This window comes from Epinephelus lanceolatus, chromosome 18, assembly GCF_041903045.1.
Source record: "Epinephelus lanceolatus isolate andai-2023 chromosome 18, ASM4190304v1, whole genome shotgun sequence".
Taxonomy (NCBI): Eukaryota; Metazoa; Chordata; class Actinopteri; order Perciformes; family Serranidae; genus Epinephelus; species Epinephelus lanceolatus.
Window position 1 is genome coordinate 4,972,939 of NC_135751.1, and position 72,089 is coordinate 5,045,027.

Genomic DNA, 72,089 nt, shown 5'->3' on the forward strand with positions numbered 1-72,089 from the left:
ACTTTCTGAATCAGTATCCTGCAGATACTTTGAAGTAATATCTCAAGACAGATTCTGCTATTTACATTGTAGAGGAAAAGAAAAAAGGAAGATGGATTTTTATCGATGGATTTCCAGATTGACTTTGAAGTGATATGAAAGTTCTTTACTTTGAAAGTCGTGACCGGAAGTCTTTGTGTGTTGTGTGCAATACGCCGCATTTGACTCTGGCTCAGTAGGTCGGAGCTGTGTGACTTTGTGATACTGCCTCCCGCACCACCAAACCTTATCAAACAACAAAAAAAAACATCGTCGATCATCAGCAAGGACCGATCTGAGGACAAGGACGCTGTCCACGTCTTACAATAGCAGCTCAGCGGACAGGTAAGCTGTCAGCACACTGAAATTACACAACTACTGAGAAACATCTGGAGAGAGGCGCGGAAATGAAAGTACGACATGCTGTAGAAAGCAAAGATTTTGGTAGAAAGCTGTTGCGATATGTTCTGTTAACAACAAATGTTACAAATCCCAGTTCAGTGAAGGCTACATGATGTGTGGGGAAGTAGTACCTGTACCAGGCAGGCGCAATTGACAACATACCTGTCCTGTGGGCGCTTTTCCTTCCTATCATGACGAAGGCATGACCCGCCCGCCCCGCTTTGCCTTACCTGCCTCTGATTGGCTTACTCTGATATTGTTACTCGAGACAATCTGAGGCTTTTTGGCCCTTCCTCCAATGGCTCTGTGTGCTTTGACCAAAAAATATCTGGAAGTCAATTACAATTATTTTTAGAATTTTTATTTTTGTTTATTATTGTTAAAGGTTGAATGGGATTCTTACATTTTCCCGTTGTAAAAATGTGCAGCCTACACACTCAGTAAAAACATGTTTTTACATTTCGTTAGCTGAAATGTGTTTCATATGTCAACATTTTTTTCCCAATTTTTCCTAATTTTTTGTGAATCTAGCCTAAATGGCAGGGCTAATTTTGAGTCTCCCTAGCAAGGCTAGTTGCGGATTCCAAATACAAAACTATAAAGTCTTGGAGGAAAATTAAGAATGTAATAGTGCTTTAACAGATTTGTTAACTTTCACCACCAAAGCTGCAATGTTAAAAGTACCAAGTAATCACAAATAGCTCACTGGAGTGTAACAAATTTGTGGTAAAACATATTAATGATTGCTCATTTAAAACTATTAGTAATGATGATAGGCTAAAGAATTATGGCTAATTCAGACTTAATAGACTGTGTTTCCTTTATTATAAGAAACAAATATGTATTGGGATTCCAGACAGATTTAAAAAATAAAGGTTCTTTTGATATTAAACATTGCTGACCCCTGCTCTAATGTGTATATAGACTCTTTACCCTAAACCAGGGTTCAGCAGCCTTAAAAGGTAGCTAGGTAGCGTGACTAATGGTAACAACAATTTTTGAAACTGGACTGGTTCTGTATTGACCGTGGCTGTTGCAGCTGCAAAACAGGCTACAGTGTCACCACTTGGGGCAATTGAGCACTGTCAATTTAAGTTAAACTATTTCTTTTTGCCACTGAAAGTCTCAGATTGTAATTTAAGTGTCTGACAACATTATGGAACAGATCCCTACAGAGACAGACCTTTTAGCAAGAGAGTAAGATCCTATTTGATTGACCAGAAACAGCCCAAAAATCGCTAACGCCTAACCCACCAGACAGCAATTTTAGCGTAGAGCCTGTGTATTTTCACATCCAACTGGGTAAATCAAGGGTTTATTTCAACCAGACCAGAGTTGGTGATTGTTGGAACAGTGAAAAAGACACACCAAGATGGCTTTTATGAGTTTTATTTTGATTCTGTCGACTTTGAATGTAGCGTATTTTACAATGATAAGATTACAGTTTTTTGAAATGGAGTTTGTTTGGTTTGACGATAGCAATTTTGGGGATGTTTCTGGTTAAACAAAAAGGATGTTACTCTTTAACAAAAAGGTCAATTTCTGTAGTGATTCTTTCCATGATGCTGTCATACACTTAGTTTAATATTTTGAGCCTGTTAGTGACCAAAATTAGCACTTTTAGTGGATGTAAATTGAGCATGCACAATTGCCTCAAGTGACTACATTGCAGCCTGTTTCGCTGCTTTCAAAACTTACTGTTCCTATTTGGCACTTACACACAAAAACATGGGAAAATAGGGTCCAGGTTAAAAAAATACAAAAGTTACTCTTTAACCATTTTTGACCAAAAAGCAATCAAAAGAAATTCTTTCTGGAGCCTCTAAATATAGTTGAGCCTTATAATGACCATTACACAGCCTGTTAAGTCTAAATTTACATTTTAAAATTCTTAATAGGTCTAAATGAGCATTCATTAATATGTTTTAACACACGGTGGCTACTCTGCAGTGGACTATTTGTGATTACTTGGTACTTAAACTTTGCAGAATTGGTGGTGAAAGCAAACAAATCTGTCCACACATCACAAAATTATTAATGTCCTCTGAGACATTTCCTGATTTGGATTTTTAATCTATAGCTAACCTAGTGAGGGAGACTCAAGACTAGACACACCTATGAGGTTCTTCAAAATTTAGAGGAAAAGACACCAGACCATAGACTTATGGCACACATTTTAGTTGATGAAATGTTAAAACATTGTTTGAGGATTTTATGGGCCATTTTGCCTTTATTGGATAAGATAATCTAAGTGTGAAAAGGGGGAGAGAGAGAGAGGCGATGACATGGAAGCAAGGGGCCACAGGCTTTAATTGAACCCACGGCCACTGCGGCAAGGACATTGCCTTTGCATATGGGATGCTTGCTCTACCCACAAAGCCACTGGGCACCCATAAGACATTTCTCTTGTTCTATGTATAGGCTACACATTTTTACAATTGGAGAATACAAGAATCACTTGAGGCCTACAACAATGATTAAGAAAATTAAAATGTTAAAAAAAATAACCATATTCTTACCATTTTCATATCTTTTTTTTTCTTTTTGTCCATGCCACAGGATGCCACTGGAGAGTGGTAAAGAGGCGCATGTTGTTCCGGAGCTACAGGTTGCCTACCCCTGCCCTAAACCCTAACCCAGTGGTTCCCAACCATTTTCCTTAAGTGACCCCTTTGTAAACTGATGCCCCCAGACTGAGTGACATATTTTATGAATATTTCTTATTATATTTAACACATAGAGTGCCGAAGTCACGCCCCTTCCGGTAGAGCTCATGGGACCTTAGATCGGAAAAAATATGAATGGCAGTGAATGGGGAGAGCAATATTATCTTTTGTTCCCGTTTGAGTTGCGACATGAAATCTAAATATGTTGTTAATGAATTTAAAAGATAAATTTTAGGCTCAAGAAAGTCATACTTTGTGGTAAAACTGTTGAGATATGAGCTTTTTAATTAGAAGACTCAAGAGTACACAGGAGGAGGTCACGTATGTGACGTCATAGCTTTCGCTCACTTCCTGCAGCTTGGCCTCCCCGCTAAAACAGTGGAATTTCAGCGGGGAGGCCAAGCTGCTTCCTGCAGCTTGGCCTCCCCGCTGAAATTCCACTGTTTTATGATTAATCGATTTATGATTGAAGATGTCTATGTGATATGTGCCAGGTTGCAGTCACTCCAAGCTGCAGGAAGCGAGCGAAAGCTATGACGTCACATACGCGACCGCCTCCTGTGTAGTTTTTCTAATTACGTTTTTTTTTTTCTTCAAAAGCTTATATCTCAACAATTTTACCACAAAGTATGACTTTCTTGACCTTAAAATTTATGTTTTAAATTCAATAACGACATATTTGGATTTCATGTCACAACTCAAACAGGACCAAAAGATAATATTTCTCTCCTCATTCACTGCCATTCATATTTTTTCCGATCTAAATCCCATGAGCTTCACCGGAAGGGGCGTGACTTAGGCACTCTATAACAGTAACAGAACAGAACAACTGATTGACTGTACATTACCCAAAATAGTGAACAAAATACTGCAGGGAGTTTGTGTTAAATGAGCTTTTTGGATGAATTTTGAGTAAAATCTTACATGTGAAGGTTGCATCAGAGATGAGTTTTCCTGACATTTCTTAGAAACTTCTTACATGATTGTCAGTCTGTATGATTTTTCACATCAGCGGCGTATCAAGGGACTATATTCAACTTATCTTGCATTGTAGCATGCATTATGACAACTTAATAAGGTTTATGTACGTTTTTAAATGAAGTGGAGGAGCCTACAAGTGTTTTGTTTAGTTTGTCTCAGAGGTTCCGCGGACTGCGGGCTCCGCTCAACTGTCTTCTGCTGCTGCAAGAGAAGTGTCCTTCTGCTTCTTCTTCTTGTGTAACCTTGTGTGTATTGGCGGTTAATACAGCATTATCGCCACCTAGTGGACTGGAAGCACATTACACCTATAATAGGCTTTTATTGGGAAAAATAGCTCAAATGCGACCCCCAGTGGTAAAATTAGGTATATAATTCGATATACCGGTTCGGTTAGATATTTGGCTTTAAATCAAACCGGTTGGAAAATTTTCAAACTGGCACAAGCCTATAACCATGCGCCGCTTTTGCTTCTTGGCATTCAAGCGAAGACGTGCAAACCACCTCTGCAGGTGCTGCATGTGCAGTAGTCCCAACTGCACCACTTTAACTTTACTATTCATTTTATCTGTGATGTTGCAAACATGGAAACAGAATGGAAACAGCTCATCCCTACAACTCAATCTGGGTGAAAATGTGTGTAAATTAAGTTTTTGGGATAGCGGCCACATTGGAAGCATGCAAATTAGAGAGCATAAATAAGATATAATATTATTTAAAAATAAATCATATATCTGAGTATTCCATTGTGTTTCTAATGCTTAAAAATATGAAACAGACACTGAGTTTGCCAAAAGAGTTTAAAAAAAACTTATTGTAGATGGCTGCCATCTTGGAAATATGCAAATTAGGGGTCCAGATGCATCCAGTCATAAAAATAAGTATTCCAATATGTTTCTCGTGGTCAAAAAACATGTAACACACACCAAGCTTGCATTTGTAGCTCATCTGGTTCAAAAGTTACAGCCAAAACTGTTTTGAAGTCACAGACATATGTGATTTTGCCACCATGGTCATCACCAGAATGCCAATCTGTGATGTCTCGATATCCAGGTGTCTTCTACATAAGTTCCAAATTTAGTGCTTTTATTACAAACTGAATCATTGTCTTGATTTTGCAAGCTATGCCGCCCTACTATCAGTGTTCATTGTTCAGGAGGTTTTTAACATGAGGTGAATTATACACAGTAAATAAAGCAGTTTGGCATCACAAATCTGTGTTTTTCTGACACTTTTGTCACAGAGGGACTGCTTAAGTCATGTGATTATGCACAAAAGAAAGCATATTTATGATATTATATACCATTTCTGCCAAAATATCTCCCCAAATCCTACACATTGGACCTTTAAGCAGAACTAATTAATTTAATTTTTGTCACAAAAATGAATGACTGTGTCCATTTAAGTTTTGTAGTTGAGTAGTAACTGATGTCTTCTTTGTGTCTCTTCAGGTATGGGGGCTGTTCCCAGCAGGTGTGATGGTGTCACTGGGGGGATGGGGTCTCAGTACAGTGTGAGCGACCAGGACAGGGACAACCAGCCTATACTTAAGAAGGATGACAGCAGGAGACACAGCTCTGGAGAGACGGTGCACTGTCCCACATGCCAGGGTACTGGACGTATACCTAGAGGTAACACACACACACACACACACACACACACACACACACACACACTCACACTGTGGCCTGACGAGGCACCATCTTGGGGTCCGACATCTAGTTAAAAGTTAACTATATGGGTAGCACTTAGTTTATGTTACTGTATGAAAATGTATTTTGACATTGTAAATTGTGGTGTGCATTGCATATCTTGGTCACATTTTTTTAATAACCAAATTCAAGGAATGCTTAAACGTTTGCTCATGTTATGGATTTATGTTAAAAATGACTGACTAAATCTTATTATCTGGTTTGTTTGTTTGTTTGTTTTTTCAAATGGCAGCATTGCTTCCAGTCTCAGTATACAGTATTGGTCAGGATCAAGTGTTAACACAAATGTAACAGTGATGCTTTTGAGAACATTGGCTTCCTTTGTTAATAGAACAAAGTAAGATATTGTTATTGTCATGGTTTTTTGTTGACACTAGCACTGAAAAATACCCGACCAGAAGCCTGATTTGGGGTTAGCAAAGTAACTTCAGGGCCAGCCAAAACAGAGGTCAGTCTGGTGGAACAGGTTGCTGAGTTAGCAAACATTGCGACTGCCAGTGGTGGGGATAACATTACAGGGCAAAGTACTGGCTGGTAGTGGCAGAGACCATGGGGGAAAAACAGCATATTTTCACATCTAACATGGTGAATCAGGGGTTAGTTAGCGCCTCACACATATACCCTTAATACCATTTACCCTGGTGAAATTTCAGGAAAGTCTAAATAAAATAGATACCACCCAAACCTACTTCTCACAATATCACATCTGCTCCTACATTACCATCCTTGATATGAATCCATGTTTCATGTGTTTTTCAGGTCAGGAGAGCAAGCTGGTGGCTGTCATCCCCTGTAATGACCAGAGGCTGAGACCCAGACACACGTAAGAACTAAATATTCAGCACTGTGGTAATGCCAGGAAAGCCTGGAATGGACTCACTGTTATGATAGGTAGGGAGGGTGAAAAACAAGATGTCCCACCACAATAAGGTGTAGCTTTAGAGCTATTGCTGTAGTTTCAGTGATAGTAATAACTTTGACATATTCACTAACACCAGTATTGTAACTATAATTGTACAGACAGTGGCAGAAGTAGCAGCCAACCTAGCTGGAATCCAACCTAGTAAAGCACCTGGACCTGATGGATTAAAGGATAGGGTGATTAAATTTTGTAGGTTTCAGCTTACAGTCACTTTTAGGAAATTGCTCCAGTAGGGATGCATGATAATATCGGCACATCATCCGTATCGGCCAATATCGGCTTTAAAATGAACTATTAGAACCGGCCAACATGCTTTCTCTTAATTTGCACAATGAATGAATATTACATGATGAAAGGATGTTTTGCTGCCTTTTGCAGCAGCTGTAGACTGAGAAAAAAATAAGTCAATTCACTGGGCTGACTGCCGGCGACTTGTAATGCTACTCAATGCATGAACTGACAACATGAATCTGTCAACACTCCTTAAATTTCACCATTAGAAGTCTGACCATTCCGTCAGATTTATTGTCTCTCTTGGATGACACTTTTAGTAATGAGTGGATCTTCAAACGTTTAGAAATATATACTAATTTTGACAGGATTCTGTGAACTGCATATATTCTTATCCTCACTTGGAGGAGCATTATTTCTCTGGGCTCTGGCAACACTAAACCCCTGTGCTTGCCTAAGAAAGACTAAATGCACAAACCTGCTATTTTTGGATATCCCATGGAGAGAGACTCTCACTGCAGCCTGTTGTATTTTGTTCGGAAAATGTCAGCATACAGCCCCGTTCTGTGCAGACTTCCATCTTTGTCACCGGTGATAAAGAAATACTGCGAGAGCTGGACAGAGTAGTGAGTGACAACAACCCTGCCCACATTTAAGAGCACTGTTTGCGGTAGAAAAACTAAATGGACCCAGGGTCTTGGTACCATGCCTGAAGGGTTACTTTTGGTTCCAAAAGTACTAAACCAAAAGTGTTTGGTGGAAACACGTTTATGTTTTGGGGATGTCCATCCATCCCATTCTCATGAATGTGAGATCTCAAGAATACCTTGAGGGAATTTCTTTAAATTTGGCACAAATGTCCACTTTGAGTCGAGGATAAACTCATTAGAATTTGGTGGTCAAAGGTCAAGGTCACTGTGACATTGTGTCCGCCTCATTCTCGTGAATGAGATATCTCAAAAAGATTTTGAAGGAATTTCCTTAAACTTTGGCACAAATGTCCACTTTGAGTCAAGAATGAACTGATTATAATTTGGTGGTCAAAGGTCACTGTGACCTTACAAAACATGTTTTTGGCTATAACTCAAGAATTCATATGCTAGTTATGACAACATTTCACACAATTATGCATTTTATATCCAAAAGGTCAAAGGTCAACCTCGCTGTGACATCATAATATTCTGCAAAAACACTTTTCTGGCCATAACTTAATGTCTCAGGAAAAGAAGGGGAGACATTTAGTCAATTACTGAGTTGGTGACACTAATCTTGGGTGTCAATCTTGAAACTGTGCTGATTTTATGGATCTTCTTTGCTACCAACGGTAATATGTTCCTGAAGACTCCATGTTTTTACAGACATGAATGTAAACTGTAACTGCGGTGAGATGGGTTCACAGAGGTGTTTCCTTTTCTATCAGGAAGCTGTACGTTGCTGTGTCTGTTGGTGTGTGCCTCCTGGTCAGCGCCTTGGTTTTGTTCTTCCTGTTTCCTCGCTCTGTCCTCCTGTCTCCAGTAGCTGTCAAGTCATCCTTTGTTTACTTCACTGAAGATGACGTCCAAATTAACATCACGGTGGGTAGAGAGAGAGTGAAAGAGAAGAGTGAAGGGTGTAATGGATGAAGAAAGAAAAGTGAATGGTGTGGATGGAAGGACTGATGGATGGGATTTATTTTGTTATTTCTCATAATAATGCAATTTACTCTCATTGTAGGGCGGTGTATTATGTGTTATTAAATGATAACTGTGTTTTCTTGTAGAATGTCCTAAACATCACCAACAACAACTTTGCCGTGGTGCAGGCCTACAATCTGACAGTGCAGGCCCTGAACTTCGACATGGTGGTGGGAACAGTTTCTATTAAGAACGTCACCTCTGTCCAACCTCTGTCTGTCATAATGGTGAGACATCCCATCCTCACAGGAACAGAAGGGGATACAGTGTACTGTATCTTAGCGAAAAGGATGATTAAGAATAGTTTCAGTTGTTAATATCAGTTATACAAAAACTGTAAAATGAGCATGGAAATGGTGGGAGAAAGTGAAAACTCTCTTTCCTCATTACCACCACTTAGGTGCCCTTGAGCAAGGCACTTAATCTCCAACTACTCCAATGAAGCTGCTCAGTTGCCATCAGACCAGACTGGTTTTAGTGGGCAGATTCCAGGTGTGAACATACAACTGATCTGTATAAATGTGGAAAGGGAACTCCTAAAAAACAGAGCCTGGCTTTCAGCGAAGTCTCCAAGATTAACTTAAGGATAAGACACCAAATCGGATTAATCCATGGCTGGAAATAGTATTTTTCGAAAAATGAAACTCTATTGACATGCACTGTTTTTAAAAACAGGATCGTCAGCAGGAACCAAATGGCTTAAAGGCTGAGAGCCACACACAGGGTCCAGAACTCAGGAAGTATTTAAAGACTGAGGTGAAAAACCTCTGGTCAATGTTCACATACCAAAAATAAACTTAATGAGCATCTGTTGTCCTTCCTTGAATACATCAGTGTTTCCCATAGATTGATTTATTTGTGGCGGCTTACCACAATATCAATACTGACGGCTGCTCAGCCCCTCGTTGCCCCGCTCTGTTCATCAGACCACAAATGAGACAAGAATTAGCTAGCTGGTGTACCCAGCAAACCCTCCGCTAGGAGATTAGTTTGCTGGGAGGAAAGGAGTACACAGATCTAATGAAAGACCTTCAGTTGGCAGCTGTAGCAGCTTGAATTCAGCCAGCAGGCTGTTTGTCTGTGGCAACGCTGGCTCTAACCTGTGTAACAGCAGCAACAGAAAGTTTGCTGATTTGGTGGGGAGTTGGGGCCGGGATCATATTCTTGCTGCTGGGGTTTGAGCAGGCTGAATTGGAGTTGCTATTGTCGCTAACTAAAGGTTCGATGATTTTGTTTTGTTTTGTTTTGGTTTTTTAATGCCTCCGTGCCAGCAAAAGCTGTTATGTTATTGGGTTGCCCCATTCTTGTGAACACCATATTTTTATTTCATTTAACCTTTATTTACCTTGAGGGAATTTCCCAAATTTGGCACAAATGTTCGCTTGAAGCTATGAACTGATCAGATTTTGGTGTTTAAAGGTAAAGGTCACTGTGAGCTCACAACCTTCTCATTTTCGTGAATGTGACATCTCAGAAACACCTAGAAGGAATTTATATTTGGCACAAACATCTGCTTGAACTTAAGGGTGAACTGATTACAGTTTGGAGGTTGAAGGTTACTGTGACCTCAAAACATGTTTTTGGTTATAATTCAAGAACAAGTACACAGGTCAAAGCAGTTTAAATTGGGCACCTTGAATGAGATTTGCCAATGGGTTGCATAGAAAGGAATCATGATCTATCAGCTGACTCCCCTTCATCAATCAGCTTGAGATCAGCTGATGTAGCTGGGATGTGAGCTGAGCTTGACATTGGGTGTTTCTCAAAGTCAAGGATACCTCCCAGTTAAGGATGTTGGCACTCTCTGATGTTTTTGTACAATTTGTACAAACAAATGTAGCAGTATTTTCAGAGTCTCGTGACTTTTAGGGAGAATATATTTCTGGATCATATTTAAGAGTAAGTGGAGTAATGAGGTAAAGAAAGCAGCTGAAAAATAGTTCTCAATTCAATTCAATCAATTCAATCAATTTTATTTATAAAGCCCAATATCACAAATCACAACTTGCCTCACAGGGCTTTACAGTATACCAATCAATCAATCAATCAATTTTATTTATAAAGCCCAATATCACAAATCACAATTTGCCTCACAGGGCTTTACAGCATACGACATCCCTCTGTCCTTATGACCCTCGCAGCGGATAAGGAAAAACTCCCCAAAAAACCCCTTTAACGGGGAAAAAAACGGTAGAAACCTCAGGAAGAGCAACTGAGGAGGGATCCCTCTTCCAGGACAGACAGACGTGCAATCGATGTCGTACAGAACAGATCAGCATAATAAATTAACAGTAATCCGCATGACACAATGAGACAGAGACAGAGAGAGAGACAGAGAGAGAGATGCAGGTAATGACAGTAGCTTACAACAACATTATTGAAAGTAATAATATTATAGTTATAGTTCTGGCTACTGTGGTACAATATGTTGAAAGTATGTATTAATATCTGGAAGTATACATGTGTGACAATAGTCATATGTGTATAATAACAGTAGAAGTATGACTAATGACTAATGATGGCAGCAGCAGCAGGAGGCATCTGGCAGGACCACGGCAGCAGCACAACCACACACGTCACGCTATTCAGGCACCGCTGCGATATGAGTTAATCTGAGAGACAGTGGAGCACAAAGGCTCCGGAGAAGAAGCCGAGTTAGTGACATCCAGAATGCGACATCCCTCTATCCTTATGACCCTCGCAGTGGATAAGGAAAAACTCCCCAAAAAAAACCCTTTAACGGGGAAAAAAAACGGTAGAAACCTCAGGAAGAGCAACTGAGGAGGGATCCCTCTTCCAGGACAGACAGACGTGCAATAAATGTCGTACAGAACAGATCAGTATAATAAATTAACAGTAATCCGCATACATTCTAAATTATCATTAACAGTATATACACAGACTCACACACAGAATCACTTCAAAGTGATCCACATTTTATGTGTGTGTCACCACACACTCCACTGTAGTAATATGAACAGATCTGATCTGATGACACAGCTGACTGCGCCATTTCACATTATACTGCCGGGTAATCCTAATGTTTTTACTGTGGCTGTTCTCGCAGTGATTTCCCCAAAAGACACACCAATTGACACCAAAAGAATTAGAGCAATTATCATGTCATTATCACATGAACAGTCGAAGGAGGAGGGAAGGTGGACACAGCACTCAATCTCTGCTGTAAATTATTCATTTATAAACATTTATGTTTTATCTAAATCAACGTTATTTTGAAAATCTTATTCTTCAGCAATGGACACATTGGAAAGAGGTTTCTGTATGATAAAAACTCCTAGAGCCATTAATCCAGATAAAAGACATATTTGTCTAAATCCTGCCAAGCTCTGCTGGTGCAGGTTTCATTGCAGAGGCCCCGCCTCACTTCCAGTAAATCCTGTGCAAAGCATTCTGGGGATTTTATACCTGCGGAGGATCCACACCAACGGCGCCAGAAGCGGGGGGGCAGGCGCGCAGGATTCATTTCAGAAGTGAGGGGGGCCAAAAAGTGCTGTGCATCTGCGGCTTGTCACCGTGTGGGCGTGGCTACCTGTGTAATGTCCAGTTAATAATAGGGACTAGTTACAGGTGCGTAGTGATCAGGGATTAAAGTACAGCCTGAGTTGAGTGTGAGCTTGCGCAACAGCGGCAACTTATTAACTGGACATTACACAGGTAGCCACACCCACACGGTGACAAGCCCCAGATGCACAGCACTTTTTGGCCCCCCCACTTCTGAAACGAATCCGGCGCGCCTGATCCACACATGCATCCTTGGAACTTCTCTGAAAGAAGGACTCAGTCCTTCGTGAAACTCGGAAGGATCCTTGACATTGGAACAGTCCTTCGGCGGGGGTCAATGATGTAGCATCCTTCAAATTCGGCCATTTGAGGATCCTGCCTTGACATTGAGAAACACCCATTGTGTCCTGCCTAAACTATTCTTATGCTCAATTAAAATGCAACTTTTGTGCAGTTTGAATAGTTTTGTCAATGATCTTCTTCTGCCTCTTGACTTCCTTCCAGTATTCCTTTGTGATCCCCATCAAACTGACAGACCCTGATCTGAGGTGAGCTGCCAGTCTTACTGTAACTTTCTAATAGCACAATTCTGTCAGTTATTAACAGCTCTTGAAATGGTAGCAAATTGCAGTTTTGTTGTTCCAACTCTAAAATGTAGCATTCACAAAAATGCTGTGTTTTTACCTCTGATAAACTCCATGGGAGGTGATAAATTGGTCACGGTGTTGGCAGTTAACTTTGTTTTTATCAAAGCATAGATAATCACTCAGCCTGTCCACCGAAGGTATATTTGCTCTGAAAGTACAAGTGAGTTTAGAAGAGATTATTTTTCTTCATTTCAAAGTAAAAAAAAACAAACTAAATTCATTGTTGATTTATTCATTAAGACTCAGTGTGCTCTAACAGTTAAAGACAGGACTCCTAGCTGTGCTCAAGCTAAAGAAGTGTGCAAATTATCATTCAGATTAAAAAAGTTGTAAAACATCAAAGAAAAGGTTTGCATTTAAATAGTGGTGGTCATCCAACTGTATTCCAGAGCTTCTCAGCTCTGTGCACACTATGGGATAGAGCTGTTGGTTTTGAATTACACGTGTATGCTGCACACTGGTAGAACCTGTTACATTAGCTAACCTGATAGCAGTTAGCTTTGTCCTCCAGAGATATGATATGTTCCTGTTTCAGCTTACTGTCTGTTTGTGATTATCATCTGCTTCATCAGTTCAAAACATGGATTATCAATATTGCCATTATTATAAATCCTGTACATTGTACATTTTTGGCACTACCACTCACGAGCTGTTTTTACCACTCTTTTCCCTGCAGTAACTACTGCAGGAAAGCTTCTCTGCCTGTCCACATTCTGTATCTGCATCTACAGTAAGTATCATATTATGTTCAGTCATGTGTCAGGGCACCAACATACAACAAAGACAAGTTAAAAGTCAGGAGAATACTGAATGGTTGGAGCGCTTGCTAATATGGTTTGAGATGCTAAAATGTTTCTCTGTAATATTTTTAGCTGCAACTCACAAGTTGCTTGATCAGTGGGTTGATCGATCGACAAAAATTTCCTCAGCCTTTTGCTGCCACAGTTTTTGCCCTTGGAGGATTAAATTTGGGATGGAAGTTACAGCTTTCGAGAATTTGCGCTTGTTTTACTCTGAATGTGATTTTTAGGGACCTAAAAACTATTATGACAATCAAAACTATCTGAAACCATGTTTCCACTTCTGTTTACGTCTCTTATTCAGTATCATTCTTAGGATGGTTTCACTAATGTCAATGCTGAGACTCATGCCAGAGAGCAGAGGAAAATCCATTTACAGTATGTGTGTTGACTTCTGCCCCAGTTTGTGCTGTGAAGCCAATGCTCATGTGACTCTTGGCGAACAGATTAAACAATCCTCCACAGTGCTACAGTTACACATCTCAGACTGGGAAAGAAAAACAACACTGTGTTTGCCTTTATTTGACAACAGCTCAAAGATCAACTGTGTTAACTCCATGCAGCATCCAACAGTGAGAGAAGTGTTGTAGATTTTACTCTTTGACATCAAAAGATGAATATGAGACAAGAGATCAACATTTCAGCTTTTATTTCCAGGTATTTACATCTGGATCTGATACACAACTTAGAAGATAGCATTATTTGTAATGGAACACAAAATTTTTAGGTGAGCAAAAGTATTGGAACATATAAACTTAAAATAGATTAAAGTGAATGAGACTAAATATTTAGTTGCAAATCCTTTGCTTTCAATAACTGCATCAAGCCTGTGACCCACTGACATCACCAAACTTTTGCATTCTTCTTTTGTGATGCTTTTCCAGGCTTTCACCGCAGCCTCTTTCAGTTGTTGTTTGCTTTGGGGAGTTACTCCCTTCAGTCTCCTCTTCAGCAGGTAAAATGCATGCTCTATTGGGTTTAAGTCTGGAGACTGACTTGGCCAGTCTAAAACCTTCCACTTCTTGCCCCTGATGAACTCCTTTGTTGTTTTGGCAGTGTGTTTTGGGTTGTTGTCTTGCTGCATGATGAAGGATCTCCCAATCAGTTTGGTTGCATCTTTCTTTAAATTAGCAGACAAAATGTTTCTGTAGACTTCTGAGTTCATTTTGCTGCTGCCATCATGTGTTACATCATCAATGAAGATGAAAGAGCCCGTCCCAGAAGAAGCCATGCAAGCCCAAGCCATGACATTACCTCCACCGTGTTTCACAGATGAGCTTGTATGTTTGGGATCATGAGCAGATCCTTTCTTTCTCCAAACTTTCGCCTTTCTATCACTTTGGAAAAAGTTAATCTTTGTCTCATCAGTCCATAAAACTTTTTCCCAGAATTTTTGAGGCTCATCTCTGTACCTTTTGGCAAATTCCAGCCTGGCCTTTCTATTCTTCTTGCTAATGAGTGGTTTGCATCTTCTGGTGTAGCCTCTGTACTTTTGTTCATGAAGTTTTGTGCGAACAGTAGATTGTGATACCTTCACTCCTGCCCTCTGGAGGTTGTTGCTGATGTCACTAACAGTTGTTTTAGGGTCTTTCTTTACAGCTCTTACAATGTTTCTGTCATCAACTGCTGATGTTTTCCTTGGTCTACCTGTTCGACATCTGTTGCTTAGTACACCAGTGGTTTCTTTCTTCTTCAGGACATTCCAAATGGTTGTACTGGCTATGGCCAATGTTTGTGCAATGGCTCTGATTAATTGTCCATCTTCTCTCAGATTCACAATTGCTTCTTTTCCCCCATAGACAGCTCTCTGGTTTTCATGTTGGTTCCACCTCTAAATGCAGTCTGCACAGGCAAAACCTATTGTACCCAATCTGAAACTGAGCTCAGACATTCAGTGCTATTTATTGTTTGAATAATCAATGTAAGTGGGAGACACCTGGGCAACAAAACACACCTGTCAGTCACATGTTCCAATACTTTTGCTCTCATGAAAAATGGGTGGGTTCAAACAAAAGGTGCTATCTTCTAAGTTGTGTATCAGATCCAGATGTAAATACCTGGAAATAAAAGCTGAAATGTTGATCTCGTGTCCCATATTCATCTTTTGATGTCAAACCCAAATATTTTCAGTCTACAACAAAAATAAAGGAATTGGCCTCACTGTTCCAATACTTTTGGAGGGCACTGTATGAGCTGAGGTGGAGGGGAATGTGGATGGCGATATCACTAGGTGAGATGCAAACCAAGCTGCAGACCACTGTTGGAGACCAACAAACAGCAATACCGGTTGTGTTTTAGCGAGTCATTACTGTTTTACAGCTGCTTTTTAGGCATCAAATGTGGGCTGTTTTAATGCCACAAAAAGATTTTGTTTTTTACTGAGACATTGCTCTATTTCCTGCTGGGATAATGCCGCCACAAAAAGTGAGTATTTAAGGCCAAAACATGATCTGTTCGTAACAGGGTTTATGCCAGACTTCTTTTTTACAGCCAATACCGCTGTTAAAACTCCAGAATTCCGGCCATATCACCTACTGCACATGTGTTTAGAATAGCATATAAAAAGCCATATCAAATTAAATACCTTGAAAAGATGCTAGGCTAAATGAGTGTTCTACATTGTAAATAACAGGGGCGATTTCTGATGTGCGTTATTCGCTGCTGGTGTGTTTTGGTCTTACATGGATTGTTGGTTTTGGTCTGTAAGGAAAAATATAGCAAATGGCCAGTCTTACCATCTACAGGTTATTTTTTGAATTTAAAATCAAGTCCAACATGTTAAAACGTCAGGATTTTAAAAACTGCTAATTTGTGCTCCCGCTGTTTTCAGGTGGTTGTCAGTATGAATATAATTGTGCTGATTTGTCCTTTTACTTCAGGATGTCTATGACAGTGTACTACCTGGCCCACTATGAGCAGCTCTCCCTGGAGACATATGAGTACATCGACTGTGGAGCAAACAGCACCATACCACACAGTATGCAGCCCCCACCCACCTGATGGATGGACTGTGGATGGAAGGACACACAGACGAACTGATGAACAGAAACTGTGGACATGTGGACTTTTTGTGAGGTGCAATTTTTTTTCTCCCATGAACTGTGTCATTGAAATGTTGGATATTTATAATGTGATGTCGGGATGCCTTAACACTCATTCTAGATGGATGGATGATGAGAAGCCCAGCTGAGAAGACAAGATGAATCATGGAGGAAACCCAGAAAAAAAGACACTGAGTGGATGTTGATAAGAGGCCAACGGCAGCACTAAAGCAGTGAGCATACTGTTACAGTATGAAAACTGGTGCAGAAATGCCACCTGAGGACTTGAATATATTTTGATCTCAGTTCAGAGCTGTTGTTATTGAAAGTAATCACACATGTGAAAATGGTGTGATAGTTTGTGTTGCTTCAAATATGATCTCTGTCTGAAAATCACTATTCAGTAACTTTCAGTGCATCTAATATTACTCAACTACTGTTTGTTTTTGTAATTTGTTATACCTCTGCACTGGTGACAGCCGTGGCCGAGGGCATTATGTTCTCGAGATGTCCGGCCATACGTCCATACTTATGTCCGTCCTCTTCTCGTGAATGCGATATTTCAAAACATCACTGAGGGAGTTTCTTCAAATTTGGCACAAATGTCCACTTGGACTCAACAATGAACTGATTAGATTTGGAGGGTCAAAGGACACTCTGACCTTGCGTCGGTCCCATTCTCATGAATGAGATATCTCAAGTACGCCTTGAGGGAATTTCCTGAAAGTTGTCACAAACATCCACTTAGATTTAAGGATCAACTGATTAGATTTTGGGGGTCAAAAGGTCAAGGTTACTGTGACCTCACAAAAGAGGTTTTTGTCCGTAACTCCAGAATTCATATACTAATAATGACAAAATTTCACACAAATGTCTGAGGAGAAAGGAGAAAGTGATGACATTTTATATCTAAAAGGTTAAAGGTCAATATCACTGTGACATCATGATGTTCTGTAAAAACACTGTTCTGGCCATTATTCATTTCCATATATCAGGAACAGAAGGGGAGACGTGGTCAGATACGGGGGGGGGGGGGGGGGGGGGGGGATTCTAGTTTCATGAGCTGAAAAAGTAGGTTACAGTATATTTGTTGTAATACAAGTACGTAAGTTAAGTTAGTGAAAACTGCACCACAGTTTTGTCAGACTGGTGCAGCCATGTTGAAAATACAAACAAATGAAATCATGGGATAAGTTGTTTTATTCTGCCTTCACCTAGAAGCAGTACGTAGCATTATTTTTATTATTTATTTGACATCTTAAAAGGTCAAACATACATTACACCAAACACGTATTAAATTAAAATGCCTTGGATAACACAATAAAGTTAAATGAATACCTAATTTCTGTTGTGGTCCTTTAATACTCAAGACCAAGACATAGTTGACATACAGTAGGTACACTATAGAAAATCAAATGTGAGGACCTTTTAGGGCTGCAGCTTTCATTAGTAGAGCTGGCAGTACATAAGATAGTAATTTGAACAAGATGCCTTATGTTACTGTTACTGGAGAAATTTGGTAGTCTGCATGCTTGACGGCATGGTGATACAATTATGATTTCCCTAGATATTTGTTTTGTAAGACTTTATCAGATGCTGCATGGAACAGTTTACCACTGCAAGTAGTTTGAATGATCTGGTTTCTGAGGTTCACATATTTAATGAAAGAGAACTCATGCGTAATACAGTAGGGGAGGGAGCCAGTTTCAGTGCTGTAAACTGGTCAGTCTGATAGTCTGTACTTACTTTGCCATATATTTTATCTAAACATGTGGACTCCATATCTACTAATTATAAGATTCAGAGCCTCCAAACATGGTCCGGTAATCCAGTGTGGTTATCAGAGAACAGTGATCTTTCTCCTCGTCTTCACCACTGCTGGGCATACTGTAAAGACTGTGAGATAAACAGGCATTACTCCTCTGAAAATACTCAAAAACATGCTCTGCTTTTACAAGCAAGTTGTTCTCTCCTAAGATAGGTGATCGTGCAACTAGAAGCTGATTCATCATACTCACTGAGTATCTGTTGGGGACCTTGGCACTGTGATGGACTTGTGTCTTCAGGTTGCCCTTACAGTGGGGACACTGGCCTCCAACTGGAAACAACACATAAAATACTGGATGCAGGCTTAGTAAGTCTTCCTTAGCTTAAAGCTGCACTAACCAGTACTTTCATGTGAACAATAGATGAAATCACTGGGTGTGGCTCATAGTGATAAACCTACAGTGAATTATAACCAGTGTTAATTTCTAAAACTATGATGAAGATTTTTCTTCAACTGCCTTTTTTCCATGACAAAAATAAGATGATGATGAGCTTAAAGAAGATTTTGATAATAAAAACTAAGATTAAATCTATGTTTGATTTTCAGTGATAAGATGTGACAAAAATATTAGTGGTGGGCTATCGGACATTGAAAGCTGAGAGCAGCGGTGCTTGTTGCTATCCTCAAATGCTGCATGAGTGACAGGCTGGTAAATCCCAATAAACAGTAGTTTCACTAGCCAGCAAAAACACTCACAGCGGAGCAGCATCAGCCGCAGGTGCAAGTTGTGAGCCATAATTCAGCAGTAAACAATGGTGGAGCTGCTGAATGGATTTGTGGAGTTTGTTAGCTGCAGCGGTGGCTGAGAGCAGCTACACCTGTTAGCTGCTGAACAGCAGTGGAGCAAGGAGCCACCGGCCACCACTCTTCACATCTGTTGATCTCCGCAGACTCCACTCAGTCTGGACTTGAGCAGGTTTATGGTTTGATGCTGTTTGACAGGCAGATGCTCAGTTATTTGTGAGTGTAGCTGTGCTGTAAGTAAACTGTCTGAAGTCAGATCAGTTTTCTCTGACAGAGATGAAAGTTTAGTTTTAATCACCGACTCTGTGAGAGGACACAAGTTTAAACCTCCAGACTAATATGTTGCAGATTAAGAAGGAACTCAGGCTGAAATTTCGTTGTTTTTCTGCTTCTCAACAGAGACAGCGATAAAGCAGAGTTTACAATGAACCTGGGCACAAATCCTCTCAGATTAGTTATTTGTGGTGTCAGAGCATTTGAGAGCATAAATTGAGAGATGTTGAGCTTTTCAACAGACGATCAGTAAGTGTGTGCTCGTACACCACCCCTCAAACCTGTCAAAAACTGCTGGAGAAATGACAGATTGTAAGTGTGTAAAAAGTTTTTGTAGTTGTAGAAAAAATTATACAACCTGTCACCTTGATTCTAATTTCTGATACATGAATTAGCCTCACTGGATTTGTTTAAAGATAAAAAACAAAACATATTTATAAACATAATAACTAAAAGTTGACTAAAATGTCATTAATGTCTGTCAACTACAACTAGACTAAAACTATTACTAACTCTGCTGTGATCTTAAGCTCTGCAGAGCCGTTTAGCCTCTTTTTGCTAACTGTTTTGTTGTTCAGCAAACTACACAAACTCTGCACTCATCAGTCCTGTTTCTAGCCGCAACAGCATCAAGTATCGCCTCCTGAGCAGTGCTTAAATTAAGTTCCAGACACTTGTCCCCAAAGCGACCCAAGGACAGTGGAACAAAAACGCTCATGGTAATAGATACAGGAGTTTCTGCAGTGGAAAAAAGGTATTTGATGATCAGCTTCAGCTCATCCTTAAAGGAAGCTGTTCTCAAAATAGGAAGTACAACTTGCGTTTTTTGATGAATGGTGATAGATGTTTCATTGTCCAACTGCATTCTGAATATATCCATGTCAAGAATAGTGATACCTGTTTGCTCCTGTGTTGTGTTTGACTCTGTTGCATTGCAGCTGGTCTCAGAATCCCTCTGCAGCAGCTGTAAAGTGACAGGTAACCTGAAGTAAACACTCCAAATACAGCAAACCAGTGCAAAAGAGCACAGTTAAAAGAAAATGGCAAGCTTGTAAGTTTGTAAGTTGTAAGTTTTCTGGATTTTATTCAGCATCATAGAAACAGAAGGGGAGACATTGGGTCATATACTGAACTGGTGACACTAATCTTGAAACTGTTTTGACTGTAAAGATCTTCTATGCTGCCAGGTTGAAGATGTGTGTGAAGCACATGTTTAGTCACAAAATACACAGAATACCTTTTATTAAATTCTGTCAAAGTCTGTAATTCTCATTTGTTTCTTTCAAGTGCCTATTAGTGTCCTATCTTGAAATAAATGTATATGTAATTGAAGTCAATGCGTCTTAACTCAGGTCTCAAAAAATGAAACAGAGTAACTACTAAATCCAACTGAGAAAACAAATATGGTTTTTGGTCTGAATACATCCTGGAAATCAGCAACAGGATACAAGCTGTCAGATTCCCACAGGAAACAAGTTTGACCCCATGCTGGGGTGTCACATGTCCCTTCTCAGTTTCAAATTAGCCCTGCTGTTGTTCAATAATAAAGTAGACCAGACAGACTGCTGGATCAACCTTTCACCTACCAGTCTATAGGCCTCTGGTTTGAAAAAAATATCTTAAGAATTGAATGCCCACTGTAGAAGTTCCATTTTTAATTTTTGTCTACATCGTCCACAAACAGTAAATGATGCACATGCTGTTCTAGATTGTTAAATGATTACTTACTCTAAATTAATAACTACAACACTCCTGTAAATACTTTCACTGTTTGAAATATCACCATAGATGCAAATGCATGAGTCCTACAGGAGAATATGATGGAAGCACTAAGGTACACAGGATCTGGTTGTGTTGTTATTTACCTGTTGTTTGTCTCTGGTCATCCTGCGGTCCACAGCACTCTGACGCCGTCTGGCCTCCCAGTGCATTGCCGACATCCCAATGTACAGCTACAGCTAGAGGAGTATTCACTGGATGAGTGACTTTGTTAATTGTGTTAAGAACAAAAACAACCATGGTTTGCTCACACATTAGGTCACACAAAGAATAATACACGGAGTATATAAAAACAGGACTGCAAGCTAAATGCTAATTGTTAATCAGAATCAGAATCAGAATAGGCTTTATTGGCCAAGTATGTGCGTACATTCAAGGAATTTGACTTCGGTAGACTTGCTCTTATTGTACCACTATTGACAAATACTCAAAAATTAGACAAGAAAGTGGAATATACAAAATATACAATGTACAAAAAAATATACAATATACATCAAATTGAGTATTTATATCTGCAATAACATGTATTGAGGCCATTTGGGGGAACAAGGTTCAAACACAACACCAACATATTATATAAGGCTAATGTGTTAGCAAACAGTTGCCTATTTACATACCCAGCTGACACAGAGCAGCTTTGGCATGCTAAATATTTGGCTCTGAGGCTGCAATATGCTGCCTGCTGCTGGAAAGATGGTGGATGGCGTGGCCCCTAGGCAAAACACCTACTAACCTGCAAACCACCGCTGTTTCAGACCAACAAAAACAGCAGTCGTTGCAGCATTTTCCAGCAGCTTTTTAGCCCCCAAAGGTAAACAGTCTTTAACGGTCTTTAGGGATAGTGTCCCCAGAACTACGTATTTCAAAACATGATCTTTACCTAATTATAACCAAGTGGTTTTTGTGCCTAAACCTAATCACTTATTCATCACAGTGTTGTCAAAACATAAAGTTTAATGTACCCACTACATAATAATATACAAATGTAACGTTTCCCTGGGTTGCAGAAAACATACAATCCATCATTTTGTCTTGTGAATAGATTGATCATCAACATGTATCTTGACTTGGGCTAGACTATTCCAATTCATGACGGATTTTTATTATTATTATTATCATTATTATTGCAAGCATTATAATGTGGAGTTAGTGGCATTTCCCATGCAGGGAAGATGCTACTGAGTTGTATTATGGGAATGTAGTGTGTTTGGGGCTTGACATAAGGTCTTATAGCCACTGATGCATTGATTGTAACCATTCTGTTTTGAATGTGTCTCTCCCAAGTCACCCAACTTTATGACAGTGCAACACTAAATCACGGGACTCTTTAAGGTGTTGGGTGTGATTCCTCTAATTGTGTAACACTGTAAAGCTCCTTCTGAATTTCCTCTAAGTGCAGTTCAACATGGCCTAATCCGCTTTCTGTGTCCCATCGTTGCCAATTGCCAAAAAAAAATGCTGACATTGTACTTGTATGCAAACCACAGATATGTTCGCACATTATTACATCATTGTACATGAGTTGGTGTGGGTCTGAACCCTGGAGTGGGGGAGCCCCTCCATGCAGAGTTTGCATGTTCTCCCCGTGTCAGCGTGAGTTTTCTCTGGGTACATGGGCTTCCTCCCACAGTCCAAAGACATGCAGGTTACATGAACTGGTGAATCTAAATTGGCTGTAGGTGTGAATGTGAGTGTGAATGGTTGGCTGTTTCTATATGTCAGCCCTTTGATAGTCTGGAAACCTGCCCAGGGTTAATACCACAGCTTCCCTTTGTTGTGTTACATTCAGGAAATGACCTGTAATAATTTCCAGGAAATGACCAGCATGCCTAAGGTTAAATAATTGTCCATTTCTTCATTTTCATCCTAAAAACCAAAAACACAGCTTTCAGCATGTCGAACAGTCTTCCGTGCCACAACGGTCAAAAACCATTTGCCATTCCGGTTCAAACACCTGGCAGCAACAATGTCCCTCTGACCTTTATTCACTAAGCCCAAAATACCAGCACATAGCCACCCCATGTACTCACATGGTAAATAAAAATTAATGTTTGCTAAATGAAAGGACATATTTGGCTCTTACACATGGTTCTGACAAATAGAGCTACCACTCAGAATGACCTACTAACACAAACTGTTCATTCATGGTACGTTTAAGTGATGAAATAAACCCACCAAAACCATACCAGGTGACACAACCATACTTTTAACCACATTTATAGAGGTAGTAGCATATCCTGCTGGATAATTCCTATCCTATATAATGGCCTACTCTACTTTTAACCACATTGTGATAGATATTTCTACCTGACAGAATGTGCTGCTCTACTTTTACCTACATTTATAGAACTTGTAGTCCATTCTGATAGATTCTTTGCTACTGGTAGGTCATTCTGAGCGGGTAGCTCCATTTGTCAGAACACCAACATTTTCTTATGGCGACTGGGCTGCAAATAAACCAGTATCCTAAGGTGTATTACTTTAAATGGATTGCGGACAGCATATGAAGTAGCTGGTACAACACTGAATCTATTTCTGCTGATAAAACAGCAGCTGTTAGTGTAGATGCTGTGGTAACAGCTTTTAAATGTTAAAAGGTAGCAGGTAGCTTAATCCACATACAATACAAGATATTTTGTTGTAGTACCAAAATAATATTTACATGTACAGCTGCTTCCTCTCTGTCTAACTGCATTGTGTCTACAGGTTTTGATCTGACATTACAGTCACCTGATACAGTAACTCCCAACCACTGTCAGCTCCTCTGATTACTGATCTCTTCCTGTATTACTCTCAGTGCCACTCCTGTCACCTGGCTGGCACACATTGGATATCCTATCACAGCTAATCACTACTTTGACTTATTTTATTAATAAGATGATTATTCAATTTAATCACTGTATCATGCATCTAAATATGCCTGGCCTGCTTGGGTTTGCATTTCATATAAACCAGATACAGAATGCAGCACATACACATTTTCTAATGAAAAAGTCCAATAATTAAGATTATCACTTCACATGATGTATTTCAGAAGTTTTTGTTGGTTTCTTATATAACCCATAAATCATGGGATTGTAACCCTCTGTGGAAATTAAAGTAAACCCTAACTGGACAGTCTTTGCTTCATGGCAAACATAATGACAGTAATTTTAAACAGTCTTTATGATTTCTGATCACCTATACACTTTAAATGTAATTGTTTGTGATCCATTTCATGAAAAGTTGACACTTTTAAATCATCATAGTATGTAGAGTACAGAAGAAACTCACTCTCCAATCCTTCCAAATCACACAGCTTACACTGCAAGATTTTCTAGCTTTAACCAAAGATCTTTGGTGTCTGAATTAACACAATTTAATGTATAAATCAAGGGAATAGCTTTGCTTAATCTGCAAATACACTATACTTTCAATATCATGTATTTGGGTAAGACACATGGCCATGAGATAAAACATGCAATTTTTTGCTGAAAGAAAATTAAATATGTGTCAGCAGTCAATACAATTTAGTGCAGTGACACCTGAGAAATAATGAGCGAGCACATAAGAGCATTTACTCACCTGACCTTTGTTTAAACCTGGAGAAAAAGCAGCTGTGGAATTCACAGTGGAGGACTGGTGGAGGCTGAGGTGTCAGTCTCTCTTTACCTCTCTCCTGTCTCTGACCTTGTTAAGGTCCAGGCAAGTTTCCAGGCAACATAATGCTCTCCTGGGCAGCTTTTGTAAGAGAGAAACAGAAAGGTAGGAAGGATCAATCATTGTTCACAACCCCCATGGCTCACTTACAATGGTCCCACCTCCCGATGTGTGTGTGTGATTCTCTGTGTGATCCTGGGTTTATGTTCTTATTAACTCTCTCATGCATTTTCCATAGCCATACAGCAGATATTAACTTCAGGAGAATTACTCCTGCATACTGTCAGCAGTAAGTTTATGAACAACAACATCAAACACAACTCAATCACCAGAAAAAATGTTGGCATTGTAAGTTTTCAAACCACTGGTATGTTACATTTGTGCATAATTATGTAGCAGATACACTGATACCTCACATTTCTTTACATTTCAGTAAATTATAGTTTTGGCTTAAAATACTGCTTGTCATGTCACTATGCCCAATAGAAAAATAGCAACGACTTGCTAAAAACATCCACGTTTGGTGCCGAAAAAGCTACCTGGAAAACAGTGAAAGGTCACTAAAGAACACCCACATTTGATACCCAAAAAGCTGCTGGAAAAACAGCAATGACTTGCTTAAAATACCCATATTGGGTACCTAAAAGCCACCAGGAAGACAGGAATGGGTCACCAAAAAACACCCACCTTTGGTACCTAAAATGCCGGTAGAAAAGCAGCGATGGGTTGCTATATAAACACCCACAATGAGTGCTTCAAAAGCTGCAATAAAAACAGCAATGGGTCGCTAAAAAATACAGACTATTAGTGACCAAAAAGCTGTTAGAAAAACTGTGATAGGTCAAAAACACCCACAATTGGTGCCTTAAAAACCACCAGGACAACAGCAATGGATTCACTAAAAATCAACTACTTTTGGTGCCAAAAATCTGCGGGATAAACAGTGATGGGTGGCTATAAAAACACGCCCACAATTGTTGCCTAAAAAGTTGCTGGGACAACAGCAACAGGTCGCTAAAAAACCCCACCTACAATTGGTGCCTAAAAAGCTGCCGGGAAAACAGCAACGAGTTGCTAAAAAACACCCATGTTTGGTGCACAAAAAGCTGCGGAAAAAACAGGAATGACTCGCTAAAAAATACCCACACTGTGTGCCTCAAAAGCTGCCAGGAAAACAGCCATGGGTTGCTAAAAAATATTGGTCTACTATTGTATGTACTATCTGGTCTACTATTAGTGGCCAAAACGCTGTTCAGAAAAAAATAATGGGTCACTAAAAACACCCGCAATTGATGCCTTAAAATCTGCCGGGACAACAGAAACGGGTCACTATAAAACAACACCCACTTTTGGTGCCCAATAAGCCACTGGAAAAAAAAGAAACAGGTCACTAACACACAACTGGTTTTGTTGTTTGCTGGTCTCAAATGGTGGTCTGCAGCTTGGCAAGGGTGTCTTGCCTAGGTGTCACTTCATCAACCATCCGCTCCACCTCCCAATGACAAAGTCAGCTCATATACTACATTACTTTAGAAACTTTGAAAGATATATATGAAACATGCAAATGTAACATATTCTTGTTTTGTAGAAACATACAATGCCCACAATTTCCTCTGGGGACTGGGCTGTTAAAAACAATAATATCTTTATACCTGAGTCATAGGCTGCATCAACCCATCAAATAAGGAGTCTGTTCACAAACACTGTGGACAGTTACACTGTTGGTAATTGATATGGGACATAAGGGGAAGAGCAATGCAAGGAAAAAAAATAAATAAAAAAAATAAAAATAAAACTGGCATCTGAAAAAAGTCAAAAAGAAAACCTCATGAAAAACAAAAACCTTGTATTAAAATTTTATGGAATGCTGAGTTAAAAGTTTAATATTAAATAAGATAAAATAAGATAAGATAAGATACACCTTTATTGATCCCGCAATTGAGAAATGCCAGTGTTACAGCAGAAAAGGGGGAAAGAGTCAGATTCAAGATTTCAAAATTTAAAAAACTTGAAAAACTAGGCATGCAATAAAAGTACAAAAAATACAAGAAACAGCAATAAATAATAGTAATAATAATAATAATAATGATAATAATGAGCAGTGGATTAAAGTGAGCATATTTAGTGCAAATTGATTTTATGTGCAAATAGACAACAACAAGGGGGACAGTAATGCTTATTATGGTGTCCCTAAAGTGTTCATGGTGCAGTCTACTGTGAGCAGTGCTGGTTATGTAGCCTGACAGCAGCAGGTAGGAAGGACCTGCGATAGCATTCCTTCACACACTTTGGGTGAATCAGTCTATCGCTGAAGGAGCTCTCCAGAGCTTTTATCTCCTCCTGCAGAGGATGGGAGTCGTTAGTCCTCAGAGATGACAGCTTGGCTGTCATTCTCCTTTCTCCCACCACCTGCACAGAGTCCAGAGAGCATCTCAGGACAGAGCTGGCCTTCTTGATCAGCTTGTCCAGTCTCTTCCTATCTGCAGCTGAGATGCTGCTGCCCCAGCAGACCACTCCATAAAAGATGGCTGATGCCACCACAGTGTCAAAGAAGGTCTTCAGGAGTGCCCCCTGCACTCCAAAAGACCTGACCCACCTCAGCAGGTAGAGTCTGCTTTGGCCTATCCTGTATAGTGCTGTTATGTGATTAGTCCAGTCCAGTTTATTGTTAAGATGAACACCCAGGTACTTATAAGATGTCACCATCTCAATGTCCTTTCCCCGGATGTTCACCGGTGTTGGGGGGAGGAGTCTGCGCCTGCAGAAATCCACCACCAGCTCTTTGGTTTTCCCCACATTGATCTAAAGGTGGTTCCTCAGGCACCAGTCCACAAAGTCCTGGTTCAGTTCTCTGTACTCCCTGTCGTCCCCATCTGTGATGAGGCTGACTATGGCAGAGTCGTCGGAGAACTGCAGATGACAGGTGGGGGTGTCGTATGAAAAGTCTGCAGTGTAGAGGGTGAAGGGGAACGGTGCCAGCACCGTCCCCTGTGGGGCCCCCGTACTGCAGACATCCAAGTCCGATACACAATCCTGGGTCCTGACATACTGCGGCCGGTCCGTGAGGTAGTCCAGGATCCAGGATGTGAGGTGATTAGCCACCCCTATGTGCTCCAGTTTGTCCCTCAGAAGCGCAGGCTGTATGGTGTTGAAAGCACTGGAGAAATCAAAGAACATGATTCTCACAGAGCTTCCGGGCTTCTCCAGGTGATAAAGATCTCTATGCAGGAGAAAGATGATGGCGGTGTCCACCCCAATGCCAGGCTGGTAGGCAAACTGCAGCAGGTCCATTGAAGGGCCTACTGGGGGGCGGAGACGAGACAGGACCAGGAGTTCCAGACTCTTCATGAGGTGCGATGTTAATGCCACTGCTCTGAAGCTACTGAAGTCCTTGGGGTGCAGAGTCTTGGGCACAGGTACCACGCAGGATGTCTTCAACACCTGTGGTACTTTTCCCCAGCCTCAGGCTCAAGTTGAAGATGGTTTCAACTATCCCGCTCAGTGGGTCTGTGCAGGACTTCAGGAGCCTGGAGCTGATGTTAATGATATGATGATAATATATCATAATCTATTTAAAGCTCTATATCAAGCAAAGAAAAGATCAAAATCACACACAACATAAAGTGGAGCTATGTATGAATAACACCAAATATTTTTACTTCATTGTAAGGTTGGTCAGGTCAGAACACCCATCCGGGCTGCCATTCCTCCTGCGGACAGCAGAGTGCACTACCTCACTGTGCAATAAGGAATGATGGCCTGCCTGGCTGACTGCTCTGGGATCAGGAAAGCAAATTAACCACTTCTGCACAAGGACATGAAAGAAAAGGAAGCTGCTTCTTTATTAGGCAGGAACATTTGGTCAAGCTGGTAAGTTTCCCCTCATTTAAACCACAGAGGTTGTTTTGGGGGCAGTTTAGTCTGAATAATCTTTCCAAAAGAGGTAACAATGGAAGGAGATGGCTTCAGTCTGGATCATCTAGAGAGGAGATTTTTACAGCTCCTGGCTCTACCCTGAAAATAAATGTGCTGGGTGATGATTCTATAGCAGCTCTCTATTTTTGTGTAATTTGGAATTATAAGCCTCCCAGCCTTGTAATGGCTAAACTGGTTGGTTGTAATTTGTAGCCAAAATAAGCAGCAACAAATTATGCAATCCAAAAAACTGAATGACAGCTCAACAGCTCAAACCCAAGTTTCTGTAACAATACCAAAACAATACATTTTCTATCTTACTTGGATAAATACAGTCATGTTTTTTTAACCTTGTTTTTATTATTACTTATCTTTACCTATTTGTGTTACATGTTGTAACATAAAACAGCTGTGAATGACTCTGTCCTAAATTAAATGAAATATTAGCTAAGTTATGATGATTATAAATAAAGAACTATCTGAATAAGTATGGAACTTGTCAGTTTTTCTTATTTTGATTTCTCAACTTCAAAAGTACTGACAGACAAAACCCACTCCTGTGGGACAACCATGAGTTAAAGAGGACAACATGATGTTTGCTGAGGTGACATGACAACTATACAATCTGCATACTGATAGTATCAACGTCATGGAAGCTTTATATTCAGATGTGTGTGTGTGTGTGTGTGTGTGTGTGTGTCTACATATATGTATGTATGCTCATATCTATCCTCCTGCTAGTCACACCTGACACACCTGATAACAGTTTGGCAGGTTGTCACACACACGCACACATACACACACACATCTGAATATGAACCTTCCATGACGCTGATACTATTAATTTTACATTGAATTTACAAAACATGTGACAGCAGGGTCATCTTGTTAAAATCAGGACCATCAGGATCGATTTCCACAATAAGATCAAACAGCTCCAAACAATAATGATAAAATATTATGTCTTAATTATTTTGTGTGTGTGTGTGTTTGAAACAAGTAATGACCTATTGACTGGAGCCAGGCTGACTGACTTGCTGTGTTTTGAGAGGACACACACACACACACACACACACACACACATTGTTACCATAATGAGTGTCTGGTATCAGGAGAGGACTACGAAGACCATTGTCATGCAAATCAATACAGCTGAGCCATTATGTCATAGATGGCTCATACTGACCCATGATGACCTGTCGGCACTCCAGCTGTGACCAGGATGAAACCTTTTAAAATTGGCCATTATAGCTCCTTCTAATCTGAACATGTCTTGTTTTGAGGAGAAGAAGCAACCTTTCTTTTTCCTATCATAATTATTAATTCTACTTATTCCACAGCTGCTGTTGATGCTGTCTCTGTGCACAGGGTTTGTACAAAGAGAGAGCTGAAGTCATGACATCATGTCAGGGCTGGCTTCTGTTCTCTCTCAATGCAATCTGTGTCCCTGGGATTTACTTTACAGGATGGATCAGATCCACTGCAGCAGTTGCTATTAAAAATTGAAATCTTCTGAGTGTGAGTAAGAGTAACGAGTACATTGCGCAGAAAAAGTACAGTTCCCATGAAAATGTGGGACCACAGCAGCACAGGTACTTACATGATCAAAACTCGGTTGTGTCCATATCCATAAAATTCCCTAACACTAATTTTTCCAAATTTGTAAATGTAATATCTGCCATTTAGATACTTCTAATTCAGTTCTCTGTGTCCTGCTGCTATTACAGACATGTCTGAACTTGCTACAGCCCCTCAACTCGCTCATGAAAGACTCCTCTTCTGTTAAGCAGAATTAAAAAGGTTAATACTAGCTCCACAATGCTGCAACATCAAAATGCTGCTTACATATTAATGTTACAATTGTAATATCAATAATTACAATAATTATCAAAATAATGTATATACAGGCCAGTCACCAGAGGAAAATGTTGGCATTCTACATTTCTGCAAATGTATTGACTGTGTTACATTTGTATCATAACAGTGTTCTGAAAGTAATGTAGTAGGCTGTATGTGCTTTAGCCCCTTTTACACTGTGTCTTCAAAGTGGGAATTTCACACCATTATTCTGCCTTGTCGATCTGTATAAAACTTACAATCGCAAAATGGGAGGACAGAGCTGTCTCGCCTTTAAGCAAGCATCTGAGGTAGTAGTAGTGCCGGCAGGATTGATTTAAAAAGTAGCTGATAGCAGTTAGCAGCTAACACAAAAAGAAAAACAGCAGTTGTAAATGTTGGCAAATTAGAAAAACAATGAAGTCTGGGAGCTCCTTACCCTTCCAGCAGAGGACAAGATCAACTGCCATATAGCAGAGATGTTATTGCCATGTTATGCCATTGCTATTGTTTATAAAGCATTTCCGATGTATAGTTACATGTCACACTAGAGGCCGACGCTGTTTTGTTATGCCCGTCACACCTCTTTTGCCTCCAGGATGCCAGCATGCGGCCTAAAATCAAACACTGGCACTGCAAGATGCCGCCTTTGTTTGGTTCTGTGTAAAAATTCAAAGGCAGCATAAAGAAGGGACTTCGTCATGGCCCTATAGCGTTATCTGTGTTTGAAAGGGTTTTTGTCATCACGAGGATGGTGGATGGTGCAGCATCTAGCTGCATACCACTTTTTTGAGACCAACAACAGCTGTTGTTTTTTAGTGACTGGTGGTCGGTGTTTGCAGCGGATTATGTGCTGCTGAACATGTGTATTTAGTGACCTGACACTGTGTTCAAGCATTTTTGTGCTGCTGGACATGGGTGTTTTTTTTAGTTGCTGCTCTTTCTGCACTTTTTGTGGTACCAAACGAGGTAATTTTAAAGGCAAAACATGATATTTTCTGAACTATAACCAAGGGTTTTTTGTGCCCAAACATAAGCATACAATAACCACAGCAATTTTAGAAACTAAAGTTTCAACATATTTGCTATAACATACAAATGCAACGTATCTGTGATTTGCAGAAATGTAAAATGCCAACATTTTGTCTGGCGATTGGATGAAAATACAATCACCTACACTGAATGGGCCTATGGGCCCTTTTACATTGTATAGTTTTTCATTATGGTATTGCTAGTATAACTCAAATAAAGGGAATTAATAGCCTACTTCTTCCACCAGTGCATACAAACACAGCAATGGCAAATCAAATTCAAAAACAGCATTTTAAATTGTGCTTCAAAATAAAGAATATTTAAATGATTACACAAGTCCCTAATGTCACAGACGACTATCTGTCTTCCATTGTGCCCGGTCCTCTCGCTCTCTCTGTCCCTCCTGCTGCTGTTACGTCAGCAGCGGGGGGGTTGGTCGTGCTTTTCTCGGCGGCGGCGCTACTTCTCTCACTGCCAGTCGTCTCTGGACCAACGCGACACGCACACACGGTTTGCCCGGCGCAGCTTTGAAAAGGAATATATCGTGATTATTTTTGTGTTAAAACTTGGATACTGTTCGTAAACTCGTCGCAATGCAACAATGTCAACTATAATAAAGAGCTTGGAAGTGCCGACAGGTGAGAAATAATAACATTAAATCCAAATAACCTAAACGTGTGTTGACTTTTTTGTAGAGCGGCTGTCTGTGATTAGACCGGCGGCTCCGCTCCTTTGAGTCCTTCCGCCGCGAAGCACAAAGAGAAGAACTATACACTTCTTACCGAATTAGACTTAGGCTACTAACTAAACTGTAACTTATTGGTTTGTACTACAATTGCTCAGAAATGTCTGAATGCATGTGAACTTTTTTCTCTTGTGCTTCGGTTTTGTGGCTGTATTTCTAACCGAATTTCAACCAGGACTTGTAACGTTTGTGCCTGATTGGGTAACTAACTCACTCAGCATTAGCGTTGGTGACGCCACCAAAAGCCAGAGCAGGGGCTCCATTTGATCCCTGTTTTTTCTAGTTCTGTGCAGGAGACAGCTAGAAAACACAACATCTGCTGACAGTGCTCTCTGCCGTACAAATGCAATGCCTCACCATTTACTGAGCACCCTGTCAGAACAAAAGATTACCAGCAGTTTACAACACAAGTTTTTTTTTTTTACATGGAATTAGCACTGTAGTCATATTTGATCAAGCACATAATTGGATATAAATAATTGTTACACTAAATTTATAAAACGCGCTAACCCTGGAGCCTTAATTCATTCTATGTGCAGTTTTTCCAAAGTGAAAAAAATGTGGCTTTGGTGTACTGTTCTGTCTTCATGGAGAGATAGTGGATTGGGGCTGCACTAAGTTTCAGCTAGTCTTAATTACTGACAGCCCAGTTCCCCTGTAAAGATAGCTGACTCATGTTTTCCTCCCCCTCTCCTTTTTTATCTCATGTCCTCAGAGACTGCAGCCAGCAGTCTATCCCCTCATCACCCTGCACCAGCCATTGAAGTGAGGCCAGGAGTGTGAACTGCTCTCTAGCCAAACGACCCCTCCCTGTCCCTCCTGCCACCTTCAAAGTGTCCAGACATACACTTTTTTTGCTGCCAAGGACACAGAAAGCAAGTTAGACAAGGGCTCAGGAAAACAACAAGATCGTGGGAGTTAAAAGGAAGACCTGCCAAAGGAAATAATTTTGTGTTGTAAATCTTTAGAGGGAATATTCCACTTTACAGGACTTAAACATGGGGAACCAGTTAACAGAAATTGCCCCCAACACCCCATTCCTCCCCAGCTTTCAGTCTTTACATGTAGTAGTGATTGGTTTGGACTCTGCAGGGAAAACCTCGCTCCTCTACAGACTCAAGTTACGGGAGTTTGTTGAGACGATCCCCACCAAAGGCTTCAACATGGAGCGGATTAAAGTGCCCATGGGGAACTCCAAAACCAACACCACCACGTTCCAGGTTTGGGACGTCGGCGGTCAGGACAAACTGAGGCCCCTCTGGAAATCATACACCAGGAGGACGGACGGACTGGTATTCGTGGTGGATGCAGCTGAGGCAGAGCGAATGGAGGAGGCCAAAGTGGAGCTCCACCGGATCACCCGGTCAGCGGAAAACTTGGGGGTGCCTGTGCTGGTTCTGGCAAACAAACAGGACCTGGATGGAGCTGCGTCAGCTTCAGAGGTAATTATTGTCACATAAATGGCTTGGTATTGTTGTATAGAGCTGATTTAGCTATTGTAGCTTCTTCAGTCTATATTACTTCATATTACTTAACTGTAAACTGAATTTCTTAAGCTTTTCAGCTGTATGGTGGAAAAGACAAGATGTCAGTATTGGCTTTGGTAAATGGTGATGTGTGTTTTCACGAAATTGGGATTTTTTTTGTTGTCAAAGTATTGCTTTGGTATCTGAACTAAAGCTTAAGTATCATACTAGCACTAAAAGCCAAAAAATTCAAATTATATCATGTAGGGCTGCACAATTATTTAAAAAAATGTATCAAAACCACAACATTGCCGAGTTCAACATACAAATCGTATAGGATCCAGTTTTTTGATTAAGGTAAAATGTGTTGACATCCCATTATAATTGAAGCATTGTGGTGTTACAGAGATTCCCCAGCCTAGATATCATTAATGGCATAAGAGGACATGCTTGTTTGGTTCAGACCCCAGTAAAAATCACAGCATGATCATATTTATATTTGTATGAAGTATGAATGAATTGCAAAATTTCCCATTCCCATTAAAATCGCAACTCATACCGCAATATCTGTGCAAATAATCGCAATGATATTGTTTTATATATCATGCAGCCCCAATACCAAGCCCAATCCACGAGTGATAGATTTTCAAGAAAGGTCTTGAAAGGTTTTACATCATGGTGTTCTTGGCTTTTACTAATAAAAGATAAAATGGCTAGCCAGAGATAAACTTAAGTGCAACTGATTCAACACATGGAAACTGCAACATTACTGAGTTTGACTTCAAGGTAAAACTCAAGTTACACTTTTATGAAGTGCTACGGTCTTTGTACGTCTCTATGAAGTCCACAAGCCGCCATAGCTGCTTGGTTTACATGCAGGGATGAATTGTACTGACTGCACATGCATAAACAAAAGCTATATGAACAAAACTAATAACAGACCAAACAGAGCAGAGTGTGCGTCTGCTGTCCATGTTCACTTCAGAATACACTGGGCCTTTAAAATGGTGTAGCCTTGTACGTGCTACGATATAAATCAGCCCCGACATGGTGGTGGTCACTGCAGATAGACAGTGCGTTTGTTACTAAACTCACCAGGAGTGGCAGCACAGTTGGAAAATGAAAAATGTTGGCGGGTGTTCCAAAGCCTTGTAAAAAAAACATCCACAATGACCATATACTGATGACTGTCAACTGAATATTTCATTCCTAAGTAAGCCTGCTTAAAAATCCTTGTAGAAATACGTTTGAAAGGAATGATGCAATACATTGTGTTGGCCAGATGATTTTCTCACTAGGGTTGATGATCAATTGCACCAGTAGGGATGAAAACCATCATATAGTAGAACATTGTTAACCAGGAATATTGCTGCCTTTCTCCCTTTAGAAACAAAATAATTGCCAACACTGCATTAGCATCTGAGCCGTCATTTTGTAGTGTGTTACTGAGAAAATTGACTGTAGAGCTGCAACGATTTTTATTCTTATTGATCAAGTTGTCGAGTATTTTGTCAATCGTTCAGTCTACAAAATGTCAAAATAGTGACATGTTCACTGAAATCGATTACTTCAGATGGCTTGTTTTGTCAAGCCAACAGTTCAAAATCTAATTATTCCCAGTTTCGATTTTTTTATCATATAAATTATTAATATTAGTCAATAACAGTCAATTGCTTTTTAGTCCACTAGATGCATTTTGCTGCTGCAAAAAATGGCTGAGGTAAGATGAACAGGCAGAAAACTTAATCTCATTAGAGAAAAGAGATATTACCAAAGTTTTCCTTTAGGGACATAAAAAGAAATTGCAATATATTATACCACAATACTCAGCATATCACAACATTAATTTAAAATCGCAATAATATTGTATCATGACTTGAGTGTCGTGATAATATTAGGGATGTCCAGATCCAATATTCGGATCGGTATCTGCCGCCGATATTAGCAAAAAACGTGCATCGGCATCGGATCGGACTGCATGGAAAAATGCCAATCCAGAACTCAGATCCAGTTTTTCATGGAGTCCGATCCAGGTTTTCCGGCCAGCCCAGTTCTCCGCGATTCAAGCAGTCCATTCTAGTGATCCGCTCCAGCACTTACTATCAATCCACCAGGCCAGCATGCAGACACACAGGAAACAGCAGCACCAGGCTGGCACTGACACTACAAAAATAACTGAAAAGGAAAGGCTGCATTGTTTGTTAAATGTCAACAATGTCTTGTGGTGTTAATCTATTTTTTATTTATTAGGGGGCCAAAGCACAAGTGTGTGGAGTCTTGCTGCTATTTTAATTTCAATGTTAGACATTTTAAAGATTTCTTGTTGATTTATTTTCTATTTATTAAGGGGCCAAAGCAGCCAAAGCAAACCAGCTATATTTTTTATTTAATGTTAATGTTCAAGTTTAAAGTTTGTTTATTTAACAATAAACAGGTCAATTTCTCATACCAACTATTGTGGATCATTCTAACTAACCTGATTAAGTGGTTGTTCTTGTTAGAGTAATATCGCTTGATCAAACCTTTTCTAACATGACTGACAACAAAATAAGTGAATATGTATAATACGCGCTTGGATCGGATTGGTATCGGCCAAAACTCATCCCTAGATAATATCGATTCCTACCCCTACCCTTTAGTGTCTTTATGAGACACCTCAGGCTTTAAGTTCAGTATAGACTGGTCTGCGGCAATAGTTGATGCCGAGAGCAACTGATGTGGTATAAAGAGTGAAAAAGTGCCCATAGGTTTAGAGGGAGGGGAGGTGGATCTGTCAAACAAAATCATACTATTACCCAGGAGGCCGCACTTTACGCCCCATGTGAAGCCAAAAACCAGTGTTGTTTTTAATGCAAAGTGTCACAACCATGTTGTATTTATGTCACTACATTTGGTAACAAATATACATATTTTTACATGGGTAAAGCATGTTTTTTTTCTTAACCTAACCAAGTAGTTTTGTTGCCTAAACCCAACCCCCACTGTTTCACAACATTAACCACGGATTGTCTGTTTCAGCTGTGCCAAAGGGTATGACAAAGTGTTGGATATTTGACGACCTAGTAATGAGAACAGGCTGAGCAATCAGGCCTTTACTGTCCAAATTTCATGGGTCCTTGTATCACCTCTTTGCCTGTCAACATTTTGTGGCAACTAAGAAGTAGCTCCAGTGGATCTTAAATAAGTTTGAGCCCATTTTGTGTCCTCCATATAGGGAAAAGGGCATATAAAGCTGCCTAAAAAGGTTTGTTAAACCTCAGCTGGTATTAGTTCTTCATTGATCTATGACAGTTACAGATTAATTTTTGGCAGCTATTAGGAGCTTTGTATCAAAATATCACCAGAGTTGTCCTTATGAGCATGAAATCATGCTTTAAGATCCATTATTGGAAAAATAACAAAACCTGTTGTGTACCTGTACATGGACTCTGATCAGAGTATTTGTGTCATGTTATAGAAACCAATATAAGTCAGTAGTTAACAGTCTGTATCATTGAAAGACTTGTTTGGCAATGAGTTATGGTTTTAAGGTGATCAGATTTGCCAGAATAAGTGTCAGGTTGTGACCTGACAGCATGTCTTGTGTCTCCTGTGTTTCAGGTGGAAAAGGTTCTGGCTCTCCACGAGCTGAGCTCATCCACGCTGCACCACACACAGGGCTGCTCTGCGTTGGATGGTCAGGGCCTACAGCCAGGTCTGGAGAAGTTATATGAGATGATCCTGAGGAGGAAGAAGATGCTCCGACACAGCAAGAAGAAGAGATGAGGCAAAGAGTTGCAGCTGTGCTGGGGATAGAGTTTACTTTGCAACCATTCTTGTCTGTGGACCTTCTCAGCAGCCATGTCTGTGATATTTTGGAACTTTGGTAGGTGAAACCAGAGAGAAGCTTGTCAGTCCTTCAGACAAGTTGGGATGTCTAAACCAAGTTCAGACGATGGCCTCAACAGTCTTTTCCAAATATTAACACCTTCCTTCACTCATGAGACTTTTTGGCAGACGTTTGGGATTACGTCTTCCCTCTCCTCATGTCCTATCCTTAAGGGAGCACAGCAGAGAGACATAAAGCTCCAGAGGGGGCAACAGAGGAAAACCTGTGCAATATATGATTAACAATCACTGATGCACTCACTCCAACATTGAAGGATATTTTGTACCAACCACTACTTGTTACAATTGTAGTGCCAACAGAAACCTGCAGGCCTGGCCCAAGCATCGTTCCTGTTCCTTTCAAGTTTCAGTGTCACACTTAACCCCATATTTTTATGTTGCATGATGTTCACCCACATACCCTTTTGGGAATATTAAGACAACATTTTTGTTGATCAAAAGAAGACCATTGTTATTATTCTAGGTTAGAAACTGCCCAATGTTCAGTTAGGTATGTCATTGGGACTACAGTTAACATGTGCCACAAATGTGACATTTATGGACTGACACATTCAGGCTGCAGAATTCAGCTGTGCAGGTTTAGATTGTTTTTCACTCCTCACCAAAGTTGTTTGCTTGTCACAGTTGGGTGTATTTCTGGGTTTGCTGAATGGTTGGTTGGTAAGTTCAAACAAGAAATTGTTTTTATATCGTGTACATTTTGTTTTGTAAAATGTTAACCCGAATAAATTATTGAGCAACTTTGGCATTACTTGCTGGAAACTTGTCTTCATTTTGCCTACCTTATTCATTTCACATTGACTTATGGTAGCTGAGACCTCGGCTAGCCTGAGCTGCAGGTGTGTGATTCGAAGTCACGATGCACTAGGGGAGATGTGAGAGTGTAATGATGTCTGACAGGTGCACACTAATGATCTAGTCAGTGTTGTCAGGACATGCCTTTAAACAGATCGACAGCACTCCCACATTCTACACAGCTGCTGTTCTCGAAACAATCACTGCCAGGACGTCATCAGCATGCTGGTTAGTGATTCATATCTGCAGGTCATAACATAATTACAGCTGTGAGGGGGTGGGAAAAATAAGTGGAAATACATTACCTGCCTAATCTGAAAAAAATCCAGTGGCCATTAAACAATGTCTCTAAAAATCTAATGTTGAAGCTGTTGTTTTATCCCCACCACTGTTTGCATACTGGGGACAAATTGACATGAACACATCACAGTGCTTGAGATGGGACCAGGTGCAGATTCACTGCTTTGAACTGCAGTTCAGTTTATAATAATAATAATAATAATAACAATAATAATAATAATAATAATACATTTTATTTATAGTTCAGTACACAGTGGAATGGTTATTTTTCTGTTTCCAATGTGAAAAATTGTGGATGTGTGGATGGTTCCTTACCGTCCCATTTTTAGTCACCCCTCTGTTGGGGTACCTAGCACACAGATCTGGTACTAAAAGGTGGAAAAGGTAGAAACACTGCAGTCCGACGATTGGTCAGTTGAGGACCGTCACTGTCGCGTGGATGAGTTGTGGCTGTTTTTGAAGCTTATGTAACCACTGTTCTTACAGTGGCATGTTTTTCATACATTAGTCAACTAAAACCATCTCTGCTCCGAGCACACTGGTTCCTTCTTGGTTCCTTCCAAAAAAAAGAAAAAGGACAGATATCTTAGGCTATAATAAAGTTAACTCTTGATCTTTCAATGTGACAAAAAATTGAACTCAGAGTCTCATTACCAGCCTTTTCAAAAGCTGTCAAGCACTTGAACTGGTTGAATGATCTGGAAAAACCTAGCAAATGGACCTTGAATTAATATTTGTAAATGCTCAAGCCACCACCAAGCTTCAAGCTCCATGGCTGAAAAATGAAGCCAACACAGGAGTGCCAAAAACTGCTGTTCCTCTGATGGCCACTTAAAACTGCCTCTGAAGGTGAGTCAATCCCCATAGACCCCCATATTAAAATGCCCAACGCTACAGCAGAAATAAACGTGTTTACGGCTTGGTACACTAATGTTGGTTTGGTAACGTAACTAAAGATTCACAGAATAGTCTACAGGCGTAGGTATAACTGTTGCAAATTCAGTGTGTTTACAGTTCAGCAAAGTTTAAAATGTCATAGTTTCCTCAAAAGTCTTGTTCAGTGTTTGGTTGGTCTAAAAGATCCTCTAATCAGTTGGATGTTTAGTTTTTCCAACAAGTACATTTTGTACAGACTGTTTTTTAATAGTGAAAATTAGTATTAGCATTATCACAGTTAACCATCTACTGCTTCGATGTAGCAACTGTAATGTCACCCACTGGTTTGTGGTCTACTGTTTCGAGGCCCCGAGCTCAGCATTTTGGTCAGCACCATCTTGGATTTTCAGAGCAAGAAGTAACCATATTTGGATCAAAGGGTTCAGCTAACCCTAATGCTAGCTGCTAGTTTGGTTAGTTACAGGTATGGCTCCAAAAAATCCAAGATGGCGACAGACAGGCCAGCCATTAGGAAATGTGGGCAGGGAGACAACATTTTCCAAAATGGACCCCCCATCCCCACCCATCTTGGGGGTCCAATGAATGATTACAGAAAAGTAAAAACAAACACTGACTGAGGAAATCACCGCAAGGTCTTACATCATAAAATCAAATCATGATCTGAACCCTTTGTCGGATGGACCGCACCATTTCACAATACCTGTGGGGGCTGGGAGCATCAGAAATGTGTTTTAATGATAAAAATCCATACGTACATATATATTTATCATACAAATACATATAAATTATATTGCCAGTGATATAAGTCAGTAGGTAAATTGTACATGATCCAATTCAAAGCTCAACCATAGACCTTTTTGATGATATAATGTAGGCTACTGTATGAGACAGCAAAAGATTATTCAGATGTGGCCTTTAATTGTCCACCCCTCGAATTTTAACATTCCAAAGCATACATTATTAATGACAAAGTGGCTGTGAGAAGTTTGAAGCAAACAGCTGATGTTCTGTGGCAGTATTTGTTGTCTTATGTGGAATAAACAGGTTTCATGTCAGTATTTTAAGGCTAGAGTTTCGTTAGTGGGTCATCCATTATTTCTCCCACACACCTCTGTTCTAACCTTTCTCTCTTTCTGTGCCTCATCTCACTCCCCTCTCATGCTGCCATTTAATGGTATCAAGTGCTCTGGCTCATATCACTGGTCTGTTTGAGGTGGTTGTGCCCTGCAGAGTCCCTTCTGGAGGGGTTCTTCCCAGTGTAAAACAACAGTCTGCTCATATTTCATTTCCATGACATCAGGAGGGGCTCCTGTTTGTACTGATACCACAGCAGGGATGCAGATGAAGGTTCATAAATCTCTTTTTGTCTCTGTAGACACCCAATGTATTCCTTTTGACATGTTTTCTTTGATAATCTTGTGAACATTGTAACAGTGGTTATGAAACAGTGAAGGTGAAAGGAATTATTTATGTAGCATAATTCATCCACAGAAATACACCAGAAGACACCAGTAAGAAAGATCTCTAACACATCTAAAGGCAGAAATGGTTAAAAGCTGTTCTGAATGGCATGCTCGAGGGCTGACTGAAAAGCATAGCATTGTAGTGAGATGAATTGTACAAATGAGTGTAATGATTCACACTTTCTAGCAGTCTCACCTTAAAAGATGTGTGATGTTGCATTTAGTTGTATGGATACAAAAAGATTACAATGGAAGGTGCTCAAACTGGCTTTATACCAAACAGAAGTCTTAAACCAATATTAAAATCTGTGTATCATTAAGACAACATGCTAAGAAGCAAAAATTTGATTTGACACTGCAGTTGATGCAGATAAAGCTTTTGACTAACTGGAATGGGCCTATCTTTATTATTATTATTAATTATAATTATTAGAAATATATGAATTTCCCGAAGAAACAATTTCCATGATCAAAACAGCAGTGCAGGTTTATGTTAATAGAGCTATATCTTAGATATTGAGATTAAAAAGAGGCACTTGACAAGGATGCCCGCTATTTTCCTCTTTATTAGCTTTAGCAATCGAACCTTTGGTCTAGAAAATAAGACAAACAGAAGAAGTGAGTGGCATAATCATAGATAAAGAAAAATATAAATTGAGTTTATTTGCTGATGATTTGATGTTATATTTAACTAAGATTAAAACATCTCTTCCAAAGGTAATGGAGATTAAAGAGGATTTTCCTAAAGTATCAGGTTATAAAATGAATAACGAAAAAAAAAAATGAATTAATGCGAATTGATTTTAGGAATTTTAAATAAAAAAAAAAGAAAGATAAAATACCCAGGCTGTACTGTAAGCTTTGAAAAAACACAATGATATGAGGATCATTTTCTCTCTTTACTTAATGAATTAAAAAAAATAGCATAGACAGTTAGACTTGCCCATAAACTTAATTGGAAGGATAAATCTGTTTGAAATTATATGATTGCCTAAATTTCTTTTTATATTCCAAACTATACCATTAATCCCCCCTAAAACATTCTAACAGTCCAACTCAACACCTTACTCACTTCTTTTGTCTGGTCTAATAAAGCACATGGATTGAGTAGAATTCTTCTTCAAAATCCAAGAACCGAAGAAGGTCTTAAATGACCAAATTTAGAACTGTATTATTATGCCTCACAGATGTTCTACATAGATTGCGTAAGGGATAATGTATAATGAGCCGGTGAATACTGGGAAAATAACTCGCGACAGGGGAATAGAACCCCGACACGCAGCGGAGGTTAAATAAGTAAAATAAGTAAAATAAAAATTAAATAAGTTAAATAAATAATGTTGTCTGCCTCCGCGAAGTGCATTAAAACCGACCGGATTCGACAACTTTTGGTGAAAGTTTTGTACTCACCCAGGCTTAGTGGACTGAACCGAGGAATAAAACTCGTGTAAAATGTCATAAAGCATGACTGCCGAGTGTGTATTCAAATCCATGTTCTTTTGTTTTTGGCAGAGAAAGTCCGTATTCTTATTCTTCAGCGGCATCCCATTCCTCAAAATCCTTGTAGCTACTCTCCAAATAAGTTAAAAGAAATGTTAAAATCAGCCGCTTCTGTTTGTTTTTTCCCTCGGAAGTTGTTTGACAGCTGCAGTGTTGCAGGACAGCGTCCCTACCAACGCTGGGCTACATAGTAACTGTGTAATGACCGTTGCTACTAGCAATGTCAGACTGCTGAATGCCGCAACTGACCAATCAGAATGCAGCATTTAATAACACAGCTGAAGAACCCTGGATAAATATTGAAAGCAAACAACTGAAACCTAAAAACCTTTTTACAAAAGCAATATAAAAATATAAAATTTTGTCATAAATAGCATTAAAAGCATACAATAAAATAAAAAGATACATTAGGAGTGCAACTCAATATCTCTAAGACCACAAAGCTTTGGAATAATCTGTCAGTGAAATAAAAGAAAAAGAAAGAAAGATGCTGAAACCCTGTCTCTTGTCTAACACACCTCTGCACACCTGGATTATTGCTAAAAAAGTGATGAAAAGTGATGCAGACGTTGCTGTCTTTCTGTTGCACAGGTAATTAGCTGTTTGCTTTGGGGGGATTTGTTATTTTACTGGCTCTCCTCTGCAGGATGCGCGTTCAGGCATGTCTGGGCTCGTGGCTTTGGACGGAGCACTGACGGGAGGGGGAGCAGGGGGTGAAGCTTAGAGGAGGTTGCTAGCTCTCTAACGGGAACTGCCCATTGGTTTGACATCCCATTGTTCCGACCATATTAAACTCATTGTTCCGAAGTCCGTTCCGAAATCATCATGATGCCCTGTGGTTAAGGCCTAGTTAGGTTTAGGCACAAAAAACACTTAGTTAGGGTCAGGAAAAGATCATGGTGTGGGTTAAAATGAAAAAGAAAGTGACAAACACATAAGCCATGAGCCTGCTTCACCTCAAGCCCATCGCGGCGCACCATACGCCCGCCACGAGCCGTTCAGCATCGCGGACAGTTGGAGTAATGGGATGTCAAACCAATGGGCTGTCGAACCAATGACATGGACCCCTCTCTAACATGACCAACTATAGCTTTAAACAGGCTCGCAACTTTAATACAAATCCACATATTCATGTAATTACAAAAAAATGAAACAAAAAAGGGTTTTGTTTATAACAGTTAAGTTCATCAAGTTCATTGGTAGAGGTACTACAGTCACAACAGGTCCACTCTGAACTGTATTGACGTAGCCAGTGAGTCATATGTTAGCCAATAACAACAGAATAACATATGTCTGAGCATGTCTTGGTTATGCTGGCTGGTAGGCAGCTAACTAGCGTGCTAATTATGGCCACAACAAACTATTACATTTACTGCCAGTGAATTTATCAATAAATTTTTTGATTAATTGATTGGTTACTAAAAATCCAGCCCAGCCACCAGAGGAAAATGTTGGCACTGTACTTTTCTGTAAACCACAAATACATCATATTTGTACAGTTTAATTCGTATCATATTGTTTTTAAAGTGGCGTAGTATATGAACCGACTCTGTCCTACGGTGGAAGAAGAGATGGTGGGTTTTAAGCACTTAAGTCACTTTTTTCCCAGCCACTTTTTAGGGACCAAAGGTGGGTGTTATTTAGTGACCCATCAATGTTTTCCTGGTGGCTTTTTGGAAACCCAATATGGGTTTTAATAGCGAGTCATTGCTGTTTTTCCCACAGCTTTTGGGTCTTGTTGCTTTTTCGCAACTGGTCACTTTTCTTCAGCAGCTTTTTGGACGCCAAGTATGGGTGGTTTTTATAGCAACCCATTGCTGTTTTCCCAGCGGCTTTTAAGGCACCCAGTATAAGTATTTTTTCACGAGTCATTGCTGTTTTTCCCGCAGCTTTTTGGGCACCAAATGTAGTTGTTTTTTTAGCAACCTGACGCAGTGTTTCCGGTGACTTTTAAGCCACCATATGTGGGTTGTTTTTAGTGACCCATCACTGTTTCCAGCAGGAATAGTGACATGAAAAGCAATTGTTTTTTAGAGAGACATCACTGCATTGCAAATGGGGATTTTCCCCCTTTGCAGGGTATTTTAAGCCAAAACACTATGGAGCTTTATCCCTGTCTTTATTCAAGAGAGTGGGCTATCAGTTTGAGAGCATTATTTATTGATTTCACATTCAAAAACCCTGCCCTCGCACTCAAATAGCCTCTGCTTGCGCTTGGATCTACTCTGTTTCTGCTCAAACTGTGTGCTCGCACTCAGATACCATGTTGCTTGCACAGATTTCCTGCTTGAGCTTCTGCTTTTCTCCTCGCACTCAAACTGTTTCTGTGCGCTTGTGGAATTTCTGCTCTCAGATTTCTGCCCTGTGCTTGGATTTTTTTTGTGTAACAACCCTGTCAAAATCCCCCAACCAATAGAATGCTAGATTTACTGTTGACCAATGAAATGATCCCTGCCTCCTTGTGGGCGCGCTCGCTTTAGTATTAGAGCATCCCGTCCGGGCGGGTACTCTTTAACCGGGTTCATCCACTCCCACCCTCTTCCCCTGTCGGGAGTTATTTTTCAACAGTCACCGGCTCACTATACATTATCCCGCCGAAGACAATTACAATTACAGCGTCAATGTAGCGAGTGTGACAGTTGGTTAATTAACGGTTGTATTTATATTCATAACACCTGTGAGCAGAGTGATTTTACTGTTACATGTCCCAGTGATGTTATACTCTTTATCAGCACTCACGGAATGCCTCTCGTCCAATCAAATTACTCGGTCAGAACTAACTGTTGTATAATACACACACACACATATATGTATATATATATATATATATATATATATATATATACATATGGCGCACTTGTGTAAATTAACAGTCCCTTTATTCCAAAAGTTGTAAAGAAAGCAAGGGAAGAACATTTAATAAAGCCCTGGAGAGTGGGAGTGGATGAACCCGGTTAAAGAGTAGCCTACCCGCCCGGACAGGACGCTCTAATACTAAAGCAAGCGCACCCACAAGGAGGCAGGGATCATTTCATTGGTCAACAGTAAATCTGGCATTCTATTGGTTGGGGATTTTGACAGGGTTGTTACACAAAAAAATCCAAGCACAGGGCAGAACTCTGAGAGCAGAAATTCCATGAGCGCACAGAAACAGTTTGAGCGCGAGGAGAAAAGCCGAAGCTTGAGCAGGAAATCTGTGCAAGCAACATGGTATCTGAGTGCGAGCAACATGGTATCTGAGTGTGAGCAACATTGTATCTGAGTGCGAGCAACATGGTATCTGAGTGTGAGCAACGTTGTATCTGAGTGCGAGCAACATGGTATCTGAGTGTGAGCAACATTGTATCTGAGTGCGAGCACACAGTTTGAGCAGAAACAGAGTAGATCCAAGTGCAAGCAGAGGCTATTTGAGTGCGAGGGCAGGGTTTTTGAATGTGAAATCAATAAATGCTCTCAAACTGATAGACCACTCTCTTGAATAAAGACAGGGATAAAGCTCCATAGTTGTTGAACTGTGTGTCCATTGGCAGTGCACTGGACAATGAAGACAGTACAAGGCAGTTTGCATATGCTGCATTTCTCTTTGTGTTCTTTATGTAATGATCATGGTCTCGTACCTGTGTCGAAGAGTGTGTGGATTTATGATATTTGTTATCAGTGCATATAAAGCTACAGATCAAACATGAGAGGTTTGGTCTTTCATGAGTATTTGAAAGAAAAATGAAAGCAAGGCTGTGGGCAAGGTAGCTTCAAACAAACGTACTGTGCACACAAAGGTAGGCAGGCATGTGCACACACACAATAGAAATCAATAACAGTGGGATTCCATGCATTGTTAAGGAGCCATGGGGAGTCAGTAAGCTAAAAAAGTGTCAAACAAATTTTAAAATTTACATTTTAATAATCTCCCTTGACCCAAAAGACAAATCAGGCCACCCCATATTAGGTCAACACACCAAAGCTAATTAATTGTTCATGATGGAAGGCACTGCGTACTGGAAATACAGACTTTTCATTCACCAAAAGGAGTTCCTTTGTGAAAACTAAGAGTTGTTTCTCACTGCTGTCAGGGCTGTAATGTGATAAAGGTGACCCTCTGGAATCCAGCCAGTGAAGATCAGTCACACAGGAATGTTGAAGCCCAGCCCCCACCCACCTGACTGTTCTCTGATACCGAACGCTGATTGCCAACCCCCCCTTTCTTTAATCTCCATCACTTGACTGTTGTCTACTCATTCATGTGACCCTGCCTGACTGGAGGCCACCCACACTGTTGTTTAATATCACCAGTGGGGCATGAAACCTTCAACCAGCCATAATGACAGATGGAGTTTCAGCAACAAATTTAAGAGCTTTAGTAATCTTTAGTAGTCTGTTGAACAGATATCTGTAGGGTTTTTTTTAGGGATTGAATTATTGAATAAGGCAGACACTACAATTATTTTAAGCTTCAAAGTGGTTCAAGCACTGAAAATCTTAAGTCAAGGTCAATTTATTACAATCTTCTAGAAAATATATCCTGAAAAAGCTGGTTATTTGGTGTATTTTCACCAAAGTGTCAGTGTGTTTATATGTACATGAATAGCCAGTTTTATAACCAATAACCAAGTGAGGATTAGAATATATGCAGTTCACATAATCCAGTCCAAACTAATATATATTTTTAAATGCTTGAAGATCCATTCATTAATGATGCGAAGTCTGCGGAGCTAGTTCAGGCAGACAACTCAAGTGCGCAATCCTGATCAGCTGATCAGCCACATGCTCTCCTCAGCTGATAGGGCAGGCTATTTAAACCCCCCGTGCTTACCTGATCATTCCTTGCTACTCTGCTGCTGCATGCGCATGCGGCATGCTGCTCTGCTGCTCTGCTGCTCTGCTGCTGCTGATCCTGCTGTGTTCTGTTGCTCTCGCTGCTGCTGTGTGCTGCTGTCTCTGCTGCTGATTCTGTGTGTTCTGTTGCTCTCGCTGCTGCTGTGTGCTGCTGTCTCTGCTGCTGATTCTGCGTGCTGCTGTCTCTGCTGCTGATCCTGCTGGGTTCTGTTGCTCTCACTGCTGCTGCTGCTGCCGCTGCTGTGTGCTGCTGTCTCTGCTGCTGATCCTGCTGGGTTCTGTTGCTCTCGCTGCTGTGTGCTGCTTATGAAGCTTCTCAAATCCCACCAGCTAGGATCCCCAGCTGGGGGTCTGCTATTCATTCCCTGTAATGTCTGTCATACAGATCATTTTCAGGGAATGAATAAATTGAGATAGAGCCTGACGCCAAACTTGCTTCAGCCATGCTTAAACTATTCATGCTCTGCTTCAGTATGCAAATATTTATGCTCAGTATAAATGTTAAATTCAATCCAGAGTTGCCTGACTGAACTTAAAGTGTATGACATCCAAGAGAGACAATAAAAACTAATGGAATGGTCAAAGTTTAAAATTTAAGGTGTGCATAGGCACACACAGATCTGGTATTAAAGGCACAGAGTGGTGATCAAAAATGGGGATGGTTAGGAACAGCTCCATTGGTACCATCCACTCCTAGGCTCTCGTTTTAAAACTCATAACTTTTGCTTCTTTTATGCCTGGCATCCTCACAACTCCAGCATGTTAGAACCCCTAAAACAGAAACCTTTGAGAACGCTGCTGAAAACTCTATGGTTGCATTTTAGTCTGGAAACAGATACTTTTTCAAAACACGACACAGACACCCATGTTCATTGGGTCATATCAGTGTTAAGCCAAAACATTATAGCTAGTTCTAACTTAAATACTTTTGGTGATTTCATCCGTCTTATATGGGTATTTCTTTCCCATTGTCATTGCTTTCTCTGATGATGGATAATGCTCCCAGTGCAGCTCTGATATGGTGCCATAATTGCATTACAATGACTACAAATCTGTTTTCTGCTGCCTTGACCACCTACTTGTGCTACTTTCAGTAACAATTCAACCTTGTTGCTGGTCCAAGCAAAAAAAAAAAAAAAAAAATTGCAGGGCAGAAAATATTCTTCTTGTTTACATTTGCACATGCATGCCCACTGTGCTTGAATGGTCATGTCAACACAGATTATTTCTGAACAGTGCTCAAACACTTACGTGTATGAAGCATAGAGTGACCACGACATCACCCATTGGTTTGCGTCATTTTGAAGCCTCAAGTTTGGCATTATGGCTGTCACCATCTCGTTTTTTTGGAGCCAGATGTGACCATATTTGGGTGAGAGGCTGGCACCGTAGAGGAGTGTGGGGTTTATCAGACTGAGAAGTCAGACACTTTTGGCAGACAGCTTGTCACTCAAGAGGCCCACCCTTTATTACAGGTCACTTTAAGCCTTAATAAAATGTAAACGGGTACGTTATATAAAAATGCATCCGCCGTAGTCATGAAGTGGAAATTAGCTATGATAAGTTTATTTCTGCTGTAAAGAGCTTTTCAACCATCAAATAAGCACTTCTGACAGAATATACTGGCCCTGAACACATTGTTGGTTTTGATCTTTTCATAGGATTTGCTGACAGTAAGAGAGAAAAAGAAAGAATAACACCAGACTTACCATGTTATTCTTCAGGTCCATACACTAAGACAAGCCAGCGAATTAACTATCCCTACGTTGCAGTTTCACACATCTTATTCCTTTTTTAAAGACACAGAGACAAACTGAGATTTCTCTGTTTTGCCACAGAGATAGACAGAATTAGCAAATCTTAAGTTCTACCTTTGCAATGTTTATTTCCTGTCACATGCAACCAGTTCTTGTGGTGGACTAATCCAAAGAGCTATCATTATATAACTTTCTATTGGTATGCCAATTTGGTAAACTGCTGATACCACCATTGATGGTCCATCAACCCAGTCCCAGAGCTATAGATAGTGAAGGTATCAGCCCAACCCCCACCAGTCAGTGAGACCTAAAACCTGCAGCCTAATCCCTAAATCCACTTTATACCAGGAGCCATATGTTATCTGCTATTCCTACTTTCTCTCTCACACAGGAGTCATCTGAATGCTTTCATGCTAAACATAACACAAGACTACATCTGGCATTTTATATGCAACGTTTGGTTGCTTCATCCAAATCTTAAATTTATGCTTTTTACTTTGGATAGGTTGCGTTCACAACAATTCAAATGTATACACTGATGAATATAAATAAAATTTAATCTGAAGTTAATTTAGTAGTTAATGTATTTAATTTCATTTTCTTAATTTCATTTTTTTTTCTAGCAAGTTTTTAGTACCTATGTAGAGTCTGATGAAAATACCTCCTTACCTTTTCACCTCCTCTCACCTTTGAAGTTAAAGACATACTGACGTTAATCAGTTTTACCTCAAAAATTAGTGTCTAAATGAGACTACAAAACATCATGACGTCAAACACGGCTTTACAACCTCATTGGGGTGGCCACATTGAAGTCATGCAACTGTATATAGACAGTACAGGCAGTGCGCTACACCCCACTGGGGCAACCCAATTTTGACATGGAAATACGTCTGTGTCCATAGAATAATAATAATATGCTTATTTTATGTTAACTATAAAAAAAACCCTATAATTTAACTATAAAAAAACTGTTTAAACTAATAATTTCCTATTTTCTAGAGTTTGTCACATGCAGATATGTAATGATGATAGCTGGGTAGTATATATGTTGATACAAGACAATACGTTTTTCAGTGGCTAGTTTGATGCAAAATCTCTCCTAGACTGACAAGCTGGGAACATCTGCAAGTGGATATAACATAAAAGCGCCAGTAAAACACACTGTTGGGAAAATATATATACTTCTAAAACTGTGTGTGTGTGTGTCTGTGTGTCTGTGTGTCTGTGTGTGGTTCGTTTATAGACATTAGCTTTTTACTCCTGGCAACTGCATTTAGGCTTTAAAAAATCAATCAAGTAGTATTCATTTGTGAAGATTGTCTTGCTAAACAACATGAGTAAGTATCATAAATGTTTGTTTGCCACGGAGCTTATTTACATTTATGTAATTAACGTAAAGTTACTGGGGTTAGGTTAAGGCAATAAAAGTTACTGTGGTTAGGTTTAGGAAAAGAAACATAGTGAGGACATACCTTGAAATGACTCGAAGTTCGCTCAAAGTTCACATCGATCTGAACACGCAACTTTGGGGAGAAGTCTCGAGCGAAAGTCTGTTTTTGTGTGACCCATACACCACCCCAACCTGCCTCCCTACAAGCGCTCGGGACTGCTTCCTTGTTTACTGCATTGTCTTGTGATCGCAGCTTTCAAAAACACATGGGATGTATGAATTTGGGTGCACTGCTTTTTGTGAGAACAGCCTGACCATGGTGACGCCAACTTCTGCATCAGCCTACAAAAAAAACATCATCCCTGGAGCGCTCTATGGACAGTTTGGGTGGTCACTTTGGGTGCTTCATAGAAAGTTTGAATGAATAAACACGTATACATGTCACTGCCTTCTGATATCTCAGCATCACACTTGTGTGTACAACCTAATCATAACTGATGTATCTGTAGGACATACAACATTTTTGCTAGTGTCAGTACTGTATAGGACAATGGGAGGTTTGTTCACTGTTTAAGGCTTATTTTGAATGTGTGGGACAGCAGCATGTATATTTACACATTTTGATGTTGTAATGGACATAAGAGAAGAGATTTGTCTCCTTTTATTAAACTAGTAAATAAAATAAGTCACCTGCATACATCTAAGTAGACTTGGCCATTGTTTACACTGCACCTGTGTTCATTGTTGTGTATATATATGTATATTTATTTATATATATATATTCTGTGTTGATGTTTTGTGGCAGAGCTGTCAGTGGCATCTGTCCCATCTTCCAGTAGTCTTTAAATCACTGGTCCAACCCTCCTGTAGCCACTGACTGCTCAGTCAATCCAATTATCCTGATTGGAAGCTCCCTTCTGCTGTGACTCAGCTGTTGGAGCAATAATTAAGTAGTAGGATTAGTGAGTCAGCAGAATGGACAGGAATACCCTCCACATGAAAAGTCTATGGCCATAGAGAGCCACTTCCAGTAACTCAGGCTACATTAATATAATGTCTTGTCATTAAATCTTTCACTTTCTCAGGTGGTGTGTTCTTTTGTTTGTGTCAGCCTGTTGGACAGTTTTCTTTCTTGTAACTCTTCTTTCTTCTTCTGCTATTTTCTCCTCTGTTTGGAATTTTTCTGTCTCTTTCCCTCACACTGCTAACAGTAAAGCAGTTTTTCTCACCTATGTCCTTTCATCTGTCTGTCCTTGACTTTTTCTCTCGCACTGAGGAGTCTCGTCCTGTTTGTTTCTTTTGCTATCTATCTCACTCACCTGCCCCCCTCTCTGTGTCCACACAGAGATGATTACAATTAAAATATATCATTCCCTCTCACAGAAAAGGATTCAGCTGTTTTCCTGTTGGTTTGGTGGCATAAGGATGTAGAATTTAAAAGTAAGAAAAAAAAAGAATGCTGGTATGGATGCAGTTGTTTTTCTATACTAGTACTTCATAGAGTGGAACACTCCGTGCCACCACAGTGTACATGCACATTTTGCACTGTGTGTGGGGCATCAAGGGCTGAAGGGGGGAACTATTTCAATTTAAGATGAAGCACAACTACAGTGGGCACCACAAGACCATTATGGGCAATATGATCCACATAATTGCTTGAAATAATGAAATGAATTATGTTTCAAGGTCATTAAAGGGCCAGTGTGTAGTATTTGGCATGGTTTACTGTCAAATCTGAATCTGAATCTGAATATTCTACCCATTAATATGTTTATATAAGTGTATAATTGCTATAAAATACAATTAGTTTAGGTTTTCATAGCCTTATAATTATGCTTTTATATATATATATAGCAAGGGCCTTGCTTTAGAGAGGTCACCATCTTGCGCCGCCATGTATGTACGGCAGCCCGAGCGGACAATCCAGCCAGCCAGAGAATGCGTTTCGTGTGGATAAATAAACCAACAAAGACAGCGGAAGGAAGGAAGAAGCAGGAGGAAACAGCAGAGAGTGTTAGTAGTTCATCGATAGAGAGTAGTGAAAAGTTTTTTTAGTTATAAAGTTTGCGAATGGACCACACTTACCATGCAACAGGAGAGAATGAAACCGAACCGTCATCTGCGAGGAAAAGAAGACGCAACTTCACTCCTTGTGACGCACTCTCTGCGGCACTTTCCCTCCTGATGATATATCTCCCCAACGATGGTAGCACCAAATCCCATTCTGTGCAGCAAAATGGGAGCGGAGGATTCAGCCTCTCTTCTCGCCCGCTCAGCATCCAACACATGTGAGTTCCTCATCTGTATGCTCCGGCTCAAACAGGTATGGCTCTGGATCTGTGTCCGCTACAAGAAACTCTTCAAAATCGCGTTCAAAGTCGTCCATTGCAGCTACTATAATCCGGAGATATTGCTAGGCTAAATAAACAGCTGAGTTTTGTTTACAGGCTACGCTGTCAGTCAGTGTGCGGGCTGGAGATTGGTGGAGCAGAGAGGGGAGGGCTGCCCTGCTGGGTACTGTAAGTGAGTATGTGTGTATGAAGTGTGTGTGTGTTACGCTAGAAGAGTCAGAGTTTGGGACGGAGTCTTTTACGTGCTACCCCCTGGAGTGTTACCTGTGCTTTTGGAGTGCTCAAATAAACGGGCCTTTTTCCCGAACGCTACTCTGGTCTCCTGCTCGTGAATGATTTATTACAATATCGTAACATGGCGTAGATTTCTAAATAAACATTCACCTCGTCGCTAGATAGACCTACTCCTGAAAAACTCGTGTCTGCGCAAGGCTTTTTGTCCCTACGAGGCCACCGTCATTTACCCGACGGGAGGGGTGAGCGAGTGAGCCCTGCAATCTAGAATTTGACCACTGATGTCATTGTTTTCAACGGTTTTCAACCCATTTTACACACTGGCCCTTTAAGTTAACAAAAAAAAGGGAAAGATCATCAGATCTTTTTTCTGTCTTTCTGCTCATGCCATGTAGCTCACTCACTCTCTCTCTCATCTCTCTAGCCCCTTGTATTTTCTGTTCATACCAAACCCAAATGTAAAGTTTGAACAGTAGAAGATTTTGTGTTGACTCGCTTCATGTCAACTCGCGTCATATGCACATGAAATCATTGAATTGATGAATGAACTTCTAACGGTATGTCCTCGGTGTCACAGGTCCCCAGAGGATCTCAGTGCTAATTGGCTGCGCGAATCGGTCGCTGAAGTTTAGATCTTTCAACTCTTGCGAAAAAGCATATCATGTGAAATCATGCTACTCACTTCATTCATGCTGCTTAATTCATGTCATTTGGATTGCGTCCATTGCTCTGCCTGGCGGGAATTTGCGTCTAATTAACTTTACATGTAAATCACTTGCGCAAATTGTTTTATACGTGCCCAGTGTGAACACAACATTACACTGCCTCTTCAAGGTTGGAATGTCTCGTTGTTTTGTATAAAAATACAGTTGCACAATGGAGGAACAGAGTTGTCTTGCCTTTAAGCCCGGTATACACTGTGTGATTTTGGGCTGTCCCAGATGAAAGATGACCAGCGTGAGAGACATGTGGTGATATCTTTGGTCATGGCTCTAAAATGGTGGTCCTACATCGCATAAGGCCCGTTTCCACTGCAGGAACTTCGGGGTAAATTTACGGGGCCAGGGCCATTGGTGCGTGTCTCCACCGCAGGAAGCACCCATGAAGGACAGAGTCCCAGAACTTTTACAGGGGCTAAACAAGTCCCTGCCTCGGAGTAGGTACTCAGAACAGCCCCGAAAAACTCCTGGCTGGGGCTTGGGGATTACTTGGTGCTGATTGGATATACTCAAGGCGGAATGTGACGTCAACAGAAAGCAACAAAATAGCCGGCATTTTTAAAACTCAGCAGACGAGGGTTAGCTCGTTCATAGCTTCCACCGCCATGTAAACAAACTCAATAAACGGTCCGTGAAAAACATATTTTTTCCGGCGGATATCTTAGTTACAACATGATTGAGCTAGCAAAGCAGTTTTGTGTTGCTATGTGTGGTATTTTTTCAGTTTTGGGAAGTCACGATGTCTAGAAAGCATCAGTTGCTGCAGCTGACAGGGACAGCTAACAGCAGCAGCAAAGCTAACATCAGGACGTCATCTGTTAAAAGCCTCCCGTTGTCGGAAACGACATGAAACTACTCCAGTTAGCTCAATCATGTTGTAACTAAGACACCTGCTGGAAAAAAATATTTTTTTCACAGGCCACTTTGCGAGTTTAGTGAGTTATTACAGACACCGCTATCGGCTAACAGCTAACAGCGTCCCTACACCACTACGTCGCTTAGGTCAAAATGGTTGCGTAACGATTATATCACATCTAGAGCCCGGTAACTTTACAGGAACCTTCCTCCTTCCTCTCAGTGGAGACACGGCGGTTGAGAGGGCCGAGCGAGAGGACGTTCCTGTAGTAGTTTCTGCCCCCCAAATAGTACCAGGAACTTCTTCAGTGGAAACGGGCCTACAGTGGGAGAGGTTCAAGGATGGCTGTTGTCATGGTCTTGCTGTCAAAGACAGCATGAGATAAAAATTTTGACAGTGTCACAAATTTGGGATGACCATCTTACTGTGTGACTGCTGTTATAACCTACGTCTACTAACCAGCTGATAGAAATGCAGCATAAAATGACACACTAGTGCTAAACCTAGGCTGACCAAACGTCCTCTTTTACCCAGACATGTCCACTTTTCACGTCCTGTCCGGGGCGTCCGGGGGGTGTTTATAAATTGACGATAATGTCTGATTTTCCTTGTGTGTGTGTGTGTGTGTGTGTGTGTTAGAGTGCGGCACGGGCTGCATATTTCTGTCCGAACCCGACAGTCATTTTGTTTTGTTATGTCCGAAACCGAACCGAGCCCGACATTATTTAATTACTAAAGCACTGAGTTTGTGTCACACAGTTGTTATGGTTACAGGCTATTTAACAGGCCGGGCGTGCGCCTTGGGTGCTCCGCGGAGGGAGACCTCCGTGTTTGAGACAGGAGCGGGCGGCGGGAGGTCCGAGGCTTCCAGCGAGGGGAGAGGTAGAAATAAAACAAAATAAGATAAAATAGGAAAACTTGTCTCCCTCTTTTATTTTATTTTCAGCATTTAATCAAGGCGGAGGCGGGCGGCTGGAGGTCAGAGACTTCCAGAGAGGGGAGAGGTAGAAACAAACAGCCAATGTGTGTCTGTGTGTGTTATGTTCAGGTGTTGTCACGTAAATAACAGTGCCCAAGCAATAAACAAGACAGACAATAGGATTTTATTTATTTTTACACTACGTTTTCATTGAAAGCTGACTGAATCCGACCCGAGCCTGAATATAATTTATACATTTTTGACCGAACCTGGCCCGAGCCGTCGGGTAGGCCTACCGTCAGGACCCGTCGGGCTTGGATCGGGTAACCACATTCTAGTGTGTGTATGTGTCCCCTATCTATAGGGGCCTATCTGAATTTCTGTCTTTGAGAGATATTATTTTGTAATATAACTGAATTTTCTATCCATACATGTAAACTTAAGATATATTAAAATTATAAGGCATCTTTGAGTAAACTGTGAGTATCATTTAAGTAGGCTATGTTGTGGCCGGGCCGAGTGTCCTCTTTTTTGGAAATCAAAATATGGTGACCCTAGCTAAACCCAAACAAACAGATGGATAGCAGCTCGCCATGGAGGCAAACGCGCTAAAAGAAATGTGTGGGATTCCAGCAAAGAGGAAAACCTTGTGGAGTTGTGGCAACAGAAGCCTTGCCTGCATGATGTATCCTTCCACTATTACCATTATTGCATAAAGAAGGACGAAGCATGGAAGGAAACAGCGGTTAGCTGCAGCTGCTAGGTGAGCAACCTAGCAGCTAGCAAACATACACATAGACACACCGCAGTGTATAGTGTCCACAAAAGTTTAGGTTATTAATAATGTGACCCTCTATGTTGTGCTTCACAGTTGGAGAAGTAATAACTTGTGCAGCAACCTCTATTGCATCATATATTATAGCCTGTAATTCAGTACGCGCTGTCATCTCACAGTCTGCGTACATCAAACTTGATGTCATACCAAAGTTTATTAGACCCATGTCACACAGTGTAGATTGTACTAAACTTATTAGACTGCCAAAATGTCACAGTCTGTAGGAGACTTAAGCCAGCAGTGGAGGTAATAATAAATGATATCTGCATAAAGGGGACAGCCGGGAGAATGGCCCCATGAACCATTTTGGCAACATGTTATGCTTGCAACCCACCACCATGACATTTAAAAAGCAACTAGAAGCAGTTAACAGCTAACTCAAAGAAGAGCAGCAACTGAGTCCCTCCTCATCCATTCTTTGTCTCATACGAAACAGCAACACTTACAGAGTTCTCTTTATACATCCATGGTGAGGAGAGGAGTCAAGGTGCTATAGGAACAGAGAAAAAGAGCTGCTACGGGAGCTGGTAAGTACAAGCAGAGAGCAAGTGAGGAATAATGCATTGATTCTGGGGGCGGCGAGGCTGGAAATAGGACAGTGATATGAAGTGCTTTGGGGCGGCATGTCCAGGAGCACCAATGCGCTACTAGCCACTGCCAGTGTGAGGTTGTACATTGAAAATAATAGTGGCATATTATTTGACAGGCCCGTGTGTTTGGGCCTTAAAACTAATATGTAACTTAACAGTATTTGGTGATTGTGTAATGTAATATAGTGAATGTGCCATTTATTTATCACTGTTGAAGCTGCTTTTTCTGAGTAGCTGCTAATACAATAATAATAATGTAAATACAATTGTCATTAGTAAATACAAGTGTCATTTTTTAGGCTACAGTGTTACTGTAGCCTAAAAAAACTCCCAATGAAAAGTAACAAATAGCTCCACTAGCTGCTGTTTCAAAGTAGCATCCCCAACACTGATTAACAGCATTTTCAGAACGACCTCAACATTTCAGTTTCAGTCCAACTCACAGTCTGGACAGCAGTGGCCAGCTGTCTCCCATTATATGTGGTTGAGGCTACATCTCTCTCTGGAGTTACCCTGGTAAAGACTTCAGCAGGCCTCACCACACACAGGATCAGGAGCAAACCCAACCAGATGTCCTGCTCTGGCTCTGCTGCTTTTTTTTTATAACCACTCTCCATCTGCCTCTGTGCCTCACTTCTCCTTACTGCCTCTGCTAAGGCTCTGTGTGCAACTTTATATGCAAAGAATATAACATTTAGAAACTTTTTTGTCTCCTAACTATCTTCATCAATTGGCACAATTAATACACCATTCCTATGTTAGGACAAAGTTGTTGAGTCGGGGGCACATCAGTCACTACATTGGATTACTCTCATATAACTAGAGATGTATTGACTTGCTGCTTCCCTTTTCTTCTCTGTCTCTCCTGTCTCTGTTTTCCTCCTCAGAACAGCACAGTAATTGTAGAAGGCTCTGTGGTTTTTGATGAGTATCTACATGTCTGTCAGTCCACCCGGGCTGGGCCAGTTAAAGGGAGGCTCTGGCTTCACGCACCATTTCAGATGAGGCATACATTCAAAAATAGAACTGAGTGCATCCAAAACACAATATCACCACAATCTGTTAAACCATTAGAAGAAAACATCTCCATTCTCCGCTGAGGCAAACCTCATCAGGCTCATAACTGCTCTTAAATGGATATTGAATTGGTTGTATTGTGTGGACAAGATGTTTACAACAATGATTTTTTTTTTAATGTAAAATGCAACTCTCTTATTTCATTATAAAACAGGAAGTTTGTAAGCTGGCCTTTCACTTTGATGAGCATGGGCGTCACTGATTGTTTGAAACTAAGCCCTGAATCTTTTTCTGGTTATCCCATGTGGCATCTTTTGTTCTGAACCCAGATCATATCTGTGGAGGAGCAAATGTGTGTGAAGCGAAGCGAAGCAAAGTAAAAACAGAGCCCCTCCCCTCTGTAGCATTTTAGCTCAGCTCCAGTCACTGGAACAGCAGACAGGAGAGTTCCAAGTTTCATGTCCTGACAGGCAGTCCAGTACAGGGAAACAAGTAAAGTAAACACAATGTGGGACTGCTGTGTGACTTAGCATTAAGTTTTACAAGCATTAAAAAGTAAAAGCTTTAGAAAGTGTTCACTCAAATTGTTTTCACCACTCAAATTATAGGGACTTGATTGGGTACTGGAGGGTTGGCAGTTTGTGCTTTGAGAGACAATTATAATTTGATAATCAGAGCTCTGGAGGTGAAGCATGACTTTAGCTCTGGAGGAGCTCACTCAAAACCACAGATGATTTGCTGGCTGTTTGTGGCTCTAGCAGAACATTATTTCAAGGATATCCCAGAAGCTCGTGGAACAAGGCAGTACATTATTGAAGTCATTGTCAGTGGTGCATGTCGCTGCCAGAGTTAAAAGATGTGGTAAATCAAGTCCAACTGGCTGTGACAGAAAACAGATCAAAGTCAGGCATGAGAGTCCAGAGGACAGAGTCTGGGCTATTCTGAGGTGCGTTCACAAGTTGTTTTATTTGTTGTAGATCTTTTCAATTTATTTTCAATTTACCAAAAGAATAAAGTATGCACATCCAAATCTTTGTCTTTGTCAAAATTTGTCAGTGTGTAGGCTCTTAGCTCAGAGGTTGTTGTTGTTGGAGGTGACTAAATAGTCAGCTAAAGTCAGGCTTATAGCCACAATCTACGTCCAGTGTGTCACACTACTCATGACATGTCAAGCCAAAACAAAATGGCTGACTGGGAACTTGGATATTCCAATGTCTATTGTTTGCTGTAAAATGCATATTTAAAATGAAAACTTATCATATCTCTGATGGGGCCTCAGAGAGCTGCATGATGTACAAGACGCAGCCTACGAATGATGACACAGTGTTGAAGTCACCATGAGCCACACTTGTCCTGCATGGTTTAGTCAGCATTAACCAAGATTCCAATACAGTACTTCTTTATTGCATGGATTGTGCTACCTCACAATATATGTCACAGCACAGAAATGACATGATTCAGTGGGACTTTTTGCCATTTTTGCAAAGAGTAACTCCAAGTACACAGATGTGAGGAAAAAAAAAAGTACTTGCAGTAATGTGATACCAGTACAGCTGGGAAAGAATCATTTAGCATGCATGATCCATCCCTGCTAATCTTCTGCAGATATATCTAGACATCCAAGAGAGACATCTGATCACATTGCTTCTGGTCTTACACCTCCACGAGGATCACTGTCTCATAAAATTAAAAAAAATTCTGGATTCTGCCTAACCCTTTCCTCACCTGGTCAAGTCTTTCATAAAGGTCTTCAAGGAGCAAAAAAAGGCGCTCATTGTTTTAAGTCCCTAAAAATGTTCCTGCATTTTTTTTTCTTTTTAGATGTTGATGTAACCAAATGTAGCAAATTGCAATCTAATTTACGGTAGTTTTGTGTTATGTTAAGTTCTGAATGTAAATTTAAAAGTTTGTACAATAGTATGTGAACATGTGCCAAAATACACAGGTTTGGTGCAGGAGATAACAGTTCAAGAATTTGAAAGATGTGGTCACTGAATTCATTCAGTGTCAAAGCAGTGAATAGTGATTCACAGTTGTGTTGTCATGACAGATGATGGTAAAAAAGTAAACTAATTAAAAAAATGGCACTTTTTTTAACAAATCACTTTTATTCTTTTAAATTCGTCCTAATTTCTTTTGCTTGCCAGGCTTAAGTTGGCAGCAAGCTGTTGGAATAATGCAGGCAGGAATCCTCCTCTGTGCCTTCTGGTTTGACTTGTTGTGTTTATTGACATGCAGGTTGAAAAAGGAGGTTAATTCAGGGAATGACCTCTGAGTTTCAGGCTGCTCTTTGGTATGTGAAGCATGCGTTACTCTGACATTCTTCAGGCTACTAATCATATAACACGCCCATGTTACATGAGGCATCTTGTTGCTTATCTCACAAGGCCATTCACACAGTCTTTGGTATCTTTATTTATTTTCATGAGTAGAACAGTTCCACAACATTTAAACACATCACTGATCTTTGTATTTATATACAAGTCGATGGTGTTACGTAAAACAGAAACTTTTCAGTACACTTTATTTCAAAAGTGATGTTACCACATTCCTCTCATGCTTTGAAACAAAAACATTTAAATCTCATTTAAAGGGGTACTCCAGCAATTTATTGATGAAGGTCTCACTTAATTAAAGTGTTGCAGGCAGAGGTAGCATGCTTTTTAGTCCTAGTCCTGGGTCAAGCTTCTTTTTCTAGACCCATATTTCTCAGACTTAGGAATGGCACTGTTTTTTTATGTGGGATTTTTGTAGATCTACTACTACCCTGATTGATCAGGGATAGGTTCTTATGTCTTGGAAACTGACCTTTATGAGTAAACTTGGTGGAATCCCCCTTTAAGACAGGGCCATTTATCTGTCTTTCTTAAGTCTGAAGTGTCTGACAAATAATAACGCTGTCATTGTGAAATTGCCAGACATGCAGACTCCAGGAAGTCACTGTATCTGGCCAAGAAAAAGTACAAAAATAGCATGTACTGTGGTGAGCATGGACTTTTGGCTTTTATTTTATGAACATTTCCGGAGTCTACTTCCTGTGTGGGTTGTGTGCTGCTGTGTTTACCTGTCTCCAGAGGCTTCTCCCCTCCCCTGCCCTGCACTGAGAGGCCGTTTACACTTTGCCGGCTATTTTCATAAACGGACATTTCACCGTCTCCGTTTTCAAAAAGATCTTCGTTTACACTTACCTGTGTATATATACACAAGAGCATGCCAAACCTGTAGGTGGCAGTGTAGCGAGAAGCTCAAGCCTTCCATGTATCCATTGTCACCATAGCAACATAGGTCGCACTTTTTACACAGGCGCAAGTTCCGGCGCATACTGTGACGTGGGCTGCCTATAACTCCGTTTATCTGCGTTTATCTCAGTTTACATGCAAACGCGCAACCAGAGTTTTCCAAAATCTCCACTCTGGCCGGAGTTTTTAGAAAGACTCGTTTTCAGAGAAGAAATCTCCGTTTGCGTGTAAACGAAGGGCAAAAACGAAGGAAGATGTCTCCGTTTATCAAAATCACCGTGTACGTGTAAACGGCCTCTCAGGCTGAGTGTGCACACCTGAGAGTCATCTGCAATCAATGGGCTTTAAGACTGCCACCGACTCTAGCCTCAGTGCCAGAGTATTTGCGACTGCACGTAGTGGTATCTCGGCTCCTCTGATCCTCCAGTGATTTGAGTAATCTTGCAAGTTTGATTGTGTTTTTGCTCTTCGAGTGTTTAACCCTCGTTCTCCTACCTCTTTTTTCCAGTGTTTCCCTCCGTGCCTCACAGCAGCCCACAGCCCAGCACTCTCACCTGGTTATCTCACTCTGCACCTGGACTCCGGATCTCCTTTGTTCTCTGCATTATTCTGGCACAATAAAACTGTTAAACCTTTTCCCTCAGTCTGTCTGCATTTTGGGTCCATAACCTCGCTGCCACCACATGTAACCTCTCAAAAAAAACAAAACAAACAAAAAATAAACAACAACAAACAAGTGAGATGTAACGTGTTGATCAGTTAGCTTTCGAGGTGTTAGTATGCCAACAGTCTCACAGAAATACATGAAATGGACACTACTTCTTAGCAATGCATTACGTGGTGATAGGCACAAAATATGTTAAAATTAAGTGCTGGTAACATGAAGACAATGCCAGAGCAAAGTCTGTTAAGAACTGTGGCAGTTTCATTGTGAAACAGTTGCAGTTTGGTGAGGTTTAGGAAAAGAAAAACCCTTTTTTAGTTTAGAACAAAAGAATACTTGGTTAAATTTAGGAAAAGATCGGTTAAAGTAACTACGTACGGGAGGTAAGTGATGTAAACGCACAAATTTTGAGTGGTTACATAAAGTACCTACATAAAGTACTTTGCGGTGTTATGCAAAGTCTGTGAAGTCACGTATCTATGTTGACTTTTGGTTTCACATGTATTGGACACAAATGACAAGTCTCCTGGTTGAAATGCTGAGACCATCTTATTTATTTTGTTGCCTTAAAAGTAGCCAAATTTAAACACTGGAATCAGCTTGTAAAATAACCACCATGTTTATATTTTGTGTAATTATAGAAACTTCTCTGGTCTTTAAAACCCAATAATTCACACAAATGTAGTACATTAATGGCCTTCGTGTTTTTGAGGGTAGCCAGATCAGTTGTTTAAGGAACGATTAGATAATAAAGTTTGATGCAGCTCTTATGTTTGTATGGCGAACATGAACCTACAGCCAGCAGCTGATCAGCAAAGGTAACAAAATCCTTGTTCTTACACTTTGGCTTTAGTTATGGATCAAACAAGCAGGATATTACGTAATGTCAACACATCTTAATAACTGAATGACAGAACAGCTCTGCCAGTGAATGCTAAAATGATAAACGGTTGCAGTTTGGTTAGGTATAAGCATCAAAACTACTTGGTTTGGGTTGAAAATAATGTTTGTTATGTAACTGTAACAATTTGTTACTGTCCTGGCCTTAGCCCGGGCTGTCCCTTGTCACCGATTCTGTCTGTGATATTCAAGGGGCAGCCAGGAGGAAGGGGCCCAGTTTTGGGACCTCAGATTGCATCTCTGCTTTTTGCAGATGATGTCGCTCTGTTGGCTTCATCACACCGTGACCTCCAGCATGCCCTTGGGTCGCTTTGCAACTGAGTGTGAAGAGGTCCGGATGAGAATCAGTACCTCTCTGAGATGGTTCTCTGCTGGAAAACGATGTATTGCCCCCTTCCGGTTGGGAGAGAGTTACTGCCTCGAGGGAATTTAATTTTCTCTCGCCCTTTTTCACAAGTGAGGGTAAAATGGAGCATGGGATGGATAGGTGGTTTGGTGTGGCATCAGCAGCGATTTCCTCAGTAGGGTGTCTGGGCTCAGCCTTAGAGATAGGGTGAGGAGCTTAGACATCTGGAGGGAGCTCAGAATAGAGTTGCTGCTCCTTCACGAAAGGGGCCAGTAAAGGTGGATCAGGCATCTGATCAGGATTCTCCCGGCTGCCTGCTGTTAAATGTTCTCTGAGGCCCGACGACAAACCCAGAACATGCTGGAGGGATTGCATATTTCATCTGGCCTTGGAGCACCTCGGGATCCCCCAGGAGGAGCTGGAAGGCATCGCTGGAAAGAGAGTCATCTGGAGTACTTTGTGCCTGCTGCCCCTGTGACCTGGCCCTCGATAAGCGGATGAAAGTGAATGGATGGATTACGTAACTGGGGGTGATTTCTGGGGGGATGACAGTCTCTGTAATGTGCTGGTCGGTAGATTCTTTGAATGAGCAATCCCTACAAAGTATTCATTTAACTAATGTGAGATATGAGTTTAATGATTTGACATAGCTTTGTAATAACTCCTTTTGCTCTTAATATCTGTCAGGCTAGAAGCAAAACCCAATGGGCTGTTGACATTTTTGAGACTTGGGACGCATTCACACCAGGATAGTCCTGCGGACTTGGTTCAATTGGGCGGGGAATGCTGAAAAATTTCACACCTTCATTTGGTTTGGTTCCCTTTCACACTGCACTTCTTAAAGCGGACCAAACCACATGGACAACGTCACGCAGTTACAACAGCTGCTCGTTTGGGGGCGGTATTGCCCAAAATGACCACTGACCAGGAAGAAAAATATGCATGAGGAAGAAGAAAACCCTGGCTCATCGATTGGCCGGGACCGAAAACAGAAATCCATTGTGGGTAGTCACAAGCAACTGCGATATATAGTCCTCTGGCAATATATCAATAAGCGCCTGCACCTCCTCACTACTCCACGTCTGCCATGAGACATTTTCCAACTTTTTTTTTTTTTTTTTTTTTACCTCTGCTTCTCCTGGGTCGCACTGTTGGCTTTTGTTTATTTTCTACCCAAAATGCACTGCGCTCTATGTCACTTCTCTCTTTGGTTCACTTCCTCTCTTTGGTTTGCTGGATAGTCCATTTGCATTTCCCACTGTAAGCTGACTGAAGTGAACCGAGACTGTCAGTTTTCAAGCGGACCAGGGTTTGCTCGTTTGGTCCGCACCAGAGTTCAAATGAGCGTTCACCCCACTTCAAACGAACTGAACTATCGGTGGAAGCGTACCAGGGTTCGTTTAAGTGGACCAAATAGCGCCAGTGTGAATGCATCCTTATTCTTTTATACTATGCTTTTTTTTGGAAGTCTGTCAGTCACCTATTAGGTGACTGACAGACTTCCAAAAAAAGCAAACAATATTTAGAAAGTAGGTTACCTACTTTGACAAAACTTGTTCTATGTAAACCTGAGGCAACGCTATCTGCTTATTACATTTAAACAAGCCTGTATCTGCACGTGAACTTAAGGCAGAAAATCCAGTTTGTTCAAGGAACTCAGGTATGACAGCTCTCCCCTCCTCTGCAACTCCTCTTGTTCCCAATCATCATTCACTCCAGTGACTGTACACAGTCATTGCATCACAATAGGAAGAGAGGAGCCTGCGGCAGCTGGGCTGACGTCAAATGGTTGTTCCAGCATTCCACCTCTGTAGCTCCACACCCACCTGAGCTGAACACAGGTGTTAAAAACAGGCCTGTCTGGATACACAGCACCATCCCTGCAGGCATCAAAGACTGCAGTCTCAGCTGAGACACAGGTTGGGCTGGGTGAACTGCTGACGGGCGTGATGGTACATATCCAGAGTGTGAAAAGGGAGTATTTATGGTCAGGCTGACACACCAATTTACCAAAGACTATTTGATTCATCAGTTTAACCATTAATAACCAAGTGCCCTCTTTAAAATATCACCATAAATCACACAATATTTAGCCTAAGATCATTAGCAAATTGCACAACTCTTGATATTCCCAAGTAAATGGTTCATGTTTTGTGTGCGAGGAAGACCAAAAACAAGTCCCTTGATTACAATACTCTGGTCTTCTGTTCAATCATTGAAATTAATGAAATAAAAAAGGGCAAAATTGCCAAGTCCTGCATGTTTGTTTATCCTATTTTATCATGTGATAAACTAATATCTATTTTCCCCTACTAGAGATTAATCCATGCCCGATCTCCTTAGGATGTATTTTGGTTGTGAGTAGCAAGCCATTATTGGTTTTGAGTAGATGAAGGGAAGCAAAGATGCTAAAAGCAAAGATGTATTGTTATACCTCTGCACCAGTGACAGCCATGGCTGGAGGCATCATGTCTGTCCATCCCATTCTAGTGAAAATGATGGGCTCTAGTTTCGCAGACCGGGTGCGGCAGAGGCGCAGCGCACCTGCGCTTCGCCAACTGGGTGTGGCCAGGTGGATTTTGTAAGTTTGGCACACCGTGCGCTCTGGCACAGCTACTCCTCTATATCACCTCCGTCCCTCTTACCGGCGCAAGTCGGAAAGAGGGAGGAGAGAAGGCATGGAGTGGGTTTTACGCAGTCCATTCACATCACACCAATCAAATGAGCCCCTCTCCTCGCCCTTAAATGTGCTGTGCGAAGGCGTAATGAGAGTTTACTCAATTCGCCATGGAAGAAGGGAGCAGCAGCGTCAGACGGCCAAACTTCTCTCAGGAGGAAACTGATGTTTTGGTCCGGGAGGTCCAAGCTCGCAGTGTCCGAATATATGGAACTGCGAGTAGACCTCCACAGGCTGATGATGCAAAGGTAGCCTGGGAGGAGGTCACCACAATTGTAAATCAATGTTGCGTTTATCTCTTTCTCTCTCGCAGTCTCACTGTGTTTCTTTTCTTTTGACTTTTCTAAGATGACAGATGCTGAATATATACTCCCTATCTGATGCTGTGGCTGTTTGTGGTTGGCTGAGAGGGATGTGAACTCATTAGTTTGCAGCTGTGTTAATCAAATCAGGTTGGGTTTCCATTAGGCGTGCCATACGTGCCAAACGGTGCCAATCTCCTTTGATCTGACATCAGATGTGACGGGACAGTCAGTATAGAGATACATTTATGTGCTGATTGCAGATAGTTGCATTGAATAGTGTTTTTTTGGGTATTTATTGCATCGTTAATGTGCCTGATATTCTGGAAACCTGCCTGTGAGGTTTTGGTGACATGTGCGCACTGTCCGCTGGTCAGCCAAACTTCGTCTAACACCGGCTGCGCTCCGCCTACGCTGACAGTAGACGTGGTTTCAGCTGGCGAGCTTTTAGCGCACCTTCGGCAAAGCCTTTTGGCATGAAACTGTCACTGCGCCAAGCTGGATCTGTCAACACCTCCCCCTGCTGCGCCGCCACACCCATCTCAACGAAAGTCTGCCAAACTACCAAACTGAGCGTGCCTCGGGTTGCGCTGCTCAAAACTAGCTCTGCGCGGGGTTTGCCACCCTGCGCCACCCTGCGCTGCGCCAGGAAACTAGAGCCCTTTGTCTCAAAAACATCTGAAGGGAATTTCTTCAAATTTGACACGAACGTCCACCTGAACTCAAGCATTAACTGATTAGATTTTAGTGTTGAAAGGTCAAGGTCACTGATCTCACAACCATAATTTTCATGAATGCAATATCTCAGAAATGCCTGGAAGAAATTTCATTAAATTTGGCATTAATGTCCACTTGGACTGAAGAATAAACTGATGAGAATTTGGTGGTCAAAGGTCAAGGTGACTGTGGCGTAGGTAGCTTAGTGGATAGTGCCAGCGCCCCGTGTACAGAGGCACTGCCTTGCTACAGCAGCCGCGAGTTTGACTCCAGCCTGTGGTCCTTTGCTGCATGTCATCCCTCCACTCTCTCTCTCTCTCTCCCCATTTCACGCTGTCCTGTCCATTAAAGGCAAAAGCCCAAAAGAATAATGTTAAAAAAAAAAGGTCAAGGTCACTGTGACCACACAAAACACCTTTTTGGCCATAATTCAATAGTTCAATTAGAACAAAATTTCACACAAACATCTAATAGGATACAATGATAAGAGATGACATTTTATGTCCAAAACGTCAACTTCACTGTGACATCATAATGTTTCACAAGAACACTTTTCTGGCCATTATTCAACACCATAACTCAGGAACAGAAGGGAGACATTTGGTCAGATACTGAATTGGTGATACTAATCTTGGGTGTCCACCTTGAAACTGTGCTGATTGTACAGTATATTGTATCGTCTGTGCTGCCAGGCTTAAGATATATGTGAAGCACTTGTGGAATTTGTAGCTTATTTACAACATCATCCATATTTGAATCATTGTGTGCTTTAATGGCTACATGAGTCTGGACAGACATGGATGTAAATTGTAACTTCAGCAGTTGACAGAGGCATAGAAGAGAGACCTAGCTACAATGACAGCATCAGATAGGTATCACAGTTACATAAGAACACATGTCATCAATCTAACATCAACAATTCAACAATCACATAGTACAACAAAACAAAACCTGAGACACTAGAGACATAAAACTTGGCTACTTAAAACAATGACTTTCATCATAATCATTTTATGAATGTGATGATTGAATGCCTGGTATCAAAGCAGGATTTTCTGATGAAATTTATTGTATAAATTAGTTCAAGTCCCCGGGGTGTAGGAAGGACAGAAGCAAAAATATGATGATAGTAAGTCAAAATTATGAGATTGGAAAGTCTAACTTCTGAATTACTAAATCATATTATTTATTTTGTTGGTCAAACCTATAGACACTATGTCAGAATTCTGAGATATTAGGTAAAACTTACTTTAAAACTCATACTTTTGATGTTCAAAGTCAGAATTCACAGCCATTGTGTCTTTATCCCTCCTTTCAGTCACATTCCTGCAATTTAAATTGGAACATTTTGATATCTGATTGGAGAAATGACAAAAGGAAGCAGAATAATGTAAGTTTTCTCAGAGAAAAATTTGTATTATCCCACTGAGAGTATCATCAGTGCTACTTAAACCATGAGCTGGGTTTGGTCTTCGCATGCTAACACTGCTGTCAGCCTCATTTGAGAGTGTGTAACCAAGGCACTTGTTAACCAACAGACCTGCAGGTGATTTACTGCTCAGTTTTCTACATGTGCAAAACACACAGCAGATGGTGGATTTAGAAAACATTGGATTTCCATCTGGTTTCTGCTCCTGCCTTTCACTCTGTGACATGCTTCCCTTAAGCAACATTATCAACCTCTTGGTCATTTACCGTTCTGTTACTGTATGCCCAAGGTATTCTGCTTTTGTTGTTGACGTTCCAGGATGGCTTGTCAATTTACGCCATGCAACACGAGCATGGGGCTAGGTTTAATGGTAATGGACCTGCATTTATATAGCGCTTTTCTAGTCATCCGACCACTCAGAGCACTTTTTACACTACAAGTCATATTCACACATTCATACACTGCTGGCCAAGGCTACCATACAAGGTGCCACCTTCTACTGTTTGTAACACACTCACACACCAATGGAAGCATCATCGACATGCAGACTGGAGGAGCTGGGGATCGAACAGCTGATCTTCCGATTGGTTGACGACCTGCTCTACCTCTGAGCCACAGCCACAAGTTTAGCTCAACATTCATACAGGAAGCAAACACCTGCCTCCATCCGTGAAAGTCAGTGGTGTGTTGGACTTATCCACCACCCCTCCCACTTGTCCTATAGGGACTTTCCAGCTCTGTATATTACATTGTTACCGACAGCATTTTAAATTGATGCCGTCATACGGCCACAATAATGATTTCGCCATGTCTGACACCATATTCACTCACAAAGCAGTGATGTTTGTCGACTTTGACGAATGAGAACAGGCTGACATTATGCAGCTTTTAGTTGACTGTTGAGTCTCATTCCCAGGTTGTCAAATACAGATATTTTGGGTTGGTGGTTCTATCTGACTACCAACCCTAAGTGCCTGTATTTGACAACTTGGGAATGAGCCGCAACAATCGACTAAAAGTTGGATAATGTTGCTTTAAAGCCGTTGCTTACCAGTCTGATGCAAAAAAATGCAGTGCGGGAATAGGGAAAATCCACATGAAAACACCATGAGCTTTCCGCATGACAGTAGTGTTGACTGGGTATTGTGGAATTATCTACGTTGTTGTCTTCATAAAGAAAAAAAAACATTAAGGAGGCCAAATGAGTTTCAGCGTATTGAGTTCCCATGTCAGCTGTTCACAACTGAAACCTATGCAGACACTGAATGTTAACCGCATAATACATAAACTAATCAGACCCGAAATTTGATGCTAACGCTAGCTGTTGTGTGTTGAGTGTTGTTCCCTGATCGACATATAACATTACATATATAACAACATATATCGTCCAATATTTTGTTGCTGAAGTATTCGTCCCTCTGTTTGTTGTACAGTATTGGGTGTTGAAAAACCAAATTAATGAGACCTTTTTCCATTTTTGCCAGCGAGCTAGCTATGACCTGGGGTTATAACATCATTTGAATCAAAGGATTTCATTGAGCAAACATATATTTGTGCAGGGACAAAACCCAAGTAGGTATGGAGACAAAGCACATTTAGGACCCACCCCCACCAGAGGGGAAAACAATTCATTACTATCCACTGACTTTATGTTGCTTGAAGGGTCCCCCTTGGCATTTATATCTGCTAGTAAACACCACAAAAAACCCTGAAAGCTGCTTTGTGGTGGGACGCACCACCAACATGGTAAAGAATCCATAAATAAGTTTTTACAAGCTGAGAAACTGAGCTTTTGAGCATAAGATGTTAGGCATTAGATATGGATGGTTGCCCCGAGCAGCTGGGGGTTCAGTACCTTGCTCAGGAGGTGAAATGGCACCTCTCTAGCTAACAGTCCATGCTCTATATTTGGACTGGACAGGGACTTGCACTGACAACCTTCCAGTTCCTAACCTAAGTCCCTATGGACTGACATGTGCCGCCCCAAATCAAATATCAAATAGACAAAATCAAATAGTTGTAAATATCAAAGTATGTCACTACTGGTCATTCAGTGGGATCAATTCTCCAACATAAGCAAGGTAAGGAGAAGGGGCATTGAGAGGGATCGACAATTTTAAGTTTGTCAATGTTTTCTTTTCTAGAAGACATAAGATGTTAAAATAGACATTTGACATGCTGATATCTAATGTTTTTTAGTGAGCTACAAGCATTTTTTATTATTTTTTTTATTTTAATTTTATATATTTTATTAATCGCCGCAGCGAAATTCTTTTTTTTTTCACTCCGTTGTCAATTACACTCAAGTCCGAACACACACATGCACAAACAGAACCTATACATGCACTAAGTAGAGAGATGTCAGAGTGAGGGGGCTGCCCAAAGATGATAAGTTGCATGAGCACCTGACTGTGGGGGTTCGGTGCCTTGCTTAGGGGCACCTTGGCAGTGCCCAGGAGGTGAACTGGCACCTCTCCAGCTACCAGTCCACGCTAGCATTTAGCTAGCTATGAAGAAAAGAGAGACTGTTAAGTTTAGGGTAAGGGTAAGCATTACATGTTGCAACAAAAGCCCGGTTCAGACCAATGATTGCAATGAGACAAAACTGTTTTAGTTGCAGTGGTGTGAACTGGCTGGTCTGAGCTTGACTCAAACCGGCTGATGGTGTCACCTGCAACTCAGTTGGTCAAATTGCGGGTGGCAAGTTTTAGAATGTAAAGCAGATCACCTGCTTCAACAGCCAATGGGCTTGTAGTGAAGTCCGCTGGTGAAGTCAAAATGACCGCAGATGGCGTGTTATTTATATAATTGTGGCATATTTATTATGAATACAGTCCATCTGATACTCATTCTGTTTCTGTTTTACGTCTTTTCATCACTACTACAAATGCAGCTGTAGCCAGTATCTCACTATCACTGTCCTCATTCAGAAGCTCCAAATTATATTCAGCCACAAAAAAAGCCCGAAAAGCAGGAAATCAGAACAGAAGTACAGAGATGTTGCATAGTGATGAGACACCGTCTCATCCAGTTGCATTGGTGTGAAGCAGCAGGTTTTCAGAGCGTTGCAGAACGGTGCATTGCAAGTAGTTGCCTGTTTCAACTCGTCTTGTCACAAATCTTTGGTTCAAACTGGGCTTTATACAGCAAATCACATCCTTATATGAAATCAATTATAGTGGATTATTGCTACCTCTGGCTTCATATTTATTTACTATAACATGGTGTTGTAGCAGGGTACAAATAAACATTGTGTTGGTGGGTTCGTCCGTGGTGGTGGTGCCTTTTGTAAGGGCGTGTCATGTAGGCTCGAAACAGAATGCAGCTACTGCTATACATATCTCAGATATCTGCTGAAATTGATTTCTGCCCAAATATTTTCCCCCACATGACTATTCTGCAGGAGTGAGTGAAAGAGCTGTTGATTAAGACAGTTGTCACTATAAGCCTCTTTGCTTACAAAACAGTAGTGTTTTTCTTGGTTCATTGATTTGTTTGAAATCTAAGTTTTAAATTAAAGTGCTTACATTAGGGCAGTTTACTCTCTGATGAAACTACACTCCCATCAGGCATATACAGTGTATACAGGTTAGTTGTAAGAT

At 40.7% G+C, this 72,089-nt stretch overlaps 2 protein-coding genes and 1 long non-coding RNA gene across 3 annotated transcripts; 2 read left to right on the top strand and 1 right to left on the bottom strand.

Moving 5' to 3' along the window:
- The first annotated feature begins 205 nt into the window (after positions 1–205).
- Positions 206–17,954, top strand: LOC117267737 (transmembrane protein 106A-like). Its single transcript, XM_078161719.1, has 8 exons — positions 206–363; positions 5,516–5,695; positions 6,536–6,599; positions 8,350–8,503; positions 8,689–8,829; positions 12,629–12,672; positions 13,448–13,501; positions 16,451–17,954. The coding sequence occupies exons 2-8, from the start codon at positions 5,518–5,520 to the stop codon at positions 16,569–16,571; spliced, it is 756 nt and encodes a 251-aa protein (XP_078017845.1). The 5' UTR covers positions 206–363; positions 5,516–5,517; the 3' UTR covers positions 16,572–17,954.
- Positions 17,955–18,367: 413 nt separating this feature from the next.
- Positions 18,368–25,119, bottom strand: LOC117268133 (uncharacterized). Its single transcript, XR_013488071.1, has 5 exons — positions 24,801–25,119; positions 21,323–21,415; positions 20,355–20,421; positions 18,631–18,710; positions 18,368–18,508 (listed from the first exon to the last, which is right to left on the bottom strand). It is a non-coding gene; the product is annotated as an uncharacterized LOC117268133 (long non-coding RNA).
- A 6,998-nt stretch (positions 25,120–32,117) lies between these two features.
- Positions 32,118–38,503, top strand: LOC117268973 (ADP-ribosylation factor-like protein 4D). Its single transcript, XM_033645774.2, has 3 exons — positions 32,118–32,296; positions 33,119–33,845; positions 37,470–38,503. Exons 2-3 carry the CDS (start codon positions 33,402–33,404, stop codon positions 37,632–37,634), a joined length of 609 nt encoding a protein of 202 aa, XP_033501665.1. The 5' UTR covers positions 32,118–32,296; positions 33,119–33,401; the 3' UTR covers positions 37,635–38,503.
- The last annotated feature ends 33,586 nt before the right edge of the window (positions 38,504–72,089 follow it).

Excerpts from the sequence above, each read along its gene's own strand:
- LOC117267737 (XM_078161719.1), top strand. The coding sequence starts at position 5,518 with ATGGGGGCTGTTCCCAGCAGGTGTGATGGTGTCACTGGGGGGATGGGG. Across the intron at positions 5,696-6,535 it reads TACTGGACGTATACCTAGAG|GTCAGGAGAGCAAGCTGGTG; the intron begins GTAACACACACA and ends TGTGTTTTTCAG. Across the intron at positions 8,830-12,628 it reads AACCTCTGTCTGTCATAATG|TATTCCTTTGTGATCCCCAT; the intron begins GTGAGACATCCC and ends ACTTCCTTCCAG.
- LOC117268973 (XM_033645774.2), top strand. The coding sequence starts at position 33,402 with ATGGGGAACCAGTTAACAGAAATTGCCCCCAACACCCCATTCCTCCCC. Across the intron at positions 33,846-37,469 it reads GAGCTGCGTCAGCTTCAGAG|GTGGAAAAGGTTCTGGCTCT; the intron begins GTAATTATTGTC and ends CCTGTGTTTCAG.